This window comes from Pongo abelii, chromosome 7 (assembly GCF_028885655.2).
Source record: "Pongo abelii isolate AG06213 chromosome 7, NHGRI_mPonAbe1-v2.0_pri, whole genome shotgun sequence".
NCBI classification, from domain to species: Eukaryota; Metazoa; Chordata; class Mammalia; order Primates; family Hominidae; genus Pongo; species Pongo abelii.
In genome coordinates this window covers 33,232,526-33,304,614 of record NC_071992.2, presented here as the reverse complement: position 1 = coordinate 33,304,614, position 72,089 = coordinate 33,232,526, and the positions used below count along the sequence as shown (strand labels likewise).

General features: G+C 39.0%; 2 long non-coding RNA genes across 2 annotated transcripts; both read left to right on the top strand.

Annotated features, from left to right (window-relative positions):
• The first annotated feature begins 28,281 nt into the window (after positions 1-28,281).
• On the top strand, positions 28,282-35,670 carry LOC129060943 (uncharacterized). The gene is made up of 3 exons (XR_008527853.1): positions 28,282-28,381; positions 35,316-35,390; positions 35,613-35,670. It is a non-coding gene; the product is annotated as an uncharacterized LOC129060943 (long non-coding RNA).
• A 22,774-nt stretch (positions 35,671-58,444) lies between these two features.
• LOC129060942 (uncharacterized) lies at positions 58,445-61,287 on the top strand. The gene is made up of 3 exons (XR_008527852.2): positions 58,445-58,623; positions 60,672-60,789; positions 60,985-61,287. It is a non-coding gene; the product is annotated as an uncharacterized LOC129060942 (long non-coding RNA).
• Positions 61,288-72,089: the final 10,802 nt, after the last annotated feature.

Below are 72,089 nucleotides of genomic sequence, written 5' to 3'. Positions count from 1 at the left end.
TATACTTCTACTTCTGTACTATGCTGTTTTGGCTGCTGTAGCCTTATAGTATAGTTTGAAGTCAGGTAATGTGATGCCTCCAGCTTTGTTCTTTTTGCTTAGGATTGATTTGGTTATTTGGGCTTTTTCTTGGTTCCATATGCATTGTAGAATAGTTTTTTCTAATTCTGTGAAAAATGTTGTTGGTAGTTTGATAGGAATAGTGTTGAGTCTATAGATTGCTTTAGGCAGTATGACCATTTTAACAATATTGATTCTTCCAATATATGAGCTTGGAATGTTTTTCCATTTGTTTGAGTCATCTCATTTCTTTCACCAGTGTTTTGTAGTTCTCTGTATAGAGAGCTTTCACCTCCTTGGTCAGATGTATTCCTAGGTGTTTTTTGTGTGTGTGACTACTATAAATGGAATTGCCTGTCTGATTTGGCTCTCGGCTTGACTATTATTGGTGTATAGAAATGCTACTGATTTTTGTATATTGATTTTGTATCCTGAAACTTTACCGAAGTCATTTACCAGTTCCACAAGCCTTTGGCAGAGTCTTTAGAGTTTTCTAGGTACAGAGTTGTACTGTCAACAAAGAGAGATAGTTTGACTTTTCTCTTCTTTTCCTATTTGGGTGCCTTTTATGTCTTTCTCTTGCCCAATTGCTCTGGCTAGGATTTCCAGTACTAAGTTGAATAGGAGTGGTGAGAGTGGGCATCCTTGTGGTGTTCCAGTTTTCAATATTTGTCCATTTTTAGTTGTGTTGTCTTTTTATTATTGGGTTGTACATGCTCTGTATATATTCTAGATACAAATCCCTTATCAGATATATGATTTGCAAACATATTCTCTCATTCTTTGACCTGTCTTTTACTTTCTTAATGGTGTCCTTTGAAGCAGGGGGTCTCCAACCCGCAGGCCATAGCTAGATACTAGTCCATGGCCTGTTAGGAATCAGGCTGCACAGCAGGAGGTGACTGGTGGGCAAGCGAGCATTACCATCTCAGCTCCACCTCCTGTCAGATCAGTGCCAGCCTTAGATTCTTATAGGAGTGTGACCTCTATTGTGAACTGCACATGTGTGGGATCTAGGTTGTGCACTCCTTACGAGAATCTAATACCTGATGATCTGAGGTGGAATAGTTGCATCTCAAAACCAGACCCCACATCACCCACCAGTGTGTGGAAAAATTGTCTTCCATGAAACCACTTCCTGGTGCCAAAAAGTGTTGGGGACTGCAGCTTTGAAGCAAAAACGTTTTTAATGAGGTCTAATTCATCTAGCTTTCTTTTGCTATTTGTGCTTTTGGTGCCATATGTGAGAATCCTTTTCTAAATCCAAGGTTATGAAGATTTACTCCTATGTTTTCTTCTAAGTATTTTACAGTTTTAGCACTTTCATTTAAGTCATTGATCCAATTGAATTGTATATGGCATGAGGTAAGGATCCAATTTCATTATGTTTTATATGACTATCCAGTTATCCCAGCACCATTTCTTGAAAAGACTGTTCCTTCCCCATTGAATGGTCTTGATACTCTTGTTGAAAATCAGATGACCATAGATGTATGGGTTTATTTTTGAACTCTCAATTCTATTCTATTGATATATGTACACAGCCTTATGTCACTACCATATTGCACAAGCACCAATTGATTGCTATTACTTTGTAGTAAGTTTAGAAATTTGAAAGTGTAAGTCCCCCTATTTTGTTCTTTTTCAAATCTGTTTTGGCTATTTTGAGTCCCTTGCAATCCTATGTGAATTTGAGAATAATCTTGTCAATTTCTATGAACATCAGCTGGTATTATTATAGGAATATTATTGAATCTGTAGGTCAGTTTAGAGAGTATTGCCATTTTAACCACGTTAAGCCCTCTGATTCATGAACATGGAACATTTTTTTCATTTCTTTAGATCCTCTTTAATTTCTCCAATAATGTTTTATAGTTTTCAGATGACATGTTTTACACACTTTTGTTAAACTTATTCCAAGTATTTTATTATTTTTGGTGCTACTGCAAATAGAATTATTTCCTTAATTTCATTTTCAGCTTATTTATTTCAGGTGTATAAAAATACAACTGATATTTTTATTTTGATCTTGTATCCTGCAAGCTTACTGAACTCACTTTAATAGTTTTTAGTGGATCCCTTAAGATTTTTCTAACATAACATCATGTCATCTGCAAGTAGAGATAGCTTTATTTCTTCCCTTCCAATCTCTGAGCATTTTATTTCTTTTTCTTGCCTCATTGCCCTGACTAGAACCACCAGTACAATGTCAAATAGAAGCAGTCAGAGAGTCTTATTTCTGATCTTAAGAGAAAATAATCTAGTCTTTCACCATTAAGTACAGTGTTAGCTGTGGGCTTTTTATAAATGCTCTTTATCAGATTGAGGAAGTTCTCTTCCATTCCTAGGTTAATGGGTTGGTGGTGGTGTGTAAATTCTTGGAAAGTATTGAATTATGACAAATGCTTTTATTGCATCTATTGAGATCATATAAATTTTCCTTTTAATTCTATTGATACAATATATTATACTAATCAATTTTCAGATGCCAAACTAACTTTGCATTCCTGGAATAAATCCTACTTACCCACGGTGTTTAATTCCTTTTATATGTTGCTAGAATTTGTTTGCCAGTATTTTGTTGAGGATTTTTGTGTTCATATTTATAAGATATTGATCTTTAGTTTTCTTTCCTTATGATATCTTTGTCTAGGTTTGATATCTAGAGAAATGTTCCCTCCTCTTCCATGTAGAAATAGGCTATAAACATCCATAGGAATCATAAATGACGAAGTCGGGATAATGGCTACCTCTAAGGAAGAAGAAAGAGGTACACATAGAGCTCCAGCTCTTTCTATAAAGTGTTAACTAATTTAAGAAAAATCCTGAAGCAAATATGGCAAAATCTTAAAATATTAATAAATCTGGGTTATGTGTATTCTTAATAATGTTCACAATATTTCCTAAAAATATATTCTTAACAATGTATGTGTGCAAGAATGTTCAACATTTTAATAATAAAAGTTAGAGTGGTGAATAATACAAAAGGAAAAATGTTAGCAATGTGAGGCTGAAAATTGGCTCCCAAAAGTTATTTAGGTCTTAATCTCAGGAACCTGTGCATGCCACCTTACAGAGAAATAGGATCTTTGAAGATGTGATTAAATTAAGGATTTTGATATGGGGAGATTATCCTGGATTATCCAGTGGGCCCTAAATGCAGTCATATATATTCTTATAAGAGAGTGGCAGAAGGTCTGACACACAGAAAAAAGGATATGAAGAGAGAGGAAAGAGATTTGAAGATGGCACCCTTAAAGATTGGAATGATATGTAGACATAAGCCAAGGAATTCTGGTATCCACAGACAGAAGCTGGAAAAGGCAAAGAATGGATTCTCTTCTAGAATTTCCAGAGGAACCACAGCCCTGCCAGTACCTTGGTTTCATCCCAGTCATACTGATTTATTTTTTAAATTTTATTTTATTTTGAGATAACAAATAATTTTATATATATTTATGAGATACAATGTGATGTTTTGATATATGTTTGCATTGTGGAATGATCAAATCAAGCTAATTACCATACTTATCCTTTTTGTGGTAAAAACATTTAGAATCTACTCCTTTGGCAATTTTTAAATACACAATGCATTATTATTAATTATAGTCACCATTCTGTGCAATGAATCACTAAGTGTATTCCTCCTGTTTAGCTGAAATTTTGTACCTTTTAATCAATATCTTCCCTTTCCCTATTCACTCCCCTCCCCTAGCCTCTGGTAACTACCATTTTGCTCTCTAATTCTATGGATTCAACTTTTTGAGGTTTCACATATGAATGAGATCAGGCTGTATTTATCTTTCTGTGTCTGGCTTGTTTCACTTGCCATAATGTTATCCAGGTTCATCATGGTGTCACCAGTGATACCAGTTTCTGCTTTCTGGCCTCCAGAACTGTGAGAGCACAAATTTCTGCTGTTTTAAGCCACCAAATTGGTTGTAATGTTACAACAGCCACCAGAAACTAACACAATTGCTGAAACTTTTACCAGAGAAAAAAAGGTTTTTCTGAAACACAGTTGTTCTAACAAGACTTCATTTCTTTCCTCTTGACCTGTTCATAGATGCAAATCTACTTCTTGCCATATAATTCATTATTAAGGCTTCAGCAAAGTGGCAGAAGCTGTCATTGAATAAAATGGGTTCCATTCCTGTTTGTGTGGCTGCGTAATAATCACCTCATAATGCAGTGGTTTAAAATAACGGCTATATTTAGTTTTCTCATAATCTGCAATTTCAGCAGGCTCGGTAGGTTAGCTCATCTCTGTTCCACCCAGGATTGGCTGGGGTTCAAAGGCTGAGGCCTGGAAGAATTTGAAGGTTTACTCACTTATAGTTGGAGGTTGATTCTGTCAGCTGAGACCTCGGCTGGGGTTGTCGGCTAGAATACCTGCACATATCTCTCCATGTGGCCTGGGCTTGTATATAGAGAAACACAAACTGCTTTTCCTTCTATACTCACACCATTCTCAATACGTGCTTCACTTCTGACATAAAATGTATAGGAAAAATCAACTGTTTTTCTCTATGCTCACACTCTACACTACTGTAGTCAGATAAGGATTTTTTTTTTTCCCACACTGAACAATTCTCCTATACCAGCTAGATGACCTATGATTCAATTCAACTCGGACACTAACTGGAATTAGTATCTGCACAGGTTAAGGTTGTAGCCCCACCAGACTGCCCCCCACTTCAGATTCAATCGCAAGTGGTAGGTCCTCAGGTTCCCCACAACTTCTGTCTAGCTTGACTACAAATCAGAGGTTCCCATAATCCCCTCCTGAGTTAAACAATTTGCTAAAGCAGCTCACAGAGCCCAGGAAAATGGTTTACTTACTATTACCAATTTATTACAAAGGCTTATACAAAGTTCATTTTAAAGGATACAAATGAACAGCCAAATGGACAGATACAGAGGGCAAGGTCTAGAAGGGCCCTGAGCATGGAGGTTTCTGTCCCCATGGAATAGGGGTCTGCCTCCCTCACCCAGCACACAGCTAATTTATCCTACAAAACCGTAACCAACATTTTCATATTCTTGTACTAATTTGTGTATTCTATTGCTATTTGTGTCTTGTAATAAACTTTGCAGAACTATTTAGCAGAGAAATCAGCTGATGTTTAGCTAAATCCAATTTCTCTTCAAGTCAGTCATTTTCCATAAGTATTACATCCTGGAGAGCTTTAACTCGATCTCCCAATACATTGAATCACCAGTATCAGTAGTATCATAAGAATTATTTATACCAGGTAATTGAATCTTACTTACAACACCAGTATGACACCATATCACAGTATGATCATGGGACAACTCAGTTTCATAAAAGAACAAATCAGTAAGAATTACAGAGGAATTAGTCTTGTCTTCCCAGTGGAATCTACTCTTGGCCACTTGTCAGATATTATTAAGGAAGGGCATTATTACAATTGGCCATGGTTTAGTTATTTCTGGGTTTCTAGTTAATTGAGGATGAAAAGAATCACCCCACCTCATCTCACAGGCTTGTACTGAGGCTGGTTTCCATTGTGTATTATTATATAGCAAAGCCCACCTCCTTCTTGCAGGGAGGACACAGGTGGTATTCAGAGTGGTTCCTATTTCTACCAACTGTACTGCAGGATATATTTCATTTTGACCTATGCTGTGGGTGACAGCAGTCATAGTCTATTAGTGTAAAACTACGAGGGCCCTCAGAGAACTTCCGTTAAGTTTGGAAGGCCATCAGACTCCCATGGGTGGGTCTCTTGGACCTCAGCAGCCAGAATAGTAGGTTACTGCCCCATGGCCACTTCAGCTTCCATCTGTATTAAAATAGTCAGGAAGCCCTGTTGGGTCAGGGTACAAGCCCTTTCCCCTGGGCTGGGTGTTAGCAGTGACCAATGCTATCATATTTTTTCCATCATAACCAGGGACCTTTCTAAGCATTTGACCATCAGGTTTTATAGTTACCACAGTGATCAGTCTGTTGGGAGCCATACACCACATAGATTGAAGTCTCAGTAGAAAGCAGTCCTCAGAACTTCCTCCCCAAAAGATATCCTTTGTAGTTGATGTAGCCTAAAAAACAGAAGTCAAAAGATACCACTGGTACATTGCTAGAGTCCCATTTAGTCATTAACAGTCTAATTCGTCATCATACCATATGACCAGAATGGCTCCCAGAACTATGCCTTTCAGGTTTGCAGGCTGTCGTTCAACCTTGAAAGGTTCCAAAAGCAGGGGTGGTCTCAGCAAACATACAGCTTCACACTTCCAAACATCTGTTCATAACTGTGCTAAGAAATAATATCCTGATCTGAGTCTCTCCTGAGGTATTAAGACAATGTTGGATTTCCCTTGTTGCATACCTCATGTATGCACTGTATTCCTTTACCCCCGGCTACTATTACTCCTCTCCATTTGTCATTTATTCTGACCCAGAGTTTTCCATCTTTGGGAGGGCCACTGCTGACAGCGATGCTAGTCTAACAATGCCTCCCTTTCAGTCCATTTCCATTCACATAGGGTCAGGTTACCTGGGTACAGAACTGTCCTATCAGGGATGTCAGGGCTAGCCCAATCCCTAGGCAACACAGCAATATTCACAGATGTGAATTCACACTATCAGGCCCTTAGGACTTCTGGCATAAATGCTTAAAAGTTAGTTACACTTTCTTGCCTAGAAATCATCCTTGTTCACAGCACCCACAGTCACATCCCTGGTCCTAGGACCCCTGGCATCAGGCAGTGCTCCAGTGCTTCTTACTGGGACAAAAAAAAAAAGTGAGATTATACGGGAAAAATCACATAACCACACTGGCAGCAGGAGGGAGATTTCCACCCCCGCTTTGCCAGATCCCCCAGAAAAGTGAGAAATCTATCCAGGGGGAGCCTTCCTTTATCCTCCCCCATGTTGAGTATGAGCACACACTCATGAAGGCAAGTCCCTCATGCCTTTGTCTTCTCTTGTTTTAGGCAGCAAATATTTCAATTGCCTGTTCCAATTCTCTATTAAACCATTACCCTGAGGATGATATGCAACATAATATGTCCATTTGATGTAGTATTTCTTTGCTCACTGTTGGACACTATGGGTTGTAAAGTGCATCCTTGGGCTGAAGAAATGTAGCTTGATGAGCCAAATTGGAACAGTATTGTCTGTTCCAATCTTTTAATAGTATTTTCAGCATTTGCATTTACTACCAGTCCAAAGTAAGTGTCTATTCCTGCTGGGACCCATTTGTAGCTCCCAGGGGCTACTGGCATTGGTCTAATGTAATCCACTTACCAGCTATGTGTGGGGCCTTCCCCATGTAGAATCTTCTCTCTAGCCATCTGCAGTCTCTATCTCTCTTGTTGACATACAAAACAGTTCTTGGTGACATTCTGTGCTTCAGAGAGTGAAGAGGAATATGTCTACATTCAGTCCATTTCTGCATGGCTGTAACCCCCGCACCATGTTCACTTATTTCATGGACCCAGCTGACCACCTCATGGGAGAGCATCAATAAGTCTATATGATGGTTGAAGTCACCTCCTGAACCTGTAAGTAGTTCTTCAATGCTCCCCTTAATTTCCAATAGTAATTTCCATAAGGCCACACCACATAAGACCATCCCTTCAATAGCCCAGTTTTCCATTGTCCATCTATCTGACCACATAGCCAGACCATTGGCTATTGCCCAAGAGTTTATAAAAACCCAAACATAAGGGCTTTTACCATTGTTAAACTCTTCCATCACTGCTGAAAAAAAACAGCATGTGATTCTACCCATTAAGCCAATTTGTTCTTAATTTCTTCAACTAGTTTTTCTATCTTCTGGTCTTAATGCAGCAGATCTCCAGACAGCATAATGTCCATCCATCTTGGAACTGCCATCCATAAACCAAGCAGTTCTTTGTCAGCCCATCAAGAGCTGTTCATAGGGCACTGCCACATGGCAATAGATTCTGGCAGTTCTTCCAGTGATTCTGAAGTCAGTCCTAGGGGACCTGAGGCTAGCTACTTATGGATACAGTAGGTGCCTCCTTGCATTCCACCAGTAGCATGCTTCTGTATAAACCATTTCCACTTTATCATGGAGTTCCTCTGGGCACTGCCTTCCTTATTAGAGTGTTTCTCTGACATCACCCAAGACATTATCAGTATCTCAGGTTTCATGATTATTTTATGTCCTTCAGTCATTGAGGTCATCTTAATTAAAGCCCAATAGCAAGCTAGTAATTGCCTCTCAAATGATGTGTATGGGGTGGCAGCATCTGGAATCCCAGGTGCTCAGGCTTTTACCATAAGCTGCAGTTTGCATGAGAACTGGTAGCAGACACTTCCAAAATCATCTGAATGGAGATCATAATGGCCCAGAGACATTGAGAGAGCTATTGATTTTTGTAATTCAGACATGGTCTGCTTTTGTTCAGGGCCCCACTCAACATGGTTTTCTTTCAGGTAGTCTTATGTATAGAAGCTAGCAATATTTTCGGATGTAGAATATGCATTCTCTAAACTCCAAATACAACAACCAAATGCTAGATTTCTTGTTTGGTCTTAGGGATGATTAACAACAGCAGTTTATTTATAGTCACTTGAGGAACTGGGTGGCTCCTGCCTATGTTATTCCTAAGAATTTTACCATGTGGGCAAGTCCTTGGATATTTGCTGAATTTACTGATCAGCCTTGGTTGGTCATGTGAGTCATCGCTGCATTCAACTCAGTCTTAACCTGGCTCTTTAGTTTCCAATATTATCATCTTATCTTCAATATAGTGTATTATTACACTTGAGACCTGCATCGAATCCAAATCCCTTCTGACCAAATTATGACAGTAAACCAGTGAGTTCAGATGACACCATGGTAGCACAGTATACGTAAACTGGGATCCTTCCCATATAAGAGCAAACAGTGTCTGGCACTTTCTGAGACTGAGATAGAGAAGAATGTTTGCAAGGTCGATAACTGAGTAGCAGTCTTTTTGTATGATTGAAATCATGACTAAAATTACTGAGGCTATAGGTGGTACAAATTTATGTATTTAAGCCTCTAACATCTACTGTTTGTTTTCCATGAGCCATCCTCCTTTTTTAAGGGCCACACAGGGCTGTTGTTCAAAAAATTCTTTTGTATCAGCACTGCTGCGTCTGGCATGTCATTAATTAAAGTGTGAATCTCCTTTTGCCCCCCACCCGCCACCCCCCTCTGCCGCTCTCAGGTACTCCATATTGTTTTAAATTAACCACCTGTGTGGATTCAGGCAGTTCTAATGGTTCTCATTTAGCACATTCAAAGAAAACTGGCCTGAGGGAAGACTTACATAACTTTTAATAACAATATTAGGTAGGGGAAGCAATCCACAGTCAGACATAATATCCATCCCAATAATACATTCAGGTAAAGGTGACACAACCAACTCACAAAAAGCTTTTTCAAGAATTCCAATTGTCCTCCAAACTTCCATGTTAATCCCACCAACCACTGAAGCTCCATATACTCCCCCAATCTAACTTTAACGCCTGTTAAGTCTTCACCAACAGCTTTTGGAATTACAATGCATTGACCTCCTATATAAAGGAGTTCCAGAAAAGTCTCTTCTCCTTCTACTGACCATTCTATCTACACATGTGCATATGTCCTTGGGACCCCTGCCAGCCGGAGGTCTGGCCAGGAGACCCTGGCCCCTCATCAATCTTGATTAACCTGCTTAACCATCACCCCAACCAGTTCTGAGTAATCTCTGACTTTTTAAGTTTCTCCAAACTGGGGTAAATGGAGCAAACTTGCTGGGGCCTTTCAATGTTGGGAGACAAACAGAAAGTCCCATTGGTTCATGTAACCTTCAATAGTGCTGCATCAATACTTTTGTTTCAACACCATCAATATCCACAACATTCATCTAGTTTCTCAATAACCATCTAAAGACTCCTACCCTGCTGGGACAAGTCCATGACTCTCTTCTTTGTCTCTCTCATTTTTTTTTTAATTACTATAATGTCCTTGATCAGTAAGACCCATAGGGGAAGCTGAGACAGCAAATCTGGTAAGGCTTCTCAAGCTATTGTTCCATTTTGCAGAAGTACACGTGGGGTGCCCATGGAAAAGGAACTCCTTTAATCACAGCATTTGCCATAACCTCCTAATGGACATGTAATTGGCAAAAGGGTCTGGCTGCTTGTAGCTTGTAAAAAGAAGCCAATATAACAAGAGTGAAGTGTGACAGAAAGAGAGTGAGATTTTATTATCCATGCTAGCAAGGGGAAGAAGGGGTATAATACTTTCCAAAAATCTCCACTCTCCAATTTGTGAAGAGAACATGGGGGTGGGTTTTAAAGAGAAGGTTTGGAACGCAGAAGAGGTAGGGGGCCTAGGAGGTATCAGGTGGCATGACCAATCTGATGGCTTGTCTTAAGTTATTGTTCCATCTGGCGAAAGGGCTGGTGCCACTGTGGCTGGAGGTGTCTGGTCCATATCAGGATCCGGCCCCTGAAGCTTCTAAGGAAATATATGACCAGGTGAGTGAGTATGGTGTGTGCTTAACAAGCATATAGGTAAATAAATGTGCATAAGACACGGGAGCATAGAATGGGAAAAGAAAAGGTGTGGATGTTCACAGCACATTCCAAGGCTGTATTTCAAGATGATAGGCAACACATATACAATTTTTCTCAAAGTTATATCTTGAGATTGGAGAGAAAGGAGGACAGAAAGCAAAGTTTTAAAATGCTATTTGAAGCCAAGCTGCTCAGTTACAGGCATATTCAGCAGATGAACAGCCACTCCTCATAAAGCTTGCATATGAAGCCTATCAGCTGCATCATCTGAGATGTTCCACTTGGTATTTATGGGAGAGTTACAATCCCACTTTTAGGATAAACACACTTTATAGCCATACTGTATAGGAATAACCCCCTGTGTAGAGGGATTGTTCAATAGTGAGCTGTGGATCCTAAATCAATTCAAGCATGTGCTTCCACACTGTAGCATTCAAAACAAAAGACACAGCCCCCAAATTAGCTACTCTCACAATCCACGTTAGTAAAGGTTCTTCAGGGAGCTGATGGTATCAATCCACAAGATGAGATAACTTCTTCATGCAATACCCCCAGGTTTCAGTAGTCTCTTGGCTTGTCCCTTTCCCCAAGCTGACTGCCCTCTTGGTGACCAGAGATACTTTCTATTGTCCCTGCTTAATTTTTCCCTTTGCAAGCATCTTTGAGGCTAATAGCCAAAGCTCATTCAAACCAAAACTGAGCTTTGTGCAGGATTCAAAGTCCAGCTCCATACTTTCTTTCATTTTTTGCTGTTATAAATAACAATAACCAAAGGATTGTATGTTTAGTATGTTTCTTATTGTTTTGCATTTCCTCATGTATCCAATAAGCCAACTCCTCAGAAGTTGGGTCTAGCACCATTTCTAAATGCCACTGGTAAGCCTGATCGATTAACTCAGACTCTAGCTCCTCTCCCCTCTTCAGAGGATGAGATGTGGAGCTAAAAGTTCCAAGCTTCTAAGCATGCCTTGGTTTTTCTGGTGACCAGTACCCACCCAGGAGCCCATCAAGAGTCAGCTCACTAGAACAAAAGAGGCTCCTATCACCTAGGAAATTCCAAGGGATTTAGGAGCTTTGTGTCAGATGCTCCTATCACTATGGTTATTACAAAGGTCTTAGAAACCCTGTGTACGGAACTGGGGTCTAAGACCAAATATTAGGACAAAAGATTCTCCTAGCACCTCTCTTTACAAAAGTTTTGAAACTTCTGTGTTAAAAACTGTAAGTGGAGGCCAGGTGCAGTGGCTCACGCCTGTAATCCCAGCACTTTGGGAAGCCTAGGTGGGTGGATCATCTGAGGTCAGGTGATCAAGACCAGCCTGGCCAACATGGCAAAACCACATCTCTACTAAAAATACAAAAATTAGCTGGACATGGTGGTGGGCACCTGTAAACCCAGCTACTCAGGAGGCTGAGGCAGGAGTATCACTTGAACCCAAGAGGCAGAGGTTGCAGTGAGCCAAGATCACGCCACTGCACTCCAGCCTGAGTGACAGAGTAAGACTCCATCTCAAAAAAAAAGAAAAAAATACTGTGGATGGAGACCTATATATATTGTTTGTTTGTTTGTTTGTTTGTTTTTGAGACAGAATCTTGCTGTGTCACCCAGGCTGAAGTATAGTGGCACAATCTTGGCTCACTGTAACCTCCGCGTCTCCTGAGTAGCTGGGACTACAGGCGCGTGCCACCATGCCTGGCTAATTTTTGTATTTTTAGTAGAGACGGGGTTTCACCATGTTGGCCAGGCTGGCCTGGAACTCCTGACTGCAAGTAATCCGCTCACCTCACCTCCCAAAGTGCTGGGATTACAGGTGTGAGCCACTGTGCATGGCTATATATATATATTTTATATATATATATAATATATATAAATAATATATATATTTCTTTTTTCACAGCTTCGTTATCATGTGGCGGCTCAGTTTCCAGGGAACTGCATCCTAAAAAAGAGCCAGAGAAGTATCTTATGGTCTTTTATGTCCCAGCATCACTTTTAGAACCACATTTTTGCCTCAAGGCAGTAAGAAAGCCCTACCCAGATAAAATCTACCTTTTCATAGGGAGTGACAAGGTTCTGGAAGAGCAGATGGGGCTGGAAATACCTCTGTGGTCATTTTTATAATTTACAATCTGTCCCTGTTTCTTCTAAAATATTTTATAAGCATTTAATTGAAAACCACCAGCCTCCTTCACCCCAGAGCCAAGCCAGGCAGGGAATCTCTCTGGAGGCTTCATACTGGGAGAAAACAGTTTTTGAGACACATACATCTGTGTCATGAGAACTTCCCTCTGCAGGTCTCAGCATCCACCTCTTGTAACAGTTAGCTAGTCTAAAACTCAGCATGCAGACTAACGCTTAAGAGCAAGTCTGAATAACTGCAACTGCTGTTCAGGAAGTTGAGAGCTAACTGAGCAATTGCCATATAGAACTGCTCACTGTTGTGCAAGGTAACAGCAACTCGTACATAATCAAGAGATTTATTAGTGTTTCGGGTATCAGCAAGGAATCAGGATTCCCTATCATTGACCATTGGCTTTTTCTGCTCAGATTCCTTTCTGTAGGTTTAATGCTGATTAGCTTTTTGTTTTGTTTTGTTTTATTTTGTTTTAGAGATAGGGTCTTGCTCTGTTATTCAAGCTAGAGTGCAGTGGCATGATCACAGCCCACAGAAGCCTCATCCTCCTGGGATCAAGTGATCCTCTCAACTTAGCCTCCTGACTAACTGAGATGACAGGCGCATGCCACAACGCCCTACTAATATATATATTTTTTTAATTTATTGTAGAGATCGGGTCTTGCCATGTTGCCTTGGCTACTCTTGAACTTCTGGCCTCAAGTGATCCTTTGACGCTGGCTTCCCAAAGTGCTGGGATTACAGGCCGAGCAACCATGCCTGGCCCTGACAAGCTTTTCTATTGGTTAAGCTAGTATTTCCAAGGTCTTTATGCAGAGACTGTTTTGAGAGACAAAACATTGAGATTTGCCTTTTAGCTGATTAGCTTGAACTTGGCACTCTCTCATGCAATGATGATTGGATTTCTGTATTCTATATTCATAGAACTGATCTTTGAGTTACAGGTCAGGTCTCTAAATTGGCCCCAATAAATAGCACCCTTCTTCCCAAATAAGCTTCTGAAAAATTTGAAAAATAAACATAAAAGATTAAAGATAGAAACTAAAAGATCAATATTTACAAAGATACAGCTGGGTAGGAAGGCTCATTCAATGAATCCCAGCATTAGACCCACTTCTGAGCCAGTCACAGGCAGCAGTGGACAAGATAGCAGGCTCATGGGCGAAAGGAACAGAGGGAACATTTCCGTTCCAAGGGCAGCCTTCCTCCTAAGAGGAAGATGAGCAAGAAGGAGTGGAGAGCACACAATTAATCTAATCACTAATTACAATTAATCTAACTAGCAAATTAGGTGTTATTTCATACGTATCACCAGGACAAATGAGGTAAGGGGCAGAGTTACCCTAATTGAACTCTTCATACTAGAAAAAAAAGCAAAAAAAAACCACAAAGCTTCATAATGGGGAAGGAACCATGCCCCTCTACCTGTTATGAGAGAAATCCCATGCTATAAAAGCTACCTATAATAAAACACACACACACACACAAAGCTTCAATTTTCCCTGCCTATTTACAGATATCATTCAATAGATCTAATAAGATAATGAGACCAAACATTAAAGTAGCAAGCATAAATATGTTCTCTGTCTTGTTAGTTGTACTCGTTTTGACCCAAAACTGGGATAGCCATTCTTGCCGCTGCCTTGAACCTCCTCTCAACACACTTTTATTCTAGGGCTTTTCCATTTTTTCTTGTGAGTTTTAAATGCTCAGTAATAAAAACAAAAAAGGCTTTCTTCTGACTGCAAAACTGTGAAAGCTATGGGGTTTCACAATCTCTCACAGCCTGATGAAGCACTGAAAGAGCACCATACATTTTCCAAAACACTCACAAGAGAATTTGCTATGTTCTATTTGCAGTTGAATTGTGACATATAAACCCCTTCCTAAACTTTGCAACACATGGAAAATGGGTAGGAAAAACAACAAATTTCACTGCCCTCCAAACCAATCCTTTTCCCCCTAAGCAAGTGAAATAAACATTTGGAAACTTTGTGGTATAATAAACACTTTCCAAAGATTACTTGGAAAGCTGGGATATGGGCAGATACAGTGTAGTTTGTCATGCAAAGTACTGTTTGGCAAACTCTAGCTACTGGGTAACAATGCAGCCAGAAGTTGTTATACGGTTGAATAGTCAGTGATTCATTCACCAAAAGATAGATCAAAATTTGCCCAGCCATGTAAGATTCTAAATGTAGCTCTTGAAAGATCATAGCTTTTAAAGAAGATGAAGGGAAAGATATAAGGAAATAAGCTATTTCCATGGTCCCAGATGAGCTTGAGTGATCCCATTATTTTCAAGGAGACCAAGTTGTTGTTGCTGTTTATGTATTTGTGATGTCAAAGAATACCAGAGATGGCAGGAGTTAAATCGTGAAAAATATATTTTACTCAGGAATTATTGCAACAGGAGAAAAGAGAGCTGACTATAGAACTGGGCTCAATTCAGAATACAACAGGAAAAGTGGGGATTTATAGCCAAGGAGCAGGGCAGGGGTCAGTGGATGCAAAATTACTAACAGGAAACATCAGACAGGATTCTGACCAAACCAACTTGGCAAGATTCTTGCTGAGAGCAGGCTAAGGTGATCAGACATTACCTGGGGGATGACGAGAGATGAGGAATTTAATTGAAGAATGAGGGTGACTAAGTATCAAGAGTTGGAGTTCTGGTTAAACTGACTTTAAGCAGGATTCTTGCTACAACTGGAATCCACAAGAATAGACACCAAAGCCCAAGGTTGAGACCACAAAGGCTGAATTCAGCCTGATTAGAGTCAGGACAAGGAAAGAACTTTGGTCAGGGTCATAACAGTAAGTAATATTTCATAGGGAACATGATATAGCAAAAGCTTCAAGGTGGCAAGACCCCATCTGTCTTGTCCATTTTGTGTTCCCAAAACTAGGTACCAAGTGTGATACAAAATAGGTGTTCAATAAATATCTTTCCCCATCTATTTCTTTATTTTAAAATATTTAATTAATAAAGATTGAATACGTTCAAGGTGTACAAAACAATGATTTGATGTACATATACATTGTGAATGGTTACCATAATCAAATTAATTAGTACATCCATCACCACTCTTATGGTACGTTAGATCCCCAGAAGTTGTTCTTCTTATAACTGAAAGCGTGAACCCTTTGACCAACAGCTCTCCAATTCCCTCTAAACCACCCTGCTACCCAGTGCCTGACAAGCACCACTGTAATTCTCTCCGTCTACAAATTCACCTTCTTTAGATTCTACCATATAAGACAGACCACATGCTATTTGTTTTTCCGTGTCTGGATTATTTCACTTAGCATAATTGTCAAAGACCTACATCACCTGCCTCTCACCACTTCCTTTCCCCACCTGTCCTCCCTTGCACACTCTGCTTTAGTGGCATTTTTACCAGCCTGCTGCTATTCAAGCATGCCAAGCACATCCCAATTCAGGGTCTTCACACTTATTCTGCATACAGATACCCACGTGGCTCATTCCCTCAATCTATTCTGGTCCAAAAGACCACCAGGAGGGCTAAATAGTAGAAAGGAGAGCTTTATTGGCATTATCAGGTTGCAAAACAGGAAGAGTCCCTGGTGTGGGTTGAAGGTGTTCTTGCTTCAAGGAGGGAAAGGGCAGGTTGGGTTTTATGCCACACAGGGTACATATTACTCAATAGAGTCATACATATTCAGCAGGTTTTGGAGAAAAGCTATGCATATTTACAAGTGGAGCCGAGCAGATGTGCAATGGATAAACATATATGTAATATACGTCCCATGTTCACTTTGGGCAGGGTTTTAGTATTAAAATAGAATAGAATTTGGCTGTTTATGTCAAAATGTTGTAGGACATTTTCCTTAGTTCAGCTAAGAGCTGGGTTCTTGTCACATGACCATCAGAGATTAGGCTCACAGACACTTTGAAGGGTGAGAAAAAATGAAATTTATTGGGCAAAAAGGGGGGAAAAGGGACCCTTCTCAAAGCCAGAGTCCTGCTAGTGTGCTTGCTGCCCCGCAGGCTGAATCCCAGGTTCCACCCAGGAAGAGAGGGTCCAGGCTTCTCCCCACTGGAAACGGGGCAAACTTCCCAAGACTCCATCCCAGTGTGCATTCCTCCCAGTGCACAGGTCTGTTGGAAGTTCTGCCAGGGAGCCCTTCCCACCTGGCCATCTCAAAAAGGTGAACTACAGGACACGGAGACAGTTTGTGCACAGCCTCTATATCTGGCTGAAGCTGGCTTAAGGTCTACATTTGCTTATCGGGAAAGAATGTTTGTAAGGCCGGTCCTCAGTCCAGTCAGAGTTGTAGTGGTCTGGGTTGTAAATCAGAGTTAGGAGGAGCCTGATAGCTCCTATTTTTAGGGAATTTAGGAAGATTGTGTTTTTTTCTTGTAGCCTTAGGAATTTGGAAATTTGTCATATTAGCTGATTTCTGAAAATCGAACTTTATCAATTAAGATGGACCCTAAGGTTAAGAAAACAAAAGTTACCTTAACCTTAGGGTGCATCTTAGTTGATAAAGGAGCATCTATTAAATAATATTTTGGTCTCTCAGATTATACCATTCAGACCTCTACTTCTCAGAGTCAGCCCTAAACAGCCCATCTAAAAGATCCAGGCCTTCCCACCCACCCACCAAACTACTCTCTAGCCCTTTGTCCTGCTCCATTCTTAGTAGCATTCATCATTCCCTACATTATTACACAGCTTTTCATTTTTCATCAACATCCCACCCTGTAACGTGAGCTTCATGAGCACAGAGACTTTGATTTTCTCCCTGAAGAGCCCTTAGAAACAAAAACAAGATTAGTTAAATAATTTAGTGGATAAACCTCGTGTATCACCATAGTTCAGGGGCACTCTTAAACTGCACGTAGCAATCCTAGTCTCTGATAAAACAGACTTTAAACCAACAAAGATCAAAAGAGACAAAGAAGGCCATTACATAATGGTAAAGGGATCAATTCAACAAGAAGAGCTAACTATCCTAAATATATATGCACCCAATACAGGAGCACCCAGATTCATAAAGCAAGTCCTGAGTGACCTACAAAGAGAATTAGACTCCCACACATTAATAATGGGAGACTTTAACACCCCACTGTCAACATTAGACAGATCAACGAGACAGAAAGTCAACAAGGATACCCAGGAATTGAACTCAGCTCTGCACCAAGCAGACCTAATAGACATCTACAGAACTCTCCACCCCAAATCAACAGAATATACATTCTTTTCAGCACCGCACCACACCTATTCCAAAATTGACCACATACTTGGAAGTAAAGCTCTCCTCAGTAAATGTAAAAGAACAGAAATTATAACAAACTATCTCTCAGATCACAGTGCAATCAAGCTAGAACTCAAGATTAAGAACCTCACTCAAAACCGCTCAACTACATGGAAACTGAACAGCCTGCTCCTGAATGACTACTGGATACATAACGAAATGAAGGCAGAAATAAAGATGTTCTTTGAAACCAACGAGAACCAAGACACAACATACCAGAATCTCTGGGATGCATTCAAAGCAGTATGTAGACGGAAATTTATAGCACTAAATGCCCACAAGAGAAAGCAGGAAAGATCCAAAATTGACACCCTAACATCACAATTAAAAGAACTAGAAAAGCAAGAGCAAACACATTCAAAAGCTAGCAGAAGGCAAGAAATAACTAAAATCAGAGCAGAACTGAAGGAAATAGAGACACAAAAAACCCTTCAAAAAATTAATGAATCCAGGAGCTGGTTTTTTGAAAGGATCAACAAAATTGATAGACCGCTAGCAAGATTAATAAAGAAAAAAAGAGAGAAGAATCAAATAGATGCAATAAAAAATGATGAAGGGGATATCACCACCGATCCCACAGAAATACAAACTACCATCAGAGAATACTACAAACACCTCTACGCAAATGAACTAGAAAATCTAGAAGAAATGGATAAATTCCTCAACACATACACTCTGCCAAGACTAAACCAAGAAGAAGTTGAATCCTTGAATAGACCAATAACAGGAGCAGAAATGTGGCAATAATCAATAGCTTACCAACCAAAAAAAGTCCAGGAGCAGATGGATTCACAGCCGAATTCTACCAGAGGTACGAGGTGGAACTGGTACCATTCCTTCTGAAACTATTCCAATCAATAGAAAAAGAAGGAATCCTCCCTAACTCATTTTATGAGGCCAGCATCATCCTGATACCAAAGCCGGGCAGAGACACAACCAAAAAAGAGAATTTTAGACCAATATCCTTGATGAACATTGATGCAAAAATCCTCAATAAAATACTGGCAAACCGAATCCAGCAGCACATCAAAAAGCTTATCCACTGTGATCAAGTGGGCTTCATCCCAGGGATGCAAGGCTGGTTCAATATACACAAATCAATAAATGTAATCCAGCATATAAACAGAAGCAAAGACAAAAACCACATGATTATCTCAATAGATGCAGAAAAGGCCGTTGACAAAATTCAACAATGCTTCATGCTAAAAACTCTCAATAAATTAGGTATTGATGGGATGTATCTCAAAATAATAAGAGCTATTTATGACAAACCCACAGCCAATATCATACTGAATGGGCAAAAACTGGAAGCATTCCCTTTGAAAACTGGCACAAGACAGGGATGCCCTCTCTCATCACTCCTATTCAACATAGTGTTGGAAGTTCTGGCCAGGGCAATTAGGCAGGAGAAGGAAATCAAGGGTATTCAATTAGGAACAGAGGAAGTCAAATTGTCCCTGTTTGCAGATGACATGATAGTATATCTAGAAAACTCCATTGTCTCAGCCCAAAATCTCCTTAAGCTGATAAGCAACTTCAGCAAAGTCTCAGGATACAAAATCAATGTACAAAAATCACAAGCATTCTTATACACCAATAACAGACAAACAGAGAGCCAAATCATGAGTGAACTCCCATTCACAATTGCTTCAAAGAGAATAAAATACCTAGGAATCCAACTTACAAGGGATATGAAGGACCTCTTCAAGGAGAACTACAAACCACTGCTCAAGGAAATAAAAGAGGATACAAACAAATGGAAGAACATTCCATGCTCATGGGTAGGAAGAATCAATATCGTGAAAATGGCCATACTGCCCAAGGTAATTTACAGATTCAATGCCATCCCCATCAAGCTATCAATGACTTTCTTCACAGAATTGCAAAAAACTACTTCAAAGTTCATATGGAACCAAAAAAGAGCCCGCATCGCTAAGTCAATCCTAAGCCAAAAGAACAAAGCTGGAGGCATCACACTACCTGACTTCAAGCTATACTACAAGGCTACAGTAACCAAAACAGCATGGTGCTGGTACCAAAACAGAGATATAGATCAATGGAACAGAACAGAGCCCTCAGAAATAATGCCGCATATCTACAACTATCTGATCTTTGACAAACCTGAGAAAAACAAGCAATGGGGAAAGGATTCCCTATTTAATAAATGGTGCTGGGAAAACTGGCTAGCCATATGTAGAAAGCTGAAACTGGATCCCTTCCTTATACCTTATACAGAAATTAATTCAAGATGGATTAAAGACTTAAACGTTAGACCTAAAACCAGAAAAACCCTAGAAGAAAACCTAGGCATTACCATTCAGGACATAGGCATGGGCAAGGACTTCACGTCTAAAACACCAAAAGCAATGGCAACAAAAGCCAAAATTGACAAATGGGATCTAATTAAACTAAAGAGCTTCTGCACAGCAAAAGAAACTACCATCAGAGTGAACAGGCAACCTACAAAACGGGAGAAAATTTTTGCAACCTACTCATCTGACAAAGGGCTAATATCCAGAATCTACAATGAACTCCAACAAATTTACAAGAAAAAAAAAACAACCCCATCAAAAAGTGGGCGAAGGACATGAACAGACACTTCTCAAAAGAAGACATTTATGCAGCCAAAAAACACATGAAAAAATGCTCACCATCACTGGCCATCAGAGAAATGCAAATCAAAACCACAATGAGATACCATCTCACACCAGTTAGAATGGCCATCATTAAAAAGTCAGGAAACAACAGGTGCTGGAGAGGATGTGGAGAAATAGGAACACTTTTACACTGTTGGTGGGACTGTAAACTAGTTCAACCATTGTGGAAGTCGGTGTGGCGATTCCTCAGGGATCTAGAACTAGAAATACCATTTGACCCAGCCATCCCATTACTGGGTATATACCCAAAGGACTATAAATCATGCTGCTATAAAGACACATGCACACGTATGTTTATTGCCACATTATTCACAATAGCAAAGACTTGGAACCAAGCCAAATGTCCAACAATGATAGACTGGATTAAGAAAATGTGGCACATATACACCATGGAATACTATGCAGCCATAAAAATGATGAGTTCATGTCCTTTGTAGGGACATGGATGAAATTGGAAATCATCATTCTCAATAAACTATCGCAAGAACAAAAAACCAAACACCGCATATTCTCACTCATAGGTGGGAACTGAACAATGAGAACACATGGACACAGGAAGGGGATCATCACACTCTGGGGACTGTTGTGGGGTGGGGGGAGGGGGGAGGGATAGCATTGGGAGATATACCTAATGCTAGATGACGAGTTAGTGGGTGCAGTGCACCAGCATGGCACATGTGTACATATGTAACTAACCTGCACATTGCGCACATGTACCCTAAAACCTAAAGTATAACAATAATAAATAAAAATAAATAAATAAATAAAAATAAATTAAAAACAGAAAAAAAAACTGCATGTAGTTGGATTACATTCTTTCACCAATGAAAGAATCTCTACTGATGGCATGTTTAATCAATTGACATTTATGGCACTATTGATAAATTCTGATTTATTTCTACAATCTTATTTTTTAACCATGTAATTTCTTTGCTTCTCTTTTTCTTTTTCCTTAACATTTCGCATGTATTAAACTTTAAAATCTTCTTTGTTTTCCCCCATTTATTTAAAGGTTTAAAGTCTCTGGTTTATTTTTTTCTTTCTAGATTTTATTCATTTAAAGTCTTTTTTAATATTACAAAGAGATGCATGATTATTTTATTAAATAATGTAACACAATCCAGGTGTGGTGACACACGCCTATAATACTAACATTTTGGGAGGCCAAGGTGGGTGGATCGCTTGAGTTGAGGAGTTTGAGACCAGCCTGGACAACATGGCAAAACCCTGTCTCTATAAAATAATAAGAAGAATAATGTAATACAATACAAAGACATGGTGGTGAGCAGAATTCTGAGATGTCCCCAAACCCCCAACCCCTGCTTAATCGCTCCCTGTGGCCACAGATAGGACCTGTAACCATTAAGGGTTAGTCACTCCTTTGATTAGGTTGTGTTAAGTGACAAAGGTAGTAGGATGGTTACTCTAGTGATTATTCAACATTATATAAGAGTCTGTCTTGGCAGACTGGAGAAAGATCATCCTGCCTGCTCAGAAAAGGAAGCTGCCAGGTTTTGAGAAATCCACACAACTAGGACCTGAGAAAAGCCTCAAAGAGCTCACAGTAAACTTCAGCCCATATCCAGCAAGAAAATGGAGAATTTAATTCCATAACCACAAGCAATTAAATTCTGCCAATCTGGATGAACCTGGAAAAAAGCCCTGAGCTCTGGATAAGAATGCAGCAGACTGACACCCTGATTTTGGTTTTGTGAGGCCCTGAGCAGAGAGTCAAGATAGGCCATGTCCAGGCTTCTGAACTACAGAATTGTGAGCTAACAAAGGGGTGTTGTTTAAAGCCACTAAGTCTGCAGTAGCCTATTACACAACAATAATAACTGATACAGATGTCTACATAGGTTTTGGCCTGAGCAATTGGATGGATGGAGCGATGATTAGCCAAGATGGGGAAGAGTGCAGGAGATGGCCTGGTGCACATTTTCTCATCTAATGGGGGAGATAAAAGGGAACTTAGGAGAGATGACATAGAATCCTCATGGAACTGGAGGAGACAATGAGGAACAATCAAGTCTCTATTGTAGAATTCTACCCATAAAAGCTTTCAGAAAGATTCTCGTCTAAGTCTTTCTTCACTGCTCACTCAAAAATTGATTCCCAACTAAATAATGGATGTGTTTTCTCAAGCAAATGGAAATGTACTTAAATGGAATGTAGAATTGATGCTGTTTTTTTCTTAATCCTGAAGCAAATATACTTCTCCTTCCACAGAATTAGTTTCCTCTAATATGCTCTCAGTAAGGATCTTTTCGTATTTTAGAAAACCTAAGCTTGTTGTATGCTGCTAACACTTGATGGCAACCAACCTAATATTGGCCAAAGGATAAATGCTTCCTATCAGTGGTCTCAGAATTATCTACAGGTTCAAACGGTGGCTTTCTCATCCTGCCGGACACAAATCTACACTCCTGTAACCTTCCTGAAATGACAGATCACTACGCCTACCCAAAATATATTGAAAATATCCTTCACTATCCATTTACAGCTATCAAAAGACAGGTGCTCATCTGGTATTGTGTAATACAGAATTTAATCTTGCCCAAAGAGAGGTCTGACCTTTGTCCTTGGATCCTGGGAGACAATCTCTGAGCCCTTAGAATGTTCTGCCTGACAGGACTGTCTTAGTTTAGCTAGGAGCCTTGGGCCATCCCAGATCATCTAGCAATGTGATTTATGGTAGAAGTTTTGGGTTACACAGTATCAGCTCTGCCTCCAGAGGGGCTGGAGATTGAGTTAGCCAACCATTTATGTGTCTGAAACCCAACTGAAAACTCTGGTCACCACAGCTCAGTGCTAAATAGTGCCATGTGACAACAGACACACAGTTGGCAATACTAACTGAGTATTGTTACACATCATTCCAGGTGCAGTTAACACTGGGAGAGGACGACTAGACGCTCAACGTTTTGAATTCTCCTATTCTCTGCCCCATGCTTCTCTTCCTTTGGCTGATCTTGGTATATATTCTTTTGCTGCAATAAACTGTAACCATGAGGATAATGGCTGTTAGTGAGTTCTGTGAGTGAGTCTAGCAAATTATCAAGCCCGAGAGTAGCCTTATAGACACTCATTCTTGCAGCTGGTGTCAGACGTGATGGTGGTCATGGGAACCCCCAAACTTGCAGTTGGTGTCAGAAGTGATTTCGTGGACTATTTTCCCAACTGCAAGTATGAAAACATAAACCACAAATTATAAGCAGAGAAAACCGTTTATAAGGAAGAGTAAATGAATAATATTATCTGGGAATACTCCCTTAGGAGGGATCAAAAACTCTTGCTATTTTCATTTAGAACTAATCTTGTAAAGAAATCAGGCTTTGACTAAGCCTATAAAAACATTTAAGTCAATGTTTGTATACAGTGAACTGAAATGCAAACAATTGCAAATAATAGATGAATTGATGAGGATGTAAACAATACCTTCTGAAGCTAGATATTTGACCAGAGTGTCTCAATTTCTGAAGCCCAGCCACCTGAGACACAAAAGGAGAGCTATATTTTGACTAGCTTTCTTCTTAAGAAGCAAACAACTTGTGACACATTGTGTAGTGCAAAAGAACTATTTGAGTGGATCTTTTTGCTCTTCATGTCAATTTTCCTAGTATGGTCTCCATTCCTAGTCATTATATACCCAGAGAAGTGCATTTGTTCTGACTGTTTTCAAGATGTAGAATAAAATACCACAAGAAATGATGCTTTCTGGGGTTTTCTAACTCCGAGGATGATTCTAAAGTCACTCAATAACCATCTTCAAAGATTCAAGCAGGGTTGAAATGTTATGGTCAATAGAGAAAAACGGGGAGAATTGCTGAACTAAACCCACAGGCTTGGTAGGAATGTGAACCTCTCGATATTGTCAACGTAGAGTAAGATCCAAAATGCACACGATGAAAGTCTTTGATGTTCCTTTTTATGTTTCGAAACAATGAAAGGCCTAGAGCAAGAAAGGGTGCCCTGCATAAGTCAGAAGAAAAGATATGAGAACTGTGAAGAAACAATCTCAAAAGTCAGAGGGGGAAGGCAAAAATCAATGCTAACTTTGTAGTTATCTTCATTTCTGTCAGTTCTACTTCACTTTCCAACTTGCTATCTGACAGCCAAAGATACAGGTGAAAATATTGTTTTAGCAATCCATAAATAGTGTGTGGGGTGAAATTGTTCATTTAATTAAGAACCAATACTGTGATCACAAGTATTAGTGTTTTGAACTGTTCATGGTGCCAACTGAATTCCTGGTATGAAGGAGAAGTCTACATATGGCAATATATTTGTGAAAGCAGAAAGAATATTAGTAAAAATATATAGATCTTATTTAAACCATACTATTATTCTTACTAATGATATAAACTAGATTGGACTTTGCAAATTGTTTTCCTTTGTGAATATGAGTTTAAATTTCACTGTGATATCTGGATTTTAAAATAAAAACAGGAAACTAGTTAATGAGATATAAATGAGTTCTCAAATTAAGTGATTCCAACCCAACTCCCTTCCTTCTTTGTTTTGTGCTTTGTTTTGTGTTTTGAGAAAAGGTCTTGCTCTTTTGCCCAGGCTGGAGTGCAGTGGTAGGATCTCAGTTCACTGCAGCCTCAACCTCCCAGGCTCAAGCGATCCTTCTGCCTCATCCTCAGCCTCCTGAGTAGCTGAGACCACAGGCATGTGCCACCACACCCGGCTAATTTTTTGTATTTTTAGTAGAGAGTGGGTCTCACTACATTGTCCAGGCTGGTCTTGAACTCCTGAGCTCAAGAGATCCTCTCACCTCAGCCTTCCTAAGTGCTGAGATTACAGGACTGAGCCTCTGCACCCAACCTCCTCTTCACTTTCCAATAGCATTTTCAGCCACAATATCCAGGTGATTATTTCACTCTTTAACCCTGCCAAGTGAAAATCTTAGTGAGGTCTCAGGGTCTCAGGAAAAAACCTTAAACCCACAGCAAGTTCACAGACTAATTCTTTAAAACTAGGAACATGAGGAGTCAAAATACATAAAAATAAAGAATTCAGGTAGATAGTGCCCAAGAGGAAAAAATGATAAACACTGATAGCCTTGAGAAATAAAGTGATCAGGAACAGATAAATCTGGGATAAAAATGAATAAAGGGAATTTCTGGTTTAATTTTTTTTGATGGAGTCTTGCTCTGTTGCCCAGGCTGGAGTGCAATGGCACTATCTTGGCTCACTGCAGCCTCCACCTCCTGGGGTTCAAGCGATTCTCCTGCCTCAGCCTCCTGAGTAACTGGGATCACAGGCGCATGCCACCACACCTGGCTAATTTTTGTATTTTTAGTAGAGACGGGGTTTCACCATGTTGGTCAGGCTGATCTCGAACTCCTGACCTCGTGATCCAAGCACCTTGGCCTCCCAAAGTGCTGGCATTACAGGCATGAGCCACCACACCCATCCTGGTTTAAATTTTAATGCTTACCACATTTCTTACTAAAATACTGAGAAAGATACACTTATGGTAGAAGCGTAAACTAATATTTTCTGGAGGGCAACATTGCATATTCCATCATGAACTTAAAATAGACTGGTCATTGGTTCCAGATTTTCTACTTCTAGGAATTTTTCTAAAGAAATAATTAGAGTAGCCTCATACAGTTTCATATCTATGATTCCAACAGTTTGGGTGGCTAAGGTGGGAGGATTCCTTGATCCCAGGAGTTCAAGACAAATCTAGGCAACATAGAGAAACCCCATCTCTACAAAAAAAAAAAAAAATTAATTAGCCAGGTATAGTGGTGCACACCTATGGTCCCACCTACTCAGGAGGCTAAGGTGAGAGGATCACTTAAGCCCAGGAGGTCAAGGCTGCGGTGAGTGGTGACTGCGCCACTTCACTCCAGTTTTGATGACAGAAAGAGACTCTGTCTCAAAAAAAAAAGAAACAATTAGACTGGTTTTCTAAAAAGAGCAATATAGCCAGGTGCTGTGGCTCATGCCTGTAATCCTAGCACTTTGGGAGGCCGAGGCAGGTGGATCACGAGGTCAGGAGTTCAAGACCAGCCTGGCCAACATGGTGAAACCCTGTCTCTACTAAAAATACAAAAAGTAGCCAGGTGTGGTGGCATGCACCTGTAATCCAGCTACTCAGGAGGCTGAGGCAGGAGATTCGCTTGATCCTGGGAGACAGAGGTTTCAGCAAGCCGAGATCACACCACTACACTCCAGCCCGGGCAGAAGAGTGAGACTCTGTCTCAAAAAAAAAAGAATAACATACACAAGGATGTACATAGCAATGTCATAATTCAAGTGAAAAATTAGAAGCAAATAATGCCGAAAAAGGAGATGTAGGTTAAATATAATATGGTACCTACATAATTGAATATGTTGGAGCAAAATGGTAATATAGTTGTAAGAGGATATTTGAATGCATGAAAACATATTCACAATAAAGCCGGTGAATAAAAGCAAGTGTTTAGTAAAAGAATGTTGTGGTTGAGAGCTCAGACTTTCCCACCAGACAAGCTGAGTTCAAATCCTCCATGCTTACTGGCAATGTAGCTTTGAGAAAGTTTACAGTTCCCCGGTAGTAAAACGGCGATAATAGTAGTACTTACTTCACTGGATTGTTTGGAAGACTAAATGATACAATGCATGTACAGTGGTTAGAAAAGTACCCAATACATAGTAAGGGCTCAATTAATGTTAGCTACCATTCTTATCAAAAATATCACCAGGCAAGAATTTTGTTAGAAGAGGGATGGGGAACTGGCAGTGGTAAACTACAATGTGAGCATGCAGCCCAATGAAATATTCTGAGGATTCCTTTGTTTGCAAGTACAGAAAACTTAAGTCAAATGGCTTTAAACAATAAAGATGAGAAAATGACTATTGTAACTTCAAAAAGCTAAAGATGGTATGCATTTCAGGGTTAGGTAATGCAGTGGTTTGATTCAATGGAATGCAAGCTTCAGGTATTTTTGTATCTCTAGCTCACAGAAGAGTGTCTGATGCACAATAGGTACTAAATAAATATGTTTGTATAAATTAAAGTAGGATCCCATTTTCTACTTAAACTACCATCCTTCTACCTACTGTCATGGTGTCAAACTTGCCGAAGCAATACTAGATGTAACATCTTTGGACTACACTATCCAGAAAGACAGAAAGGGAGAGTCTTATTTCATAAGTCTCAAAGAAGAGCAATGAATTTATCCTCTGAATGAAAAGACGAAGATCTCTGACTGCAGAACATAGAAGGAGTCGTGAAGTTTCATAGCAGATTTATTCAGAGTGTCAAAGATCTGGACCTGTTGATAGGATTGTTTCATGTAGTCAAACTTGGTAATGTTAGCTGACATACAAGTATTGTATGTCACTGAGAATTTCACTAAGAATAGGAAGAAATTAATTTTCTGTCTTAGCTATATATTTGAAAAGAGGTTTCAATCACCTCCAAAAGGACAAAGGTATTACAAAGCAAATCATTCACATAGACTCTAAGAAAATGGTGAATAAAATAAAATAATGAATAGTGAATAAAATAAAATAATCAAGTAGAAAAATGAATTTTAAATAACTGTTGAAAATGATGCAATAATGGCCAAGTGTGATGGCTCATGCTTATAATCCCAGCATTTTTGGAAGCCAGGGTGGGAGAATCGCTTGAGGCCAAGAGTTAAAGACCAGCTTGGACAACACAATGAGAGCCCATCTTTAACAACAACAAAAAAATGAATCAGCTGGGCCTGATGGTGAGTGCCTATAGTCCTAGCTACTCAGCAGGCTGGGGAGGAAGTATCACTTAAGCCCAGGAGTGTGACGTTTTAGTGAGTTATGATTGTACCACTACATTCTAGCCTAGGTGACAAAGTGAGACCCTGACCTTGACTCAAAAAATAAAAATTAAAAAAGAAAATACTACAATATCATTTTTGCTTCCAGCCATGATGACGTACCAGTACCAGACCTGGCTTCCTACCATAAACATGTAGAAATCTAGACAAAATATATGTAACAACTACTTTCAGACATTGAACAACAGGCAACGTAGGACTAACCAGGCAAAAAATGGCTTCTAGGAAAAAACTACAGGGAAGCTGGAAGCTGAACAACTTCCTCAGGCAGTACAGGAGGTATCTGAGTTCTGACAACCTAGAATGAAGAGTTACCACTGAACATTTGGAGCAGTCATAGAGACTCCAAAATGTCTGCACCTTAGGAGTAAGGCTTAATAGCCATGGAGTAAAGGTTGCTCTGGATCCACTCAAAAGAAACTTAAAAACACATCCCAACAGTATGAAAATGATCCAGAAAGTAAATTAACCTCCTGACACAGAAAAACTCCAAAATCTTTAAAGGAATGGAGGAAAAAAATCCAGACACTTAAAAATGTCCAGCATTCAAATGAAGATTATGCCACAAACAAAATGGCAGAAAAAATGTTTCTGATATCCAAGAGAAATATCAGTTAATAGGAATGGACAAAGAAAACATGGAAATGATTGAATTAGCAAGCAGGGACTTTATTAACAGTTACTGTAAATATATACAAGGATTTAAACATACACATGAAGAAAAGGAGGCTGATACATGGATGTTCATAGCAGTTTTATTCATAATGGTTGCAAACTAGAAACAACCCAAGCGTCCAATCAACAGGAGAATTGTCTTAGACTCCTCAGACTGGTAAAACAAAATACTATGGATTGGGTGAAAAAAGCTTAGACATTTATGTCTCCCAGTTCTGGAGGCTGGGAAGTCCAAGATTGGGGTGCCGGCATCGTCAGGCTCTTGATAAGGGTCCTCTTCCTGACTTACAGACAGCCACAGTGTGTGTTTTGGGGGTGTGGGCGGTGGAGAAAGACAGAGAGATTGAGAGTGCGCTGCTCTTTTTCTGTTCTTAGAATCATACTAAACCCCACCATGGGAGCCCCATCCTCATCATCTCATCTAAACCTAATCACCTCCCAAAGGCCTCACCTCCAAATACCATCATAATGGGGATTAGGGATTCAGTTATGAATTCTGGGGATACACAAACATTCAGTCCATACAAGAATGGATACACACAGTGTGTTATACAATGGAATATTACTAAGTGGCAAAAAGAAGCAAACTACTGATAGGCATAACAATACTAATGAATTTTAATAATGTTAAGCTGAGCAAAAGAAGCTAGAAAGAAAAGTACATAGCAGATGGCTCTGGTCTTATGAAATTGTTGAACAGCCAGAACTAATCTGTAATGATAGAAATCATATCTGTGGTTGCATGAGAATGATGTTGGGGTAATTGACTACAAAAAAAAGTATAGGAAACTTTTTGGGGAAGTGAAAATATTCCTTATCTTGATTGTGGTGGTGAATATATGGATATATACAAAGGGCATTGAAGTGTTCATTTAAAACAGGTGTATATTAATAAATGTAAATGATACCTCACTAAAGTTGATTTTTAAAATACCGCAGTGAAAATGAAAGGAAAGATCACTTTAAAAATGTACAAGGATAACAAATATCTGAAAATGATTTGCTAAAGAAAGGAGAAATTTCCATTAGTTTGCCGTACTTATTAGAATGCAAGACTTCTATGAAACAGAAGCAGAAAGCCAAGATACAAAGAAAAAAAAAGACTAAGAATAAAAGACCAATATGCATAGAAAAGAGAGAAAAAAGACTCAAGGTAGGATAATTTTCAAAAAGATAAAATCACAATAGTAGGATTTAAATGCAAATTGATTCAATGAAGCATAAGATTAAACTTGGTAAAATCTAATCAAACAGAAATAATTTGATAAATTTTTCAAAATGCAGTACAAAAAAACCAAAGTGACCAAAAAAAAAAAAAAAATGGATGGTGAAGATTACGGGTAAGAAGAAAGAAAAGAGAGCTTGAAACTAAGAGTCACAGTTATTTTCAGGAAGACACTCCAACTAGAGAAGAAGCAAACATTTAGAGCTTAATTGAAAACCACATAGAAACTGTCAAGAAAGCTTAGTGTAAAAAGCTTATCACAATCTCTTCAAAATCACTGAAAGATAACCCACATAAACACATATCCTGGAAAAAATATATAGTATTTTCACTAAACAGATAAGCCTTTAAACATCTAGATATTTTAACAACAAAATAAATAAAAATCAGACTCTTGTCAAACTCTAAAATGCTAAAAAGACAAAAAGAAATACATTTATGCTTTTAAGGAAAAATATGTCCCTCAAATTCTGATATCAGCTAAATGGCAAATTTGCATGAATAAACAGAAAGATATTTCAAAATATATACTACACAAAGATTTCTTTACCGTCTAGAGAGGATGTATTTCTTGTCCACTTGTCCAAAGGTCAGTGCTCCCATCTACAGCTAGAAAAGCCAGACGGAATACAAAAATTTTCTTTTTGAAAAAGAAAAGAGTTGCTAAGGTAACAAGAACAAAATGGACTAATACTTCATAAGGGAAGAAACAGAGAGGTGAACTGGCCTCTGCAGTTGCTTTTCCCCTGGAGGTATTGATGAATTTGAATATGGGCAAGAAGCTAAGAGTCTAGGGCAAAATCCAGGGCAACAGCTGGAAGAGGGCTGCAGCAGGAGTAAAAGGAATCAGAAGAGTTTTGGTAGAGAATTATAAGGTTTCGAGCACATGGCAGATTATTTTCCCCAGAACATGTATTGAAAACTGGAACCCATATGTGGCAAAAGACAAAAACATAACTGGGAAGACCCTGCAAAACAAAACAGAGCTCTGTTGTCGGTCTCACATGACAAAGATTAGAATTTGATACCCATGAAAAAGAGTGCTCCCAAAACACACCAACATTCTAGATGAAACTACACAAGGTCAGTCTTGAGCCAGAGGTCATCCCTCATGCAGCCATGATTTAGCACAGTTCCTTACTGAAGTAAGCCAACTGACCACCACAGTGCCAAGAGGGGAAAGTGAGCCTTCTCAGGAATCTAGAGTTTCTATATTTTTAAAATAAATAATGTCTGGCATTTATTCAAATATTCCTTCACATGTCAAAAAATAACAAAAGAAAATAAATGACCAATAGAAACAGACCCATAGGTGATCCCAATGTTAGTCTTAACTAACAAGGATTTTAAAATAACCACAGTTCAATTAATGTTCAATTAATATGAAAATGAAGAATGTGCATAAAAGAATTGAAATGCTAGGTAATTTCTTCGGTATATTCAAAATGATGAAAACAGGATCAAATGGAAATTCCAGAACAAAAAAAAAAAATCTAAAATTAAGAACTAACTAGTTGGGTTCAATAACACATTAGACACAGCATCCATCACCTGGAAAATAGGTAGCAGAAAACAAACTAAAGCAGAGAGAGGAAAAAAGAATTGAAAACACAGAAAAAAAAGCATTAGAGACACGTAGGATTTAGGGAGAAGATCTAATAAACAAGCAAGTGAAGTTCCAGAAGAAAAAGCGAAGGAAAATGGGGTAAGAGACAGATGCGAACAAATACTGGCAAAGGGTTTCTCAAAACTGATAAAACACTTCTGATCACTCATAACTTCCTGACAAATTGACCCTTTTAGCACTATAAAGTCCCTCTCTTTGTCTCTAGTACCTTTTATTTTGTTTTAAAGTGTGTTTTCTGATATTAGTACAGCCCTTCCACCTTTCTTATGGTTGCCATTTGCATAATATGTTTTCTATCCTTTTACTTTCATTCTATCTGTGTTTTTGAATCAAAATTATTTCCTTTAGACAGCATATACTTGGATCTTATTTTTATCCAATCTAATCATTTGTGCATTTCGATTGTATATTCTATTAACATTAATATTATTGATATAGATTTACATTCACCATTACACTTATTGTTTTCTATAAATTTCATGGTTTTTTATTCCTCTAATCCTTTCTTACTGTTTTCTTTTGTATTGAGTGAATATTTTCTACTAATGCATTTAAGTTTCTTTAACAATGTTTTACTTTTCTTGAGTCATTTTCTCAGTGTCTTTTGTAGGGCCTACCGACACATCTTAACTTACCAGAATCAGCTTCAGGTTGATACCATTTTAATTCCAGTGAAATACAGATATGTTATTCCTATATAGCTCTATTCCCTTTTCCTACTTATTGTAGTATTATTGTTGTATATCTGTCAATATTACCAACCCAATAATACATTGTTAAAATTCTTCCTTTATATGATTTTAGGTCTTTTTAAAGAGCAGAGAGAAGAAAGGAGAGCAAATATATATTTGTAGCTTTTGTGGTATTAACCTTCCCATTTATCATTTCTGGTTTCCTTCATTTATACTTTGATCAAGTAACCATCTGGAATCATTTTCCTAGCACACCATTGTTCCCACTCACCTACTTGTGCTGTTATTGACAAACATAACACCTTCCTATATGTTATATGCAAAGCAATATATTATCTACATTTTTTTACAATTGCTTTTTAAGTTAGGTAAGATAACAAAAGAGAACAAATATGCATTTATACTGTAATTTAATTAACCTTTTTTTCTTTACTGGTGCTCTCTAGTGTGGTGTGTGTGTGTGTGTGTGTGTGTGTGTGTGTGTGTGTGTTCATGTTTAGATTCAAAATATTTGGAGAATTCTATACCTGCAAGCCTCAATTTCCAGTAAGTCTTTATTGCCAGCCAAAAGAACCCTGATTCCCCATTGCGATATAACTCTACATATGTCATTTTAAAAATGAGAGAATTCCCTTTCCTCAATGTCCCTAAACCTTTACTAAGAAGCATATCTAAACATGCCCCAGGGATACTATTACAAAATCAAAATCAAGCCCAGGAGGAACTTGCTTGCTTAACACACACACGCACACACGCATGCACACATACACACATACTGCAGGGCCTCACCTGTTTATGCTGGCAAAACATAAGGGGAATATATATGTGAATGGATTCAGACAGTATTGGACAAGGAGGGCAGAAGACATTACATAAGACTGTATTTATTGACATAGATTTCACCACTGACACTCTATATTCTTTGTAACAGCTTGAGCAGGTCCCTATGGGACAGGGAGACCAGTAGAACATGATGCAGTGAAATTGTTTCCTTGATTTTAAAGAAAATGGGAAGATCTGAGGGTGACAGAGGCCACATGGGGCACTTAAATGCCAGAGGCATGGTCATAATATCAGGACACAAGATCAAGGGAATAACCTGGTGAAGATGTCTGGTATTTAGAGAAGTAAAGCAGACTGTGTCAAAACTTAAGCAACTTTTAACCCCAATTTCAGCTACTATTCTAGAGGACCCTCAGAATGGGCCCAAAGGGAGAGAATATTTGTATCAAACGTGAATACCCAGTGCAGGGATGCTTTTAATAATCAGGTAGAAAAATGACCTTCTCTATTGTCAGCCAACCCCCTCTTCCCTAGCTAACACATCTGCTGTTTGCTCAACTTTCCCATTAAAAGACCAACCTGGAGCCCCCAATATAATACCATGCCTTTGGGGGATAGCTACCTAGCCAGCTACCTAGCACAAGGTTAATTGCATTGGCAACCTTGCTTCTTGATAAAGGTGCCATTTATCTTCACTTATTATTTGGACTTCAATATGCTTTCCTTCTCAACTATGCTTCTACAAGTGCAACCATTACTGAATACCTCATATATAGTCATGACAGGCATGGTGCCCCAAAGGATATTGTTTCTGACCTAGGAATTCACTTCACAGTGATGGAGAAAAAATGAATAAACCAGCTACTAGTTTTATTATGTATCCCATCATCTAAAAGCAGCTGGAGCTAGACTTATAGAACATTGCAATGAGCTGTGGAAAAATGAGTCACTCCAGCTGAAAGACAGGCCACATTGCAGCCCTGAAGGACTCTAGGTATGTTCTCTTTCTTCTGCAGTCAGAATATGGGTCTAGGAAACAATGGAGCAGAAGGGGGTGTGATACCTCTAAGAATTAAACCTGGTAATGTACTTATAAAAAACTTTATACATTCTTATAGCTGTTATCCACTAGTTTGGAAGTTTTGTTTGCAAGGAAGGAGATAACCATCCCAGTGAATTGCCACCAGACTGTCTGTATTCCGTTTACCATTGGGTGAACACATAAAAATGCAGTGTTACAGGATTGCCTAGTAATTGACATGAATTATCAAAAAGGAAACAAGGTTGCTCCTTCTCCATAAGGACAAACGAAAATATGGTTAGATCCTTTCTTAACATGTTCAATGATGAGTTTTGAGTGAATGACTATGGAAGTCTCATAGAGGCAAAATTAGCTAGGTTTCTGGGTTGTCCTGAAATTGAGCAAAGAATTAGACTGGGAGAGATCCCAGTTCACTGACGTGTGGCTGAAGACAAAGGGAATATCATTCTATTCACAGCTACGCTGTACAACATTGTAGCCACCAGCCTTATGTGGCTATTTAAATTCAAATGTAAATTAATTAAAATTAAATGCAATTAAAATATTAGTTTCTCATTTCACCAGCCACATTTTGAGTGTTTGCTGGCCACAGGTGGCTTCTGCATTGAACAGTGCAGGTACAAACTATTTGCATCATTACAAGAACTTTCACTGGGCAGCATGGATCTGCAACCACATAACCAATGGAAGCAACAAGGACCATGACTTCTCTTCACACTTCCTTCCTTCTATGAATATATTTTAACCAAATTCTCTCTTCTTCCCTCTTTTTTTACCCCTGTATATAGCAGGGATCCCTAATCCCTGGGCCACAGACTGGTACCAGTCCAGGGCCTGTGAGGAACCAGGCTGCAAAGCAGGAGGTGAGTGGTGGGCAAGCCAGCCAAGCATCATCTGTATTTACAGCCTCTCCCCATCACTCACGTTACTGCCTGAGCTCCACCTTCTGTGAGATCAGTGGCAGCATTAGATTCTCATAGGACCACGAATCCTATTGAGAACTACACAAGCGAGGGATCTAGGTTGTGTGCTCCTTATGAGAATCTAATGCCTGATGGTCTGTCACTGTCTCCCATCGCCCCCAGATGGGACCATCTAGTTGCAGGAAAACAAGCTCCGGACTCCCACTGATTCTACATTATGGTGAGTTGTATAATTATTTCATTATATATTATAACACAATAATAATAGAAATAAAGCACACAATAAATTTAATGCACTTGAATCCCCTCCCATCCACATCCATGGAAAAATTGTCTTCCACAAAACCGGTCCCTGCTTCCAAAAAGACTGGGGACCTCTGGTATAGAGGTATTTCACTTTTCAGTTTTGTCATCATTTATAAAATATTGAGAAGAGATTGTAATAAAACTAGAGGAGGAATAAATTTTGGGCAGAGATCTGGGACCTGGGGAAGGGTGCAAGCAAGAACTTGCCACACTTCCAAGCTGAAAAAGCCAGAAACTTGCCCTCTCAAACCCCTTTTGGCTCTGCCATGGGCTGGAGGCTTAAGCTTAGCCCGTGGTGTGCTCTTGTTTGGGACATTCATGTGAAACAAATGATGCTTAGTAGCAGAGACTTTTCAGAAGTCTGGCAGTGGCAGCTGTGGAGCTCAGTGTCCAGAGCTGGGGTGGGGAAGGTGGCAGAGGAATTGTCTCGTGGCAGTGTCCAGGGAACACAAAGACCATGGAAGAACAGAGGCAATCAGATAGCTGCCGTTCCTGGGGGTGGCCTAGCCAGTCCTGCCATGCAGCCACCAGTGGCTTCTCCCCATGTAAAACCTTCCTTCCTATCAATTCTGTGGACAGCTCCTTATCCTTCTAGAAGATTCCTTTCTGCTTAATCTAGCCAGAGTCAGTTTCTATTGTTTGCAAGTAAGAATTCTGATGGAAATTTTAATTTTTTAAAAATTTCTAATAATAGGTTAAGTATCATTTTCCAAAAACCAAAATTAAAATTTTAAGAGGAATGTTTAGCTTTCAGAACATTGGAAAAGGTAAAAGCAAACAAAGCATATTACACAAAGTAAAAGACATAAATCCAGAAAACAACAAGAAAGCTTAAAATCTAAAAATATAAAACAAGATAACAGAGATGAGGCCAAGCATATAAGTTATGATAATACATTTAAGTTATTTCAACTCCCCATTTAAAAAAAGATTTTAAAAATCTAGACATATGCTATTTAAGCTTAAAGAGACACATTAAAATGAGAAATGTTTTGAAAGAATAAGCAAAGGCTTACCAGACAAATGAAATTTTAAAAATAGAAAGGATGGCCCCTTTGATTTCAAACAAAATTTAATATAAGGTAAAAAAAAAAAAAAGATTTCCATAGAAAAGAAGGTCATTTTATATTCATGAAAGGCAAAATCTACATAAAATTTATAATACCCATGAACCTTTATGTTTCATATAAAAGCATCAAATTACGTAAAACAAAAAATAGGATTGCTATGAGAGATTGTAAAACATCTCTTTCCGCATTTTATAGATCTATTAGCAGAGAAAGACAAATGGAGATAGAACTAGGAGGTGGAATAAATTTGGTAGTATGATCACAGATGTGTCCATTCATTCCTCTTCAAATCCATGCAAATAACAAGAAAAATAATTTTAAAAAAATGTACCGCCATGCTGAAAAGTAAGTGATAGTACCAATCAGTGCACCAGAAATTTTAAATAATCTTGGAAAATCATACATCACTAAGAGGAGAGTGATAGGGAAAAAATGGAAGAGAAACTTCAGCCTAAAACAACTAAGAATAATAACAAAAACAACTATTGAAGTAAAAGCAATTCTAAGTACTTCAAGTTCAGTTATTAAGGTTAAGGGGATACAAAAGAAGGAAAGGCTATTGGTCAAACAAGATGACTAATTAAAGAAACTGTGTCACCAAAGGCTGTGTAGGCAGCCCCCTTCCTTCCTATCTGATTCTTACAGTGAGCAGCAGATAAAGAAGGCTTCTGCCCTATGATAAACTCCAAGAACTTTTAATACACTTACAGGAAAGATCTGCCTGAGACCATTTCCTAGCACTGTGGTTAGCAATCTTGGTTGTAAATTAAAATCAACTAGAAAATTTAGAAAAATGCCAGCATCCAGGCTGCTCCCCAAACCAAATAAATTAAGATCTCAGGGTGGGGGTGGGGGTAGGGGTAAGACCAAGGCTTCAGTAGTTTCTCAAGCTTCCCAGGTGATTGCAATGAGCAAACAAGGTTTAGAGCCACAGGCTTTGTAGAAATGTTGGGGCTGAAAACAGAAGAGCAAAGACCAAAGTACTGCTAAACTTCGAAGTGAACAACAAAGGAAGAAAAACATTGAAAGGGAACAGAGGCTCTGGCTTTAGCCCCTAAGTAAAAGCAGGGAGCACAGCTCTCAGAAATGGGAGATTTGACCCCTAGAACTTGGGGTTGACTCTTGTGTAAGAAAAGCCTGTCAATGAGAACATTTCCAGCTGCCACCATCACTCACAATCCCCAAGAGTGATTTACGCCCAGAAGATTATGGTCTCACACAACCTACTTGGCAACAATACCCACCTCCCCCTAGACCTCCTGAGACAGGGTTCTGTATTCAGACCACCAAGAGGCAAAAGGAGAATCTCAAATAAAAATATGGGCAACCAAACAAGAATCACACAACATTTGAGGAAAATTAATATCCACAAAAGACAGAGCCAAATTCAACAAACAGAAGACAAAGGAAAATAAAGTTTTAAAATAAGGCAGTTAATAACCTCAGAGAAATAAGAAAAGCCTTCTATAAAAATATAACAAAAGAGATCTTAGAAATTAAACATATGGTCATGTTTAAAAACTCAACTGGTAGGCTGAAAGGGAAAATGGAGCGATTAAAATCAAATTGAACTAAAGAATTCTTCATAAAACATTAAAAATCACAAAAAGAGGTGGAAAATATGAGATAAACCTTCAGTTGCATAAAAAACAGATCCGCAAGTTCTACAATAGCAGAGAGGAAATAAATATAATACACACAGATATAAAATTTTATGTGTGTGTTTATGCGTGTATCTATGTGTATGATGTGTATTATATTTACACACAGAATTATATATGCATATTATGTTTATAGAGAGATCTGTCTGTGTGTGTGTGTGTGTGTGTGTGTGTGTGTGTTTGGGTATACACACAGAAAAACTTCCAGAACTGAAAAAAAGACCCACATCTTCAGAATTAAATGCTTACTAAGTATCAAATGGTAGGAAAGAACAAGACTGCTCTCTTTTAAAAAGTTGGTGCAGCTCAGAACTACACAGATAAACAAGAGAACCTAAAAGTTTCTAGGGAAAAATTTCAAGGCTACCGAAGGAAATAGTGTTATCTTGACTTGTCACTAGCAACAGTGAAACTGATGAGGCCATGGAGCAGTATCTTCAAGTTCTGAAGAAATAATATCCTAATAGGTAGTGACATACAATAAACAATAAACATATATGAGTAAAGTGTATAGTATGTCAATAGACAACAAGCAGCAGAGAAATAAGAAAAAAAAATAGAGCAAGAGAAAGGAAATTTGGAAAAGCAGGGAGGTAAAACGGAGGGCAGGTTGCAGTATCAGAAAGTGTGGTCAAGGAAGGGCTCATTGAGAAGCAAGGTTTGGGCAGACATTTGAAGGAAGTGTGAGAGGATATTGAGGAGACATACAAGGAAAAGAATTCCAAAGAGTGTATATAAATCTGTGTGTGTGTGTGTGTGTATTAATGGGCAATAAAAGAAAAATAATAGCAGAGAACAATGATGAGTTTGAAGATCTGGGGGCTGATCAAAGAAAAGACAGAAAGATAGAACAAGAAGGCAATATTGCACAATGCAAGCTTTATTGGACAGGATTGCAGAAAAGGGAAAGTCCTCACAGCAGAAGACTTTCCAGAGACACCCAGAAGAAGAGGGCACGGGAAATCCCAAGGGAGACAGGGATGGGTGAGGGGGCACATGTGTCCAGGTGGTATTGCTCAGAAGCAATACAGGGAGTCTCTGGCTCAGAGAGCTCAAAAGGGCTGCAGCAGTTTGGGGTCTTTTACAGCTACAAGGTTTGTCTTCTCTGTGGCAAGCAGATGTTAAATGCAGTTGTGTAGAGGATGCAAAGCAGGAGAGCTGTAAGTGGCTGAAAATACGCTTATTTGGGCTACCTTTAAGCAATTGGCTGTGCAAGAATTTGTGTTTGGCCCTGGCAGGTTCTGAGCTAACCATTCTACCGTGCTGTGAATAAGCAAACAATGTAGGGGCCAATAAACAGGGGCCATCTTTCACTCATTTCTATAAGAAATATTCCTTTCAAAGTCTTAAGTTATGAAAATTAAAGCATATGATACTACCCAGTAATCTAGAACCTAACAAAATGGACTGTATTCATATGTGATATATAAATCTGTTATCATAGGAAAGAAACACTATAACCTCAAAAACAGCTTTTTCTTTATATTCCTGTAATAATTTTATACATGTCCATATATTAGTTTGTATCACTCTGCATTTTACTACAGTATTGGTTGATATGTCTATATTTCCTACTATACTGTTAACGCTTTAAAAACAGCAACTTTTTCTGGTTCTTCTTAGTGCCCCAAGAACCTAGAATGAGTTTCCAGTACACAATGGACACCCAATTAATATTTCTTAAGAGTGAATGAAGGAAAATAAAGAATAGAATTATATGATACCCTCAAGTCCTGACTTGACCACTACGCAATCTATGCATGTAACAAAATTGCATTTGTACCCCATACATTTAAACAAATTTTTTAAATGAATAGAATTATACCATCTCTCCAAGTCCACAAAGAAATCAAGAATAATTCTATTGTAATCCATATTTATTTTCAGGCTGTATATCCCTTTTTAGCTTTATTGTTCTAACACATAAAAACAATCTTCAGTCATATGTCAAATCAGTGAATACACTAGCAACTCATCCATATTTTTAAAACATAATTTAATTATTAAGAAATATTTATTAATTTCATCCCAGTATTTTTGTCGATGGCTGAATCCCTAAATGGAATAATATTAGTTTACAACTTGAAATGACCTGGGTTGCAATTTTAAAAGTACTCACTAAAAATGGTTTAAATATTGGAAATTTATGATCCCACACAAGTAGGAGTTTAAAGGCAACTGGCTCAAGTTTGTCTAATTGACTGCAACATATCTGGGCTCTAGTTTTGCTTCTCTATAATGTTTTTGCTTTTCTTTTGGGGTACAAGATGGCAGCCACACTTCTGAGCATCATGTCCTTATACAATAACGCTCAATGGCAGAAAGGGAGGTAGAATTTCTCCATGGGTCTCTCTCTTTGTTAGGGCAAAATAGTTCTCCCAGAAGGTCCCCTATGTCTTGTTGGCTAGAACCTGGTGCTGTTTCCACTTCAAAGCAATCACCCACACGAGGAACCTGACTCGTCCATCAAAAAGTTAGTAGGGCCAGACACGGTGGCCCAAGCCTGTAATCCCAACACTTTGGGAGGCCAAAGTGGGAGGATCATTTAAGCCCAGGATTTCAAGACCAGCCTGTGCAATATAGCAGGATCTCATCTCTACAAAAGTAGAAAAACTTAGTCAGGCATGCTGGCTTATTCCTGCAGTCCCACACTTGGGGAAGCCAAAGTGGGAGGATCACTTGAGCCTAGGAGTTCAAGACCAGCCTGGGCAATACAGCAGGATCTCATCTCTACAAAAAATAGAAAAACTTAGCCAGGCATGGTGGCTCATGCCTGTAGTCCCAGCTACAAGGATCACTTGAGTCCAGGAAGTGAGGCTTCAGTGAGCTATGACTGTACCACAGCACACCAGCGTGGGTAACAGAGCAAGACTCTGATTTAAAAAAAAAAAAAACAAAAAAACAAAAAAAAACATGAAGAGGAAAGAATTAGTGGCTCCAGTTCTACTAAGATGTACTAAGATGATGCATTTGGAAATGCAGGGAGGTAAAACGGAGGGCAGATTGCGGTATCAGAAAGGGTGGCAAAAATCCTTGGACAGAATACATAAAGTGAGCATCTGGAGGCTGATTAGCAAACAATAGCAGGCATATTTGGGAGGAAAATCAAATCCTGAAAGTAACCTAGAAGGCAGTGAATTTCCTGACATCTTTTCATTCCATATCTTCCAGCTTAGACTGTAGGGCAATGCAAATCCAGGAACTGCACAGCAATTGCGGGCAGAAAAACTTCCCAGAGAAATCCTCTGTTTCTAACAGAAAACCTGAAAGAAGGGCCCCCGTGGGATGGAGGATCCACGGGCAAATCCTCATTTTTTTTTCCTCTTTTTATTCTCCCTGCCCTACACTGAAGCAAGTCCCAGTCGTGAAGCTGCATTCTCAAGGCAGCAACATAGACAGATACAGCACTAGGCACACAGCAATGTTAGGCATGACACTGAAAGAAAGTACTTCTCTCTGACCCGAATAACTAAGTAAACAGGTCACTGTGGTCCTGTGTTCTCCTAAAAATTTTATAGTCTTACAGTGAATATTTAGAGCTATGAGTCAATTGAGCTAATTTTTGGTATGAGGGATAAAGTTGAGGATGCATCTCTCTGTTTACATGTGAATGACAGATTGTTCCAACACCATGTGTTGAAAAGACCATCCTTTCTCCATTGAATTACTTTACACTTTTATCAAAAATCAAATTACCGTATTTGTGGAGGTCTATTTATGGGGTATCTTTTCTGTTCCATTGATCTATGTATCTATCCCATTGCCTTGATTACTGTTGCTTTATAGTAAGTCTTAAAATCTAGTAATGAGATTCCTTTAACTGTATTCTTTTTCTAAGTTGTTTTAGCTATTCTAATTCCATTGCTTTTGCATATAAACTTTAGAATCAGCTTGTCTTTATTTACAAGAAAAAACTTGCTGGGATTTTGATTGGTGTTGCATTAAGTCTATAGATCAGTTGAGGGAGAATTGACATCTTTACTATGTTGAGTCTTCTAATCCATGAATACCATGTGTGGCTCCATTTATTTGTCTTCTTTGATTTTTTTCATCAGCGTTTTGTGGGTTTCAGCATACAGATCTTATGCATGTTTTCTTAGACTTATACCTAAGTATTTCATTTTTTGGAGCTATAGTAAATGATATCATTTTCAGATTGTGGTTTCCAATTGATTGTTACCAGTTTATGGAAAAACAGTTGGTTTTGGGTATTGGCCTGTGTCCCGCAATTTTGATAAACCTACTTTTCATTCTAGAAACCTTTTTTCTAAATTCCTAGATTTTATAAATGTTCTTGTTGTCTGCAAATAGGGGCAGTTTTTTTTCTTCTTCCAACCTCTATGCCTTTTATTTCTTCTTATTGCTTCAGTGGACTGGTTAAGACATCTAGTCCTGTAAATTATAGGACTGGGGAGAGTGGCGTTCCTGCTTTGTTCTTGATTTCAGAGAGTAAGAATTCAGTCTTTCAGCATTAAAAATGACGTGAGCTATACAGTTTTTTTATATGTGCTTTATCAGGCTGAGGAAGTTCCTTCTATTAGTAGTTTGCTGACACTTTTTCATGAATGGCTGGTGAATTTTTCAAATGCTTTTTCTGCATCTGTCGATATGATCAAGCGGCTTTTCTTCTTTACATCATTAATATGATGAGTTACATTGACTGAATTTTTTTAGTATTGAACCAGCATGACATGCCCTTGATAAGCCTCACTTCACTGTGCAGTATTTTTTTTTGCTTATTGTTTTCGTTTTTGTTTTTGAGATGGAGTCTCACTATGTCACCCACGCTGAAGGGCAGTGGTGCTATCTCAGCTCACTGCAACTTCTGCCTCCCAGGTTCAAGTGATTCTCCTCCCTGAGTTTCCCAAGTAGCTGGAATTACAGGCACACACCACCATACCCAGCTAATTTGTGTATTTTTAGTAGAGACAGGGTTTCACCATGTTGGTCAGGCTGGTCTCAAACTCCTGGCCTCAAGCAGTTCCCCAACCTTGGCCTCCCAAAGTGCCAGGATTACAGGAATGAGCCACTGTGCCCAGCCCAGTATTTTTTAATATATTGCTATATTCAACTTGCCAATACAGTAGTCTCCTCTTATTCATGGTTTCACTTTCTACAGTTTCAGTTACCTATGGTCAGTGGTGGTCTGGAAATATTAAATGGAAAATTCCACAAATAAACAATTCATGCATTTTAAATTGCACTCCACTCTGGATAGCATGACAAAATCTCGCACCACCTGGCTCTACCCTACCAGGGAGGTGAATCCTCCTTTTGTGCAGGGTATCTATGTGTCTATACCCCAACACACACACCTGATAGTCACTCAGGAGTTGTCTTGTTTATCAGACCAACCATCATAGTATCCGGTATTGTGATGCTTGTGTTCAAGTCATTCTTAGTTTACTTTGTAATGGCCCTAGAGCACAAGAGTAGTGATGCTAGCCATTCAGATCTACCAAAAAAGAAGCCATCAGTGCCTCCTTTAAGTGAAAAGGTGAAAGTTCTTGACTTAATATGGAAAGAAAAAAAATCGTATGCTGAAGTTATTAAGATCCATGATGAAAACTAATTTTCCATCTGTGACTTTATCTGTTGTGAAGAAGGAACAAGAAATTCATGCATAGTATATATAAGGTTTGGTATCATCTGCAGTTCCAGGAATCCACTGAGGGTCTTAGAAAATATCCCCCACCAATAAGTGGGACTAATGTATTTTAATGAGGATAGATATGTCTATGAGGGATAATGACATGACATTTTTCTTTTGTCATGTCTTTGATTTGGTTTTAAGTTAATTCAGGTCTCATTAAATGAGCTTTATGTGGTTATTAAAATGACTCAATTAAAATCCACCATCTTGCTAGCTGTTTTATATTTGTCCTATCTATTCTTTAGTTTCTGCTCTCCTTTTCAGGCTCTTCTTTTGTTAATTGAATGTATTTTATTATTCCATTTTATCTTCATTATTTTTTGTTGGTTGTCTTAGGTTTTAAAATATACATCTTTAATTAACAAGAGCCTACCTTCAAATAACATTGTTTCCTGTGCTATGTAGGGACATCACAATAGTTAGTCCTAATTCCTCCCTCCCATTAATCATACTATTGCTTTCATACCCTCTACTTTTATATATGCTGTAAACACACAATACAGTGTTACTGTTTTTGCTTTAGAAGTTATCTTTTAGAGCAGATTCTCTAAACTTCAGAAATATTAATATTTTGGACTGGAGATTTCTGTTTGTCTGAGTCTGTCCCATGTACAGTAGGACGTTTAGCAGCATCCCAGACCTTTACCCACTAGCATTAGTAGCACCACCCCAGCTGTGACAATCAAAAATGTCTCCAGACATTGCCAGTGTTCCTATGGGGAAGAATGGTAATGGAAAGGGATCTAACTGGGGTCAGAACCATTGTTTTAGAGTAATTAGGAATATTTAGAAAATTAATTTAATTTTACCTTCATTATTTCCATTTTCACCACCTACTACACTTATACCTAGGCAAGTATAGCTAATATTTATTATAGTGTAAGAATTATACAGAGTAAGAGACTTAAAAAAGGCATAACATAGGGGACTGAAGGTATGGTTTTCAAGGAAGAACTCTTCTCTCATTATGTCCATGAATTACAAACACAAAACACTAAATAGAAAAGGTTGAGGTGGTGTCAGGTGCAGTGGCTCACACCTGTAATCCCAGCACTTTGGGAGGCCAAGGCAGGTAGATCACTTGAGGTCAAGAGTTTGAGACCAGCCTGGCCAACATGATGAAACCCCCCAACTCTACTGAAAATACAAAAATTAGCCAGGCATGGTGGCACGCACCTGTAATTCCAGCTACTCAGGATGCTGAGGCACAAGGATCTCTTGAATTCAGGAGACAGAAGTTGCAGTGAGCTGATATCACACTCCAGCCTGGGAGACAGAGTGAGACCCTGTCAAAAAGAAAGAAAAAAAATGAAAAGAAAAGAGAGTGGAAGAGAAGATAGAAAGGAAGGGAGAGAGGAGAGGAGAGAGAGAGAGAGAAAAGAAAATAAAAGTTGAGGGAAAGGGTTCTAGGTGAGACAGCTTTAGGGTAGTCAGTATCTTAAAGAAAGAATGAAATTTATTTCCTCGTATAGGTCTACATTGCAGTCTGATATATTACTTTTTTCTGTCTGAAGAACATCTTTTAATATTTCTCATACAGTAGGTCTGCTGAAAATGAATTCTTACCATTTACCTTGAGTTTTTAAGGTATTTTCACAAGGTATAGAATTTTTGGTTAACAAATACTTTTCTTTCAGCACTTCAGAGTTGTTGCTCCATTGTCTCTGGCTTGCATAGTTTCTGACAAAAAGTTAACTGTAATTCTTTGCACCACTGTACCTTTGTTCCTCTTTATGTAATGTTTCATTTTCTCTGACTACCTTTAATATTTTATCTGTTTTTTTGGTTTTATACTATGCCACAGCATGTGTATGTAGGGACAGGAGTGACTGGTTTTTGTTTTTTTGTTCTTGCTGTTCTCTGAGACTCCTGGATCTGTGGTTTGGTTTCTGTCATTAATTTTTGAAAATTCCCAGCCATTATTTCCACAAATATTATTTTCTGAACTGTCTCCCTTTCTTCTCCTCCTTTGATTCCAATCACACATATGTTGGGAAACTTGATATTGTTCAACAGCTCTTGGATGTAACAGGAAGTTATGATGTTGGGAATACAGTTTGAACCTCCTCATCCTCCCGTACACCTATACAATGGCAAGTATAGCTAATATTTATTATGGTGTGAAATAACTATTATACAGAACCAAAAAAAGGAGTAACATAGGAGACTGAGGGCATGGTTTTTGAGGAAGGACTCTTCTCTTTTTATGTCCTTGGATGACAAACAAAAACACTAAACAGAAAAGCTTGAGGGAAAGAGCTCCAAGTGAGACAGTTCTGGGGTAGTTAATATCTTACTCCTGATTTCTTAGAAAGCAGAGCCTGAAGAATGAAAGCGCTGACCCTTTAGTTGGGAAATGAAAGGCTAGAAGAATGAGGGTGAGAGGAGAAAGAAGCAACACAGGGCCAGGAAGCAACCATGTCTGCCCAGCTCTCAGGACTTCTTAAGAAAATGTGTGAATGAAATCTCACCTTGGAGTAGTCATTGAAAGAAAGAAGGAAGAGAGGACTCCTGTCTTTCATTTTTCTTTTGTCAAGTTTTACATGCAGGGAGCTAATCACTCCTCACACACACTTCTGGATTGCGTCATTTAATCCCCTGAGTACCACTTAAAAAAGCAGGTCCTAAACTCCAGAATGTGGCCTTTCACCCACGTCCAGAAGGAGACAGGCTACGCAGCATAGCTATTACACCAACCCATAAAGAGAAAGGTGGGTGGGAGGCAATCTGAGAAGGTAGATGTAGTTTGTATTCAGCATTGTCTGCTTGAAGTTTGCCTTAGCTCCATCCCTGATGGCTGCTGGCTTGGCTGACCTGTTTGGTTACTACTGCATCCTCTCAACCCATCACTGACTCAAGCCAACCTTTCCAAGTAATATTCCTCCCCTAGACCTAATGTGATGTTGTCTTCCACCAGCCTCCAGTTAGAAGCAACCTATCATCTGTTACTTATTTTTTCAAGGCACTTAAAGTTGTTTCTGCTAGCCAGCCAAATTTTCTAGGAGTAAGGTTCCTGTGTTCAGGCAAGTAAAAACTATTTAGATTTCTATTCTGAATATTTGGGTTATGCATTTAATTTGACAAACATTAACTTAGCATCTACTCTCCGCCAGGAACTACTCTGTATTCTGAAGAATGCAGAAGAAACAAATTTCTTTTATCTCCAAGTCCCCTTCTGTCTCATTTCTTCTGTTTACATTTGCTCTATTTTATTGCTCCTGAGCAGGTCCAAAAGAAGAGGAGGAAATGGAAGTAAGATTCATTTCAAAGCAACAGACAGCTTTTAGAATAGTTCTAAAGAAAGATTGCAATATGCAGCTAAAACTCGTCTCTAAATTACTGCTGTTTCATTAACCCTATCTCCCATCACCCATGAGAAACAGAAAGTAGACTGCTGCACTTTGATGAGAAAGTACTTGTACAAATAATCTGAATAAACTTTATCTTCACTTTACTGTAGAAATCATGTTAGATCCAGGACTGAAGACTAAGATAATCTCTTGATGTATCTTTAGAGAAAATAGGGTTTAAAATGTAGCTGGTTGAGAGCATCAGGAAGAATAGTTAATGGGTGCTGGGTTTAATACCTAGGTGATGGGAAGATCTGTACAGCAAACCACCATGGCACAGGTTTACCTATGTCACAAACCTGCACATCCTGCACATGTACCCCTGAGCTTATAATAAAAGTTGAAGGAAAAACATAATTAAATAATACTCATCCATGTGGGGGGCAGCCATGGAAGCTTCTGACTGGTTCTGCCCCTCCTTTATCTTGAGCTCTCCAAGGTTCTGACCTGACTCTCAACCAACAACCAACTTCCCTGTGAGCACGTGTGTGTGTGTGTGTGTGTGTGTGTGTCCTTCTAAAAGAGTTTTTTTTTTTTTCATTGATTTGCAGGATAAAATTTGTCAGCCCGTTCCCTGACTTACAGTTAATAAAATCTTCTGACTACTAAAAAAATTAAAAATTAAATAAAATGTAGCTGGTTAGTATTTGATCATTCATGTCACCTGCCTTGGTAGTAAAATGGGAAAAGTTCCCTTGTTCCCCTCGCAGGGTGTGCCACAGGGAGAGTGGCTCACTTCTCTGGTGCCCCACTGCTCAAACCTCAAGGGGGAGCATGCAGACGGGCAGGCTGTGGGGCTCCGACCCCACAGCAGTGTCTAGGGGCAAATGTTTACAGCTCCTGAAGCCCCAGTGGGCATGTGTTCTTGGTTTACAACTCTGAAATATTTAGACATACCGTATATGAGACTCTACCTACACTCTTGGCCTAGGTCCCACAAATATTAGGGTGGGCCTGGTTCTATACACAGCTTATAGAAACTAGTCTACTTTCTTTATAATTGTATTATCATGCCTTAGTGGCTTGATGATAAGAGCTTGAGCTTTGTAGACCTACAAGCTCCACCTTAAATCACGCCCTGGAAGACTGTATCCTCCTATCAATCACAAGACACAGCTGAGGTAGACAGACCTCTGTGCACACACTAGAAAAGCTGACCTCCATGATCCATGCCACATCGGAAGGGCAGTTTGAGAAAGTGTGCTCTTTCAGTTTAGCTGTCTGTAGGTGGCTTGTGTTAATCGGCTCAATTAGACCCTTTGCCTTATCACAAGGACAGAGGGCTTTCTATATCCCAGGGTTCTTGCCTTGGTGTACCAGCAGAATCAGATCACACATGGGCTTGGAGAATGAGTGCAAAGATTTTAGCAAGTGGAAGTAGCTCTGAGCAGATGGGGGAGCCAGAAGGGAGATGGAGTGGGAAGGTGGTTTTCTCCTGGAGTCGGCCACTCAGCAGTGGAGCTGTCTCCTTCAACTGCCCCAACCAAACTCCACTTCATCCTGCTGGTCAAATAGCCTGCTTGCCTGCCGGCATCTGTCGACGTGCTCTTACGCCAGAGCATTCCCTTCAATGTCCAGCCACTTGTATCTTATTCTGCTGGTGTGTTCCTCTCAACATCCAGTTGCTGTGTGCTTGCTAGCTAGGGTATTGGGAGTTTTTATAGGCACAGGATAGGGGCGTGGTAGGCCAGGTTGGTCTTGGGAAATGCAACATTTGGGCACAAAAACAGAAATGCCTGTCCTCACCTAGGTTCATGGGCACAGGCCCAGGGGTGGTGCCCTAGCCAGGGACCACGCCCTTCCCTTCCCAGCACTTCCCTCCCCCACTCCAGTATCAGTAGGTAGTATCAAACTACCTAGATGAATGAGTTACATAGTTATTTACCACATTCTGTAGCTATGGAAAATATAACTTGATGCTGAAAAGAGTTGTTTTATTTTATTTTCTGTGAAGCCACAAATATCTAAGATGTCTAGATTGTTTTCAGTCTAGTTGTCTAAATTCCTTCAAAGATCCATTTAACAATGGTGATTCACTTGTAAGAGTATTTTGAAGTGGAGGTGCTTGAAAGTAGTGAGACTAGATGTCAAATTAAGATGGCAGGTGGCTCACAGTTCCTGACTTCCTTGCTCACAAATTGTCTAAGAAGGTTAAAAATAAAAAGCACTACATCAAAAACTAAGAATATCAATCCATGATTTCCCACACTCTGAGAAAGAATTATATTCAGACTTCTAAGTGAGCAATGAGACCAGCAAAACAAATGGTTATCTATGTGATGATGCATAATGCAAATAGTTAAAAATAAAGACACCAAAATCTTGCACTGGGTGAATGACTATTGTTACTACATGCAAGCCAAAATACCATGAAGACTCATCACTAAGACCAAAGAAGTCTCTGTTGAGATTCTAAAACTATACCATTGAAAAGGAATTTTTTACCCGTTTTCTGACCAATGGAAATAAATTGAGAAGCATAATATATGGCTCATCTGCGCTATGCCACTAAAAACCAAGGATGCCACTTGTAAGCCTACAGGCAACCTGTTTGTGGAGTTAGCAGGGATCAGTTTTATGGAACTAGTTAGACTTGCATATTAGGGTCCAGAGTTTGGGTGGGCAGGTTTTTTACCTGATAATGTCTGCCATTGGTTGGTGACCAACATTCTAGATCTTCTCTTCCCCTACAGTCTGTTTCTTAGATGAGGCTAAGGGAATGGCATGCTATTCAGAGGTGATAAGAGCCAGACCCTTCTGTAAATAAAAAGGGAAAAGTTCTGTTCCATCAGTGCAACAAAGTAGAAATCTTATCCAGGGCCTGGGGACTTCAGATGGAGGAAAGAAGAGGTTTTGGAGACAATGACAGAAGAAAAATCACGTCTTCTGTGCACTTAGGGACATGCTCTTGGAACACACAAAGGGCAAATATCAATAACAAGAAGACTGTGTAAGTTTGCTGGTCTGGAGACATACAGAAATAAGAAGAGTGTTTAGAGTTAGAATATACAAGGTCATGATGTGGGACATGACACCACTTGCATGGAAGTTAAATCTGTATCCCTAGAAAAAGCCCACAATCAATTGAAAAAATGGGAATCTAGGAACACAGGAGTTAACAGTCTGAAAAAAATAAATTGGGAAGTTGTAAATATATGAGGCAGTCAATAAAATAAGGAAAACCTCCTCAGAAAGGTCTTTATGCTTATAGTTCCCTACCATGAACTGTAAGAGAGGACGCAGCTTGCCTGGCAGGTAAATGAATGTTTTTCCAAAATATGTAAAGTTTGGCATCACAATGAACCTATTGATGAGAGAGTTCTCCTTCGCATAATTTAAAAGTGATGGAACCAGAACAACATGACTGGTATGCTAATAAAGCTGAAACCATGAAACATTTTGGGTTGTTTTTTCCTTTTTTGTTGGCTATTTTCTCTGCCCATCCCATTCTATAGACAACAGAAAATATTGGCTGTGGTCTCTGACTGGTCACATTTAGAAAGGTTCCAGATCAGTAGTTGTCAACTTTGTTGTCTTTGTGGCACATTTTTTGAATGCTATAATTTTTGGCACTCAAAAAATACTACAGGCAAACAAGCCAGGAATAATTATAACACAAATACTACTAGAGAAAAGCAGCATCTCACACCCTTTGGAAGCATCTAGTTACTGCACTGTCCATGAGGTCACTCTTTTTCACCATGCTAGTTTTAAAAGATAACCCTCTGTATAGCCAGAATCACACTGTCAGAAGGCAAAGCCCTCACATGTTCCATTGAATGCTTAATTCTTCTTTGACACTAGTGGGCATGGTACCACCCTTCATGCCCCTTAGTTCCAAGTTGGAGCTCCTACTCTACAGCCTGTTGTATGACCTGCTTAGCTCAGTGTTTCATCCAACAGACAGCAGCCTTTCAAGACATATTCATGGTTACAGCAAAAATAAGTCAAATGCTCGTAGTACAACAGTGTAACACAGCACATGGCTTAAGAATGTCTGTTCTAAGTTCATGCATTTTGCTCAAACAGAAACAAGGGTTGGGCCCAGCAAAAAAATAAAAATTAAAAAGAGAGAGAGACTTGGGGTGGTTGGCAGAGATGAGGAGCTCTAGGCATTATGCAAAAGTGCTTCTTCTTTGGTGCACTTCCTAAAGGATTCATCTTTCCATGATGTTGGCCAGGAATCAGAACTAAAGAAGACTGCTCCAGACATATCCATGGAGGAAGGAACAAAATAGGGCCCATGCTCAAGGTGGGCCCTATTTTTAGCCTAGGGCTAAGATTCTCTATGAGTATTTGAATCTAAAGCCTTAGCCTAATAGCAGGGAGAGTTTCTTTGAAAACCTGCAAGAACACTGGGTGCTGATAAAGGGTGTAGGGATTCAGGATTCAAGCCAATCAATCCTCTGGATTTCCACCTTGTGAAAATAACTAGTATATTGCAGAAAACTGCCAATTAAAATCTTTTGTGATAAAAATGCATGGTTTATATGCATAATAATTTTCTACATATAGGGAAATTATTCATTTATTTTTATTTCAAAAAATAAGCACCACATCCAAAGCCCCACAAATCCAAGGCTTTGACATGAAGGGGTAATGAGAGGAGAGGTGGGCCACATTCTTCATCTAGCAAAGGTAGAACTCAAAAGAGAACATTTCCTTCTTGACTTGATACTTAGCAAAAACACAGCTTTTAAAATCCATTTGAAAAAATAAAAATTAAAAACGAGGGGATTAAAAGCAGATATATATTTTCTAAATAATATAAGATATAAATGCAGATAATTTATGGTCCAGATAGCCAAAACATTAAAAAGTGAGGAAGTAAAAAAATATTTTTTTAGGACAAGGGAAAAGCTTACTATTTAAAGCATGTTGAAAGCAGTAAGATTAAAAAAAAAAACTCAATAGTATGAATCTAATTTTATTTTTAAAATATGTTGTTTATGGAAGTATATATGCATATATTTATATACACATATGTGTTTGGAAGAAAAGAAACCAATTGTTAGTCTCAAATTGGTGGAATTATGGATAAGCTTTATTTAATTTTTTCATATTGTCTAGTAAAAGTGTGTATTGCATTTATAATTCAAAAAAAAATGACTGTAGAGCTTTTAAGTTAGAAAGCCTATGGTCAGAACTAGTATTCAAAGGATACTGGGTAAACATAGGTTCTGCTCTGCGCTGAACTAGGATGAATACAGATTTGGTGTTATGGACTGAATGTCTGTGTCCTCTCAAAATTCATATGTTGAAACCCTAACTCCCAATGGGATGGTATTTGAAGTTGGGGCTTCTGGGAGTTAATCATGGTTACATGAGCTCATGATGGAATTAGGGCCCTTGTAAGGAGCGATCTCTCCACCACACACAGCACACAGCAAGAAGGCGGATACCTGCAAGCCAAGAGGCAGCACCTCACCAGAACCTGACCATGCTGGCAGCTTAATCCCAGACTTCCCAGTTTCCAGAGCTGTGAGAGGCAAATATCTGCTGTTTAAACCACCTGGTCTGTGGTATTCTGTTATGGCAGCCTGAGTTGACTAAGATGCTTGATATCAGACAGTCTAATATAGAGTTCATATTGCCACCAATCACCTGGGTGAACTTCGGATTTTACTAACTATCTGAAAAAATTCAGCAGTAACCACCATGGTCTCTAAGATCAACTCTATCTGAACAGTTGGACTTCAAATTATCCTGAAACAGATGTGTCCAGTGGTGCCCAGAGCCATGCTCTGAGGGGGATGAAATTTGCCCCATTGCAGTGACATCTGCTAGAACTGTGAGTTGTTTACAAGCCTCTCACGTTGGGGTTTGCCATGCTTCTCTCTTTGCTACTTTGCCTATGGGTTGGGTGAGCTACTCACAGGTAGCAATAGGCAGTGCTCTGATTATTTTCCAGAATATAGCTTATCGTGGAGTCAATATGATTTCCCTCAGATGAAGATATGGCTCTATTTTAACAAAAATAATGCTATTTTAAAGATAACTTTAAACAGAATTTACTTTAAAGCCACAGTTCATAGATGAACTGAGATGTACTGCCATATGGTTATAAAGTAATGAAAGAGGTTTTTGTTTTGTTTTGTTTTTTGAGACAGAGTCATGCTCTGTCGCCCAGGCTAGAGTGCAGTGACACAATCTTGGCTCACTGCCACCTCTGCCTCCCAGGTTCAAGCGATTCTTCTGCCTCAGTCTCCCAAGTAGCTGGGACTACAGGTGCAGGCCACCATGCCCAGCTAACTTTTGTATGAAAGAGTTTTTGAGTAATTCAGCCATTGGACTGAAGAGATTCCTCCAGGACCCTCTGCTTTAGAGGGCCCCACACAAAACAAATGCCAAAACACCAGGTCACTGTTGTTTGCTTTGTTTTGTGGTTTTGGTCTTATTTAAAATTTTTTCTTTTGAAGATTCAGTAATTTATTGAGCAAAAAGAGTTTATAGGAAAGGGACATGGCACACACTGAACTTGGACCCGCAGGCCAGAGCGTGCTGAATTAAGAGCTGATGAGTGGGTGCAGGGGTTAGGGAGACACAGGGGAGAAAGGAATTGCAGCCCATGCTTGGGGAACGGCCATTCCAGATTGCTCTGAAGTGTGTTTCTGGACAGGACTATTTCCAACATGACCAAGATTTCTCCCTCTCAGTTGCTAAAAACGTTTGAAAGGGGCTTAGAACTGTCTAGAAGTTCTTAATCAGAAAATCGAAATAAGGAGGAGAGGAACCTGCTCAAGGAGCACCCTGGCTCCTTGAAGCACTTGACTGAGTCAGTTCCCAATCCCAGATTTGGGAATCTCCAGTCCTCACTGAAAACCACAGACTTTCACCCAGCTCCACCTGCCTTTGACTCAGCACATCTAGGTGACCATGCAGACTGGCAAGCAGCAGGGCTGGTCCTGGAGGGACTCCAAGGACATCTGTGAGAAGCCCCTACCAGGCCTAGGGTGGGAAGACAGTTTGGGCCACAGGCCCTTCTTGGTTTACAACTTTGAAATATTTAGACATACCGTATATGAGACTCTACCTACACTCTTGGCCTAGGTCCCACAAATGTTAGGGTGGGCCTGGTTCTATACACAGCTTATAGAAACTAGTCTACTTTCTTTATAATTGTATTATCATGCCCTAGTGGCTTGATGATAAGAGCTTAAGCTTTGTAGACCTATAAGCTCTACCTTAAATCACACCCTGGAAGACTGTATCCTCCTATCAATCACAAAACACAGCTGAGGTAGACAGACCTCTGTGCACACGCTAGAAAAGCTGACCTCCATGATCCATGCCACATCTGAAGGGCAGTTTGAGAAAATTTCTTTCCCCCGCTATTTCCTCCAACCTGTGAAAGAGTATTTTCTGTCAATCTGTCTTCATATTTATGTCATGGGTATATAGCTCCCTTTGGCAAAGTGGCCTTTAAAAGCTCCATAAAAGATAATTTGTGAGAGTTGCATGTTTATTTCTTTGATAGGGGAAATTTATAAGGACTCAAACTGGGACAACAAAAATGGTTGTTTTTACATCAAGTCATGTGTGATCTGGGCATCTATGTCATGACTGGTGTGAGGGACCCTGCACTGGGAGGCACATGGCCCCAGTCCTAATACTGACTGTGTGATCTTGTACTGGCTAGGTGACCATTAGTGCCAGTTGCTTTACCCATTTTGGACTCAGTTTCTTCAGCTATAAAGTAGAAATAATAATATGCTTTATAACAGAAGGCAGAAATATGAGTTAAATAATGTAATGTAAGTGAGGGTTTATTTTATAAAAAGTGGCATAAAGTGCTTGGGCAATGAAAAATATGTGTGCAGATTTATTACCACATATACCAGTGCAGTCCAAAAGAACTTTCTATGGCAATAGAAATGTTCTATATATGTGCTAACTTAGAATCTATTAACCACATGTTGCTAATGAGCAATTGAAATGTGACTGATACAATTGAGGAACTGAATTTACATTTTCTTTCATATGACTTACTTTCGAGGAACTGAATTTACGTTTTCTTTCATATGACTTACTTTTAATAGCTGTATTTAGCTAGCAGCTGCTGTATTGGATAGCACAGATGTAGACCAGTGGACATTTATTGTATGGGTCTGCTTAGCATCTATTCCATATTTCTCTGGTGACAGTACTCAGGTTTCATATGAAGGGATTATCTCTCATTCATTGTGTGCAGTCTTTGTAGGACTGTCATTCATTGCTCTAGCCCACTGAACACAGATCCTCAATGAGTCTAGAGACCCTCCACCAAGATTTTGAACTTTGTGTGATATTTTGCAGAAACAGGAAAAAAATAAATAAAAAGTGACTGGAGCTGATTCGACCCAGAAAGGGTTGTACCTCTGAGATTCTTAATTCATACTCCGATTATCTGGTTCCCCCGGACTTCCCTAGTTCCCACCCCTCTCAAAGCCCAGTTCTTCAATGATTGCTTCTCTATAGGCTACTTCACATTGTGTCTATTAAATTAGTTCCTATTGCTTACATCCAAATAGCCTAACCAATATGTATGACAATATAATATCAAAATATTGGTGGTCTCAAAGCAGAGGTCAGGTGAATGCATAGAGCATATTTCACAGATCTTCCAAGATTCTTTGAGGGCAAGAAATCTCTATACTTATTCTACTGTGCCTAAATGGAACTTTAAGATGCTTGTTTTATCTTTGAATCTGAAAAATACTCTTAAAATATAAATGTTTAGAGAAGCTAGTGGGAGTGATCCATGCCCAGGTTACTCCAGATCTTCTAGCAGGCCAGGAATTGGTTAGAAATCAAGCCCCTATCTGAAATGTTTTCCTCAGAGTGGGACAGAACAGAGACCCTTCATAGGGTCCCTATAGAAATTAAAAATAACATCTTAACCCATGTCCCCGAATTGTTTTGCAGAAACCCAGACCCCAACCAAATAACAAATGCCGTCTCCTGGCATGTAGACCTCTGATAAGGGAGAACTGCGGACTGAACTCTGCCATTCTTTGTTCTAATTTCATCCTGGGGGTACTGGGGAAAGTCATACTCACAGGCCAGAGCTAATACTCTTTTCTGCTGATCCCAGAGTTTTAGACAAAGCTGTGCCTCCTTATCCAGTTGCAAATCAGAAAATCCCTGAATCCATTTATGACCTGTGGGTTGCCACTTTGAGATGTCCCACCTTTTTAGGTCAAGCCAATATATAGCCTCCATGCATTGATTTATGACTTTGCCTGTAACCTCTGCCGCCCTGCCTTTAAAAACACCTGTAAGCCATGGAGGAGTTTGGGTCTTAAGCATGAGCTGCCCAATTCCCCTTGCTTGGCACCCTGCAGTAAATGACTCGCTTTCTCTTGCCAGTGTTTGGCTTTGCAGTGCTGGGCAAGTAGGCCCAAGTTCTGTTTGATAAGAATCTCACACAGAGTAGAAACTTAAATCCTTAAAAAGGTACACAAGGCCCTGTAGTTGGAATCCGGCTTACTTTATTAATCTGCAATTTCCTCTCTGAACTGAGGCCCTCCTACTCTCATTGGGATCATGCTGCTACAGCCACATGAGCCTCCTTTGATGCTCCCCAACTTGCTCGGCATGTTCCTACCTCAGGGTCTTGTACCTGCTTTTCCTCCACGTAGAATGCTCCTCCCCAGATACCCTCAGGATTGCCTCCCGCCCTCCCCACTTCAATCCTCCTTGCCCAGCAGTGGGCCTTCCTTGCCCAGCTCATTTACAATGTTTTCTTTCTTTCTTTCTTTCTTTTCTCTTTTTTTGAGACTGAGTCTCATTTGTCTCCCAAGCTGGAGTGCAGTGGCGCAATCTCGGCTCACTGCAACCTCCGCCTCTCGGGTTCAAGCCATTCTCTTGCCTCAGCCTCCTGAATAGCTGGAATTACAGGCACACGCCATCACACCTGGCTAATTTTTTGGTTTTTTTAGTAGAGACGAGGTTTCACCATGTTGGCCAGGCTAGTCTCAAACTCCTGAGCTCAAGTGATCCACTCACCTCGGCCTCCCAAAGTGCCGGGATTACAGAGGTGAGTCACCAAGCCCAGCCCCATTTAAGATTTTAATACCCTCCCCCAGCCCACACCTCCTAGTCTCATTTTCTGCTGTTTTTCTTCTTAGCACTCATGATTATCAAGCACTCTGTAAACTTATTTACCTTACTAATGATCAGTCTACCACCAGTTGGAATATAATTTCATGAGAACATAGAAATTTGTGATTTTTGATCATTACTCTATTACCTTCAACTTAGAGCAGATTCCTGCACATAAGTCATGCTCAATAATTATATTCTCAATGAACCAACCTTTTTAAATCTATAGAAGTTTATTTTCTGCTCCTATTTTCCTCTTTCTCTGTGTTATTCTCTGTATTCTTCTCTTTAGCAGCCTTTGTCCACTTTGGACTGATCGCCTAGTTGTAAACTACTTTAGATTACAATAAATATTTTTATATTTGATCTTATTGTGTAAAAATAATACAACACTACGAATGATATGTGTTTATATTATCTGAGTCCTTTTCAGGTTCTAGGAGGCTATAGTAACCACTGTTGATACCACAGCCTCCTGTCACTTCAACCCAGCTGAGTTTACCTGCAGGCCAGGGTAGACAATTCCTGGGCTTTGAACAGCATCCCACCTCTGTGTACCTCCTGGGTCTCTCTTTGAGCTTTCTCTGACACCAAGAGAACTCCCTGCTGCACTGTTATAACCAGAATTGTGGGGTTAATGCCACTTGAGGCATCCTTCACCCCGTTAGAGAAGGAAGTGATTGGACAAATATCCCAGCTTCCATGTCCTTTCATGAGATACACAATTTTGTGAGGGCCCCAGAGGGATTGAGCCCCACCTGCCCGTGGTAGTAGCCTACTTACAAATAGACCCTTATTGGCTTTTCTCTCTCTTCTGACCCACATTACCGTTTCTTCATTTGTGGTTCTTGGCATCATCTCCCAACTGAAGCACCTACACAGCATCCTGGTCTCAGGTTTTTCGGTGCAGAGAAGGAGGAAGATAAAACCTGGCAGTTTTCTGCACTCAGTTGGACTGGAAGATCTATAGGTCCTAAGAAATTCCTGAGCCTCTGTCACTGAGCAGAGATCTCGCATTTCCTGCACAGGAAGCAGCTTCTGTCTTGAGAGGTAATTGATTGTTAGCGCTGGGGAGGTTTTCTGGGCCACCTGCAGCAAATTTACCAAATACTTAATGCAGCTGTACTCTCAACTAAACGGGAATTATGGGCCAGGAAGAAAAATCTTAAATGCGTCATTGACTTTCAGGTAGCTGTCCTTGCATGCAGTGGTACTCAAGATGACTGTGATGTTCCATGTGGCCTTCCACCCTGTTGTCCTTGACACCAGCAGTGTCTACTCCTGTCCCTTGCTTCCCTTCCTTCTCCTCTCATTTTTTTACTTAGCCTCTAGAAAAGTAAAATCAAGGGATGACGGGACTGAGAATCTCTAGCTTTCCATGGCTGCATCGGATCTGACCCCTAAATGGACTTGACCGTGATTTCTGCCTGAGGTTAAGTACACGTCAACTTAGCAGAGGAAAGAACAACCACATCATTCAAAGCACATTTGAGGGGAGTTTGCCAGAAATGACATAATCACTGGGCAACGTCAACTTCAGCACCCATATCCACAGCTGCTACTATCTGCAAAATGCAGTTAAGACTGATTGATTATCATGTCACAGATCATAAATCGGAATTGCAATTCACATGCAGAAAGAAGAAGCTATATTACTTGTCATCTCGATGGAACGTTGCTTTTGCTTAGGATTTATTCTTTTACCTTTTTTTCCCCTGACTTTCTGAATAGGTGAGGACACAAGTTTCAGCATGGCTTTTTTGATTGTTTGGGCTTTTTTGATCTTTTTTGTTGTTGTTTTTTCGCTTTGTGTTTTAGGTTAACTCACTGCAAGTGAGGTGGCAAAACAGGGGGAGAGTTTAAATGTCTGATGCATCAGAAATCCAAGCTCTGATTCAAAGAGACATTCTGATGAGTAGTTTTCAAACAATGATCTGAGAGCCCTGGAGCTCTGATGGGGCATCTCCTGGCCACTGGGAACTGGGAAGGGGCAGTAAGAAGCAGTAGAATTCTAGATGCCCATGCCTGCTTCACTTCACCAATCCTATTTGATGTATCAGACTCCCACAAAGAAATTTGTTGCAGGGAAAACAAATAATCTCACTGCTAACATTGAATTTGAAAAACAATGTGTCTTTATATCCTACAAACTCCTGTGTTACATGTACGTAATTGTTTTTATACTTCACAAGGATTGTGTTCTGGTCAGCTAAGGGGAGTGGGCATTTGTTTGTTGTTTTTACTGTTTCAGATTAGTAGCTTTGCTGTGAAACCATCTCCTCCTTCCATTTTCAGGAAATTCTTCCACTGTCATGCTTCGTGATCAATAAGCTTTGCTTCGGAAATGCCAGAGAGAAACAAGATTTTTCTTATGTAGGATTAACTCCCCACAAGTCAGCTTTGGATGGGAGTTGGGAAGCTGCTTAGCTCTTCCAGTACCGCAACCTTCTCTTAGGAATTTAGAATTACAATATGTGCAAGTGCCCTGAAGCTCATAGTTTAAGCTTCTAAAAGTTACTACATTATTGCAAAATATCTCAAAACACAAACCCTATCTAGATTTTTTTTTAAAAGCACAATGAATAACAATTTTTTTTTTTTTTTTTTTTTTTTTGAGACAGAGTCTCGCTCCGTCACCCAGGCTGGAGTGCTGTGGTGCTATCTCAGCTCACTGCAAGCTCCGCCTCCCAGGTTCATGCCATTCTCTTGCCTCAGCCTCCAGAGTAGCTGGGACTACAGGCACCTGCCACCACGCCCAGCTAATTTTTTGTATTTTTAGTAGAGATGGGGTTTCACCATATTAGCCAGGATGGTCTCAATCTCCTGACCTCATGATCCGCCTGCCTTGGCCTCCCAAAGTGCTGGGATTACAGGCGTGAGCCACCGCACCCGGCCGTAACAAATATTTTTAACTAGAGTTAACCCAGCCATGGGGTCTCCAGCAGTGCTAAGCTTATTTAAAAAAATAAATAACAGCAGAGATGTGAGTGACTGTAGTATAGATAGGTCATGCTACACTAATGTACCAAACAAAACCCAAAACCTCCGTGGCCTAACACAACAAAGGTTCATTTCTCACTTATTCGGTTCTGATGCAGGATGGGTGACTGTCCGGGACAGCTGTCCCTACCTTTCTGTCTGCCCTTCAAGAAACCCTGCTCATTACTACTTGTCAAGTCCTTGTCACCAAGTGGTACCATGTGACCCAAGATTCTTGTAAGTTTCCTCCAAAAAAAAGTTTAAATTCTTTAAATAAGAGTCTGAGCAGCATGAATACCAGCTGCTGCAGTGCTACTGTTTTATATTATTTATGATTGCTATTATTATTATCGGAATTTATAGCAATCATTAGCTAACAGCCACTCTGGATACTCTCAGCCAGCAATCTGTCACTCTTCTCCTTGGTTGAAGGAACTGGAAAGGACATGAGCAGCTACAGAGCACCCAAAGCTCCGGGTAGTCTGTGGTTGGGATGACGCAATCCTCCTCCCAGAGAGCTGGTGAGACCTTGATAAAGGAAAAGAGAGAGAGCAAAGAGGAGCAAGAGCACATGAAGGAGATCCAACACTCTGTCAAAACTCCAGAAGCGAAAGCATCAGAGATGAAAGAGCAGGTCATGCAAGATCCAGGGCCCAAGGATTTGAGAGGTTTATTGCACCCTGAGCAGCAATAAAGGGGGCTTTATTCACAATAAACAACAAAAATGAATATGCCAAAAAGGTTTTTTTCTTTCCCCCCAAGGCCAGAAGTAAGTCTAGCTCCTGATCCTGATTAAGCATTCCTAGCACACCATCACACTTGCCCTGTGACTCATAAACTAATAAAAGGAAGACCTCATCTGGTCAAGAACATAACTGCATAAAGCTTAAAGCCATCTGCGTCACACACCATAATTAACTTCACAGGTTAATTTTAATGACTGTTAATTTATGGGAAACATTCTCTGGGAATATAGATGCTGTGGTCCTTACCTGAATCACTTACAATCCTCCTCTTAGCCCTAATGTCAATGAAATAAAAAATACAATGTTAATTGCCATTCTGAGGTTGTGATGACTGTGATATTAATATCAGTACAACCTCTTACATTTGAAGAGTGATTTTTTTAATATTTTTCAAGTGCTTATAATCCATCATCTCATTTGATTTTTATGAGAACTCTCTAAAATGGGGCATTATATTTTATTTTTAGGACTACAAGGTGGCTCCCTAAGGAGACAGGTAATGACTTAGTAAGCTACAAATCTCCAGTGCTAGCACAGCGGCCGACACAAAATAAGCAACCCAAAAAATATTTACAGACAGGATTAACACGTATGTGAATGAATAAATGTTATTCCTATTTGAAAGATGAGAAAACTGAAATCAAAGAAAGTGTTATTTGCTTAGGGTCACAATACCACTTGGGGACAGAACCAGGATGATGTCTCCTAACCTTGTGTTCTTTTCACTCATGCAAATCTTATGTAGAAATACTGCTTTTTATATGTAAGAGCAAAGAAGAAAACATGACACAAAATGCACACAGCACAATCTAATCTCCTAATGAAAGACATTATTCTATTTTTTTTTCAGTCTTACTTCCCATCAGCCAATATGGTGTAAGAGCTAACTGTACATCAACTGTACGTTTTCATAGTTATAATTAGTGTTTTAATATGCTCATAGGAAACTGACGAACAAATTGCCATGCCCCAGACACACAAGAAGTGTCCTGAGTCTTCTAAAGAAACTGACTTTGGTTAAAGGGGTATAGAGGAGTCAGGGAGAGAGAGAGAGGAAGAGTCAGAGAGAGGGGGAGCTGAAGGAAGGGAAAGGAAAGGAAGAGGGGAAGGGAAAGGAAGAGGGGAAGGGAAAGGAAGGGAAGAGGAGGAAGGACGGGGAGAGGGGGAGGGGAGAGGAGGGGGAAGGGGGAGGAGGAAGAGGGGAAAGGGAGGGAGGAAGAGATGGGAAGGGAGGGGAGGGGAGGAAGAATCCAATAGGCTTCTTCTGGGCTTGCACCTCTAGCATCCAGTGGCCAGGGGCAGGTGGGAGCCCCATTGCTCACCCTCAGCAAGTTTCAGTGGCATCACCTCCTGAAAAAAAGAGCCACTTCCCAGTACACTACCCCCATGGGCAGCTTTAGAGTAAGCTCCATAGTGTGGCATCTCCCTGGGAATGACTTCCTCATGTCCACCAGAGTATAGCCTCCCAGCAGATATCACCAATACAGTACCTCCCCACAGAGAACCTCCCCCAGCTCCATAAAGGGGCCTCTCAGTAACTTTTGCCAGAATGCCATCTGGCATTGTGTATCTTGTATCCAACAGGCCACACCCACACCCTCTCCAATGAGGTCTGGATCTCAGCCTGGGGATGGGGGTGGGGGGTTGAAAGTGGACTTTGATGACTGTGGGGATTTCCTCTTCTTGGGTGTTCTGCCTCAGTCCTAGGGGTAGTAGCTGTTCCTTTTATCTGCTATTACTATATTCCTTGGAGTTCTCTTTGCCTCTTAGTAGGCAATCTCTTGTTATAATTAATCTTTTTTTAATCTTTAATTTTTGTGGGTACACAGTAGGTACATATATTTTTAGGGTACATGAGATATTTTGACACAGGCATACAACAAGTAATAATCAAATCAGGGTAAATGGAGGATCCATTGCCTCAAGCATTTATCCTTTCTTTGTATTACAAACAATCCAATTATACTCTTCGAGCTATTTTCAAATGTACAATAAATTATTGTTGACTATAGTCACCCTGTTGTGCTATCAAATACTAGATCTTATTCATTCTAACTATATTTTTGTACCCATTAACCATTCCCTCCTTACTCCTCACTAACCTGCTACCCTTCCTAGCCTCTAGTAACCATTGTTCTACTCTCTACCTCCATGAGTTTGTTTGAATTTTTAGCTCCCACAAATAAGTGAGAACACGCCAAGTTTGTCTTTCTGTGCCTGACTTACTTCACTTAACATAATGTCCTCCAGCTCCATACTTGTTGTTGCAAATGACAGGATCTCATTCTTTTTTATGGAATGTGTACCACATTTTCTTTATCCATTCATCTGTTGATGGACACTTAGGTTGCTTCCAGATCTTGGCTATTGTGAATCATGCTGCAATAAACACTGGAAAGCAGATACTTCTTCAATATATTGATTTCCCTTCTTTTGGGTATATACTTACCAGTGGGATTGCTAGATCATATGGTAGCTCTATTTTTAGTTTTTTGAGGAACCTTCAAACTGTTCTCCATCGTGACTGCACTAATTTCCATTCCACAAACAGTGTGCAAGTGTTCCCTTTTCTCCACATCCTCTTTGGCATTTGTTGTTGCCTGTCTTTTGGATAGAACCCATTTTACCTGGAGTAAGATGATATCTCATTGTAGTTTGATTTGCATTTTTCTGATGATCAATGATGTTGAGCACGTTTTCATATACCTGTTGCCATTTCTATATATTCTTGTGAGGTATGTTTATTCAGATATTTGCTCATTTTTCAATCTGATTATTAGGCTTTTTCCTATAAAGTCATTTGAGCTCCTTATATATTCTGGTTATTAATCCCTTGTCAGATGGGTAGTTTGTGAATATTTTCTTCCAGGTAGTTTGTGAATATTTTCTTCCATTCTTTGGGTTGACTCTTCATTTTGTTGATTGTTACCTGTGCTGCGCAGATGCTTTTCAACTTGATGTGATCCCATTTGTCCATTCTTGCTTTGGTTGCCTGTGCTTGTGGAGTATTACTCAAGGAATCTTTACCCAGACCAATGTCCTGGGTAGTTTCCTCAGGGTTTTCTTTGAGTAGTTTCACAGTTTAAGGTCTTAGATTTAAATCTTTGAACCATTTTGATTTGATTCCTGTATGTGATGAGAAATAGGAGTCTAGTTTTACTCTTCCGCTATGGATATCCAGTTTTCCCAGCACCATTTATTGAAGAGACTATCCTTTCTCCAATATATATATTTGGCACCTTTGTTGAAAATGAGTCTATCGTAGATGTATGGATTTTTTTCTGGGTTCTCTATACTGTTTCATTGGCCTATGTGTCTGTTTTTATGACTGTACCATGCTGTTTTGGTTGCTATAGCTCTGTAGTATAATTTGAAGTCAGATAATGTAATTTCTTCTGTTTTGTTCTTTTTGCTGAGGATAGCTTTGGCTATTCTGGGTTTTTTGTGGTTCCATATACATTTTAGGATTGTTTTTCTCTATTTCTGTTAAGAGTGTTATTGGTATTTTCATAGGGGTTGCATTAAATCTATAGATTGTTTTAGGTAGTATGAACATTTTAACAATATTGATTGTTCCAATCCATTAACATGGAATATCTTTTCATTTTTTTATGTTCTCTTCAAATTTTGCATCAGTGTTTTATATTTTTCATTGTGGACATCTTTGACTTCTTTGGTTAATTCTTAGGTATTTTATTTTGTTTTTGGCTATTGTAAATATGATTAATTTCCTGATTTCTTTTTCAGATTCACTGTTGTCATATAGAAATGCTACTGATTTTTGTATGTTGATTTTGTATCCTTCAAATTTACTGAATTTGTCTATCAGTTCTAATAGTTCTCTTGTGGAATCTCTAGGCTTTTCCAAATATAAGATCATAGCATCTGCAAACAAAGATAATTTGACTTCTTCCTTCACAATTTGGATTTCCTTTATTTCTTGCTCTTGTCTGGTTGGTCCAGCTAGGACTTCCAGTACTACATTAAATAACAGTGGTGAAAGTGGGCATCCTTGTCATGTTCTCGATCTTAAAGGAAAAGCTTTTAGTTTTTCCTCATTCAGTATTATACTAGCTGTGAGTCTGTTGTAAGTGGCTTTTATTGTGCTAAGGTATGTTCCTTCTAGATCCAGTTTTTTTAGGGTTTTATCATGAATAAATGTTGAATTTTATTAAGTGCTTGTTCAGCATCAATTGAAATGATCATATGGTTTTTGTCCTTCATTGATATGATGTATGACATTGATTGATTTGCATATGTTGAGCCATTCTTACATCCCCGGGATAAATCCAACTTGGTCATGATGAATGATCATTTTATTGTACTGTTAAATTTGGTTCACTAGTATTTTGTTGAGGATTTTCGCATCGATGTTCATCAGGGATATTGGCCTATTGTTTTCTTTTTTTTATGCGTCTTTGTCTGGTTTTGGTATTAGTGTAATACTTGCCTTGTAGAATAAGTTTTTTGGAATAATTTGAATAGGGTTTAGTTCTTTTTTAATGTCTGATAAAATTCAGCAGTGATGCCATTGAATCCTAGGCTTTGCTTTTCTGGGAGACTTTTTATTACAGCTTCGATCTTATTACTTGTTATTGATCTGTTCAGGTTTTGGATTTCTTCATGGTTCAATCTTGGTAGGTTGTATTTGCCCAGAAATTTATCCATTTCTTCCAGGTTTTCCCATTTATTGGCATATAGTTGTTCATAGCAGCCTCTAATGATACTGTGAATTTCTGTGAAATCAGCTGCAATGTCTCCTCTTTCATCTCTAATTTTATTTATTTGGGTTTTTGCTCTTTTTTTCTTAGTCTGCTTGAAGGTTTGTCAATGCTGTTCATCTGTTCAAAAAAACAAATTTTTATTTTATTGATCTTTTGTATTGTTTTCTTCATTTATTTTTGCTGTGAACTTTATTATTTCTTTTCTTCTACTAATTTTGTATTCAGTTTGCTCTTTTCTAGTTCCTTAAGATGCCTCATTAGGTTGTTTATTTGAAGTTTTTTGTTATGTAGGTGCTTATCACTATAAACTTTCCTCTTAGTACTTCTTTTGCTGTAGGTGCTGAAAGAAAAGGATGTTAATAAGCAATAAGAAATCATCTGAAGGTGCAAAGCTTACTAGAAATAGCAAGTACACATAAAAATACAGAATATTATAACATTGTACCTGTGAAGTATAAACTACTCATAGCTTCAGTAGAAAGACTAAAGAATGATACACTGGTTTTATCCCATAGGTTTTGGTATGCTGTGTTTCCACCATCATTTATCTCAAGAAATTTTAAAATTTCCTCCTTAGTTTCTTCATTGACCTACTGGTCATTCAGGAGCACATTGCTTAAATTCCATGTGTTTGTACAGTTTCCAAAATTTGTCTTGTTATTGATTTTTAGTTTTATTCCATTGTGGTCAGAGAAGTTACTTGATATCATTTCAATTTAGACTTGTTTTGAGGCCTAAAAAAATGGTCTATCCTTGAGAATGACTCATGTGCTTAGGAGAAGAATGTGTATTCTGTAGTCATTGGATAAAATATTCTATAAATATATATTAGGTCTATTTAGTCTATAGTGCAGATTACGTCCAACTTTTCTTTGTTGATTTTCTGCCTGGAAGATCTGTCCAATCCTGAAAGTGGGGTGTTGAAGTCTCCAGCTATTATTGCATTGTGGTCTCTCCCTCCTTACCTCTAAAAATATTTGCCTTATATATCTGGGTACTTCAGTGTTGGGTACATATATATTTAAAATTTTTATATCTTCTGGCTGAATTGACCCCTTTGTCATGATATTATGACCTTTTGTCACTTTTTAGAGTTGTTGTCTTGCAATCTATTTAGTCTGATGTAAGTATAGCTACTCTTGCTCTTTTTTAGTTTCCATTTGCATGGAATATCTTTTTCCAATCCTTTATTTTCATTCTATGTGTGTCTTTATAGGTGAAGTATGTTTCTTGTGGGCAACAGATCATTGGGTCTTTTTTTTTTTTTAATCCATTCAGCCACTCTATGTCTTTTGATTGGAGAGTGTAGTCCATTTACCTTCATTATTCCTGATAAGTAAGGACTTAACTCCTGCCATTTTGTTATTTGTTTCCTGGTTGTTTTGTGGTCCTCTCATCCTTATTTCCTTCCTTTCTGTCTTGCTTTAAATGAAGGTGATGTTTTTCTGGCAGTGTGTTTTAATTTTTTTGCTTTTTATTTTTGTGCACCTGTTGTAGGTTTTAATTTTTTTGCTTTTTATTTTTGTGCACCTGTTGTAGGTTTTTTGATTTGAGGTTACCATTAAGCTTACAAATATCTTATAACCCGTAAGTTTTAACTCATGATAACCTAACAGTGATTGCATAAACATATAAGATAACAAAGAAGCAAAGATAAAACTAACAAAATTTCTACACTTTAACATTATCCCTCTGCTTTTTAGCTTTTTGTTGTTTCTAGTTATATCTTACTCTACTGTCTATGTCTTGAAAAGTTGTTATAGTTATTATTCTTGACTGGTTCATTCTTTAGTGGTTCATTCTTTAGTCTTTCTATTCAAGATAAGATTAGTTTATACTCTACTAAACCACTTGATGAGATTCAGAATGAAAGTCCCTATTTTATCAAAAAACATTAAGTGGAAATGACTTGCCCTAGGTAATGTGGGGAAGGCAGGGTGGTCACGTAGAGAAGAAAAATCACAACCAACGGAAGACCATTTTTTTAAATAAGATTCAAACTGAATTTAATTTTTATCCAGCACTCATAAAATGCACTTGCAGATACACTTAATTGGACCCAAAATTATAAAAACTAAATATCTTATAAATTACTTGACCAGAAAAACGACCAAGAAGTTGCTAGATTTAAAATACTCATATTATCCACTGGCAAAAACAGTGCCACCTGCACATTCTCTTTGAGTCTCTTCACTTTTCCATGCAGCTACTCCTCATGTACAGCACATAACCACAGTTACATGTGTTCCTGCATGCTCAGAAGGGACTGCATTGTAAGAGAGGAGAGCAATGCCAAGGTAGCTTGCAATATATGTAAAGTAGCGTAATTTGGTTAACTGCATAGTTCTAAACAAACAACATATTCAAAAACACATTTTTTCCAAAATTTTCACCAAGGCAGCATATGCCTTTTTTTACCAAAATTAATTGACAAAAGAATTATTTGCCCCTGGATAACTGATACAGACTTTAGAAGAAATAAAATAACTTTCATCATGCACTAAATGCCTTTAAATTCAAGAAAGAAGCACATAAAATATAAATAAAATTTCACATAAAATATCTTATAGGACTTTTAGATGTTTTATGCTCTTGAAAAATAGGATATGGTTAAACTTTTTAATCCTTGACTTTGTCTCTTGCTCTTCTCCAGTCTAATATTGTTATCCTAGTATTTTATAACTATATAAATGGAAAGAGTGAATGTAAGTGATTTGCTAAGTCACATAACTAGTGAGTGATTGTTTTGGATATTTACATTGTTCTACAAATCCATTCTTCACCATTTTCTACCATGTTGCGCATGCAGGCAGCTGACCTCCTTGTCTCATATAAATGGATTTTCTTTGTCCTGTGGTTTCCGGTTGGATTGAGTCAATGAGAGACAACAGGAGGAAAATGCAGGGCAGGAGAAGAGGAAGGTAATGGTGTTTATTCCCTGACTTCCTTCCTGCTCTGCCACAGGTTGACAGCAGCTGGTTTCCTCCACTGGAGTTCAGAACTAAAGGCCAGAAGTGAAAGCCTCAGCTCTCTGTCATGAAGCGCTTGACTACAGTTACAGCTAGAACCACAGCTCTCTCTGATTCCTCATAACCATTCCTTTTCCTTGCCCCTTCGTGTCTAATAGTGGTAGTGGCTCTCCAGTGTTGCTAGCCCCAGGATACTTTATCATCTCTTATTAGTGTACTTCAACCATCCCTATATCTGCTAAGATCTTCATAGATCTAGATATAGAAACAGGATTTTAATCCAGGTTTAATGGCACTGATATTAAACCAGGTTCATTATTCGCACACACAGCAAGCCAATCGGTGTGACAACAGATTTTGTAAAAGAGAAAAGAGTTTACTCACAAGGCTGCCAAGCCTGGAGACAGAAGAACAAATCTCAAATCTGCCTCATTGAAAATAGAGCTTGTGGGGGGCAGGTACTTATGGAATAGAAAACAGGGTGGTCTAATGTCTGGGGAATGGTGATTGGTGAATAGGAAAGGTAATCAGGGTTCTGTGCAAGCATAATTGAGCAACATGGCTCTTTATAGGATACATGTTCAGAAAAAGGCAGCACTAGCATGACCTGCAGGTAGAATTTTTGGCCCTCTCATGTCAAAAGATGTCTCTTCAGGCACCTGTGCAAGCCCAGTTGGAGGGTCAATATTCTCAACTGGCTTGAACTGGACAAGAGCTGCCCTCTAGTTCCTGAAAAACAACTTTAAGCACTTGTTACTATAGTGACCCACAATCAGAGATATTATCTGTAAAGAAGCTAGTGGAAGTTTAGTTATTGTTTGGCTACATGACTTGCACCTAGACCACTTAGAAGTAAGCAGTTAAAAGCAAGCAACGCAGGTTAAGTTTGGTGGGCTTAATCAGGCTATTCCTTGGTTTTAGCACTAATATCAGTGTTCTTTCTATTGAATCACACTATACCCACATGCACTGCTTTCACATCCTTTATATTTATATGTCTGCCTTTATTGACAATAACAGTTTAAAATACTTCGATTAGCAGTTATATATTATCTTCAACTGTTTCTATTTACTTGCATATATGAATCTCATTCCCCAGCTACATTATATGCTACATGATTATATCTTTTAAATGAATTCCCTATTATCCCCCAATTTGCCTAGCACAATCAAGAATACAAAGGACATAATTAAAAAAAAAAAATACTCGTTGACAGTTTCACATCTGCGTGGTGATGTGAGCAGACCATAGACACATTTCCTAGTGAAACAACCATAACTGGTAAAAATTATTTTTTAAAAAGACAATGATATAAAGTATTTGAAAATTGTTCTAAGGGCATACAGCAACATTTATTCAAAAAAAATCTTTTTGAAAATCTATTAAATCTCAGTATGAACAGTAAGAGGCTGAGGCACTTGAACCATGACTTACTCCATCCCTTCTGTATGCCAGTTCAGCTTGACTGAAGCTCATTCTGCATAACTACAGCTAAAAAGACAAAGCTTCTTTCTCCCTCAGTTCCCAATCAAGGGATGCAGTATCTCACCAGGAGGAGCAGCCCACCAGCATTTCTTATCACCTCCAACACCAAGTTGCAAAGGCTAAATTCCTGGCAGATGCAGTTGAGAGGTCAAGGACTCTCTTTCTCCACCCAGCCCCAACTCACACTCTCAGTCACAGGGTTGGCAGGTCAAGAATACTGGGTCTCTGACTTGGTCTGTCTCTTGAGATTTCTCTCCTCAGCCCTGCTCATTTGTAGGCCAAAGAAGCAAGCAAAGAATACCAGAAGCTATGGCTCTGACAAGCACCCTACTCATAACACATGGTGTCACTACAAGAGAAGTGGACCACTGTTCCTACCCCCAGCCCTGGAGCAGTAGCTCAGAGACTTTTCTCAGGAACAGAGGTCATCCACAAGAAAAGAGAACGCCAGTGCTGTTCCCAAAATAACTGTCGTTATTTGAAGAAAACTGTGGGAAAGTTCAAGCCTAAGAATGCTCTCAAAAACAATTGGTAATTTTGGCAGTAAACAATTAAAAGAAGACTTGTAGCTCTATGAGAGCTCAACTGTAGGCCAGCTAATTTATCAGACAGAACCAGAGAAAGAGACAGCCAAAAAGAGACAACAGGGGGACATAACAAGCCTCAAAGATTGCCCTCAAAAACTACCCCTATCCAGATTTAATTGGATGAGACTGTGGAGCAATTTATGCCTGGAACACTCCAGGGCATTGTCTAAAACAATAGGGACATCAGCCATCAATTAGCTGAGTTTAAGAGCTGGGTATGATACCACTAGAGGCAGACAGATTAACAGAGAAATCAGAAAAAGAGACAAAGACTCCCCTGATTTAACCAAAGAAAACACTGTCATCTAGGATGACCGTGCTCGTGCCCAAGGATGTGCCTCTCTGAAGGGCAACATTAGAAGCTTCACACTACATGGGAAATAGATGCAACTGAAAGAGTCTAGCCAAGTCACAAAACAAACAAGCAAAAAACAACAAAAACAACCCCGAAATGGGGAAGGAAATCAAAATTTAGAGTTGTTACATGTTACTTCAAATGTCTAGTTTAAAAAAAAAAAAAAAAAAAAAAGCTTGCAACAAAAAAAAATAGGAAAATGTAGCTTACAAACAGGAAAAAGAAAGACAACAAGAATTGCCTGTGAGGGTCAACAGATGTCAGATTTTAAAGATTTCAAAGCAGCCATTACAAATATATTCAAAGAACTAAAGGAAACTTGTGCTTAAAGAGGTAATGGCTGGATATTCTTATCAAATACAGAATATCAATAAAAAGGTAGAAATGATTTTTTAAATAACCAAATGAAAATTCTAGATTGAAAAAACACACTAGTTGAAATGAAAAAATTACCAGAGGCTCAACAGTGGATTTGAACTGACAGAAGAAAGAATCAGCAAATTCGAAGATAGATCAATAGAGATAATGCAATCTGAAGAAAGTGGAGAGAAGAAAGAGCAAAGATAAATTAATAGAGCTACAGAAAAATGTGGAGCACTATTAAGCACACAAACACACATAATAATAGAGGATAATAGTGAGAAAGAGAAAAATAGAAGACATCATGGCT